The 71,214-nt window shown below is 37.3% G+C and overlaps 3 protein-coding genes across 10 annotated transcripts; 1 reads left to right on the forward strand and 2 right to left on the reverse strand.

Annotated features, from left to right (window-relative positions):
* Window positions 1-36,024: 36,024 nt before the first annotated feature.
* On the reverse strand, window positions 36,025-41,746 carry LOC124312478 (ribosomal protein S6 kinase 2 beta-like). Of its 2 annotated transcripts, none has more exons than XM_046777008.1 (16): window positions 41,591-41,746; window positions 41,111-41,214; window positions 40,709-40,744; window positions 40,324-40,455; window positions 39,457-39,538; window positions 39,161-39,321; window positions 38,972-39,078; window positions 38,712-38,889; window positions 38,467-38,632; window positions 38,230-38,379; window positions 38,018-38,172; window positions 37,770-37,898; window positions 37,617-37,706; window positions 37,285-37,559; window positions 36,993-37,201; window positions 36,025-36,864 (listed from the first exon to the last, which is right to left on the reverse strand). In XM_046777008.1, the coding sequence occupies exons 2-16, from the start codon at window positions 41,168-41,170 to the stop codon at window positions 36,566-36,568; spliced, it is 2,229 nt and encodes a 742-aa protein (XP_046632964.1). In that variant the 5' UTR covers window positions 41,171-41,214; window positions 41,591-41,746; the 3' UTR covers window positions 36,025-36,565. The 2 variants fall into 2 exon arrangements, with proteins under 2 accessions (XP_046632964.1, XP_046632972.1); XM_046777016.1 differs by having other exon boundaries at window positions 41,111-41,232; window positions 41,591-41,708.
* Window positions 41,747-43,359: 1,613 nt separating this feature from the next.
* On the forward strand, window positions 43,360-47,474 carry LOC124312494 (SH3 domain-containing kinase-binding protein 1-like). 3 transcript variants are annotated; one of them, XM_046777035.1, is made up of 8 exons: window positions 43,360-43,685; window positions 43,824-43,990; window positions 44,527-44,578; window positions 44,819-44,955; window positions 45,035-45,307; window positions 45,433-45,709; window positions 45,788-45,900; window positions 45,994-47,474. In XM_046777035.1, the coding sequence occupies exons 1-8, from the start codon at window positions 43,682-43,684 to the stop codon at window positions 46,909-46,911; spliced, it is 1,941 nt and encodes a 646-aa protein (XP_046632991.1). In that variant the 5' UTR covers window positions 43,360-43,681; the 3' UTR covers window positions 46,912-47,474. The 3 variants fall into 3 exon arrangements, with proteins under 3 accessions (XP_046632991.1, XP_046632999.1, XP_046632983.1); XM_046777043.1 differs by having other exon boundaries at window positions 43,360-43,510; window positions 45,785-45,900; XM_046777027.1 differs by having other exon boundaries at window positions 43,361-43,685; window positions 45,785-45,900.
* A 196-nt stretch (window positions 47,475-47,670) lies between these two features.
* Window positions 47,671-55,252, reverse strand: LOC124312449 (nuclear factor NF-kappa-B p105 subunit-like). Of its 5 annotated transcripts, none has more exons than XM_046776989.1 (18): window positions 55,076-55,252; window positions 54,859-54,914; window positions 54,610-54,785; window positions 53,618-53,793; window positions 53,432-53,546; window positions 53,199-53,337; window positions 52,147-52,251; window positions 51,968-52,079; window positions 50,926-51,050; window positions 49,896-50,122; window positions 49,683-49,808; window positions 49,580-49,605; window positions 49,187-49,521; window positions 48,944-49,113; window positions 48,578-48,829; window positions 48,332-48,506; window positions 48,105-48,262; window positions 47,671-48,032 (listed from the first exon to the last, which is right to left on the reverse strand). In XM_046776989.1, the coding sequence occupies exons 2-18, from the start codon at window positions 54,890-54,892 to the stop codon at window positions 47,937-47,939; spliced, it is 2,547 nt and encodes an 848-aa protein (XP_046632945.1). In that variant the 5' UTR covers window positions 54,893-54,914; window positions 55,076-55,252; the 3' UTR covers window positions 47,671-47,936. The 5 variants fall into 5 exon arrangements, with proteins under 5 accessions (XP_046632945.1, XP_046632953.1, XP_046632938.1 ...); XM_046776997.1 differs by having other exon boundaries at window positions 54,859-54,932; XM_046776982.1 differs by having other exon boundaries at window positions 54,863-54,989.
* Window positions 55,253-71,214: the final 15,962 nt, after the last annotated feature.

Here is a 71,214-nt window from a genome sequence, read left to right on the forward strand (position 1 = left end):
GCCCTTTGGATTGACATCCCATTTAAGATCCTCGAACAATCGCTCCATCTCCCGGACTACCACCTGTGGGTGGTAGTTTCCAAATTGATACGAATTGATTAGATACGAAAGAAAGAGTGATGCTATTGAGCTTCTGACTTCTACACGAGGTAACAAAAAAAGAAAGACAGGAAAGAACTAAAACGAGGGATAGTGGAAAAGAATCGATGCTAAGCAGCACCCTGTGTGCGCATGGGTTTCAGCAACTTGACGCCCGGAGCGTGTTGCCGCACCGCCTCGATGAGCTTGTTCCAACAGATCAACACTGCTGTCGCCATACCACCACCACCAATTGACATGTCTGACGTAGCTGCCGTGAAACAAGAGCTCTTGATCGAATTTGCAAACGTCTTCGACAAGAAGGGTCCATTGAAAACGACGTCTGGTCCATTAATGTCGATCGAATTACTGCCGGGCGCCGTTATTTTTGCAGTAAGCGGCACCAGACCAATTTCATACCCTCAGCGTGGAAAGGTGAAAGGGCCTTCTGGATGACATGCAGACCAATAACATCATTGCTCCCGTTACCCAGCCGACAGTGGACTCATGCGCTGGTGGTCGTCGTGAAGCCGAACGGAGAGTTGAGGATCTGTGTCGTCATGACCAAACTCAACCGTCACCTGAAACGGACTTACTACCCGTTAGTCTCTCCAAAAGATGCCGTAGCGAGTAACACGATTGGTGCCAAAATTTTCAGCACATTTGATGCCCAACACAGATATTGGGGAATTCCAATATTATATATATTGGAATATATATTATATTTGATATTGTTATGCAGGGCTTGTGGCCCGGCAGGACGTTGTTGCATGGCTTGTGGTCCAGCAGCACGTTGTTGCATGGCTTGAGGTTCAGCAGCACGTTGTTGCATGGCTTGGGTTCCAGCAGGACGTTGTTGCATGGCTTGAGGTCCAGCAGGACGTTGTTGCATGGCTTGGGGTCCAGCAGGACGTTGTTGCATGGCTTGAGGTCCAGCAGGGCGCTGTGGCATGGCTTGTGGTCCAGCAGGACGCTGTTGCATGGCTTGGGGGCCAGCAGGGGGCTGTGGCATGGCTTGTGGCCCAGCAGGACGTTGTTGCATGTATTCCACCATATTGTTCGGGGAATATGGTGGAAGGGCTCCAATATGAAAAAGTTTCTTCGCCATTTTCATGAATGTTTTGAATTTCGCTTCGTTCTTGCTGTTTCCACTCTCCTCCTCCTCATATACTAAAAGAAAAAATTAAATGTATAAAGTTTTGAAATTGAATTATTAAATGAAATAATTAAATACTAAATTTCTTACCGATTCCATATGGACGGACTTGCAATAAACAAGTGTAACTTGTTGATTTGCCCTTTGGATTGACATCCCAGTTAAGATCTTCGAACAATCGCTCCATCTCCCGGACTACCACCTGTGGGTGGTAGTTCCCAAATTGTTCTAGTCCACTTGAAATCCGGTTTTTCATTTCCAAGAATTTATTTCCTGGTACGAATTTCCTATAAATTATTCAAATAATAATTAATTATTTGAATAATTAAAAAAATGAAATTTAAATTTACCATTTCATGTAACGGTTGACAACTTGGGCGTTGATGTATCTAATGCATGCTTGGATTTCAGCAGCGCCGCGATGACTTGCCACGCCTATAGTAGGCTCCTCTTCTCCGTAGACAGTTAGAGTAGCGCGGTACTGGCCATCTAATTTTTCACACTTTATAGTACATGAAGTACTTGCGAAATGACTGAGGAAACCAAACAGTCTTTGCTTGTAGTATTTTTCATCATTTTTTCGGACAATTTCCACCTAAGCAAAGAAATAAACAATAAATGAAAAATTTTTAGAATTAAAAAAATATTTTGTAATTTCACTTACATTTTGTGACTGCAAAATTGCCCATGAAACTCCTTATTTTATTGCGTGCCCAAATAAAGCCCAATTCTTCGAGTTTTCCAGTGATGCGATTCCCGTATAGCATGGTGATTGTCTTCGGACACTTTTCGAAAAATTTGATGGCGGCGTCCTCCTGTACACGTCCATTCACATCTGCCATTACCGCCAACAGTTTTGGGATGATTTGTTGGTGGTAGTTATGGTGCAGACTTGGGTAGAAATCTTTCAACATTTTTATAACTCCAGAGCATGCAAACAGACTGCTGGTTCTTGGTCACGGAGAAAATGTAGAATGTGATCCAGGATTCCATTGAGCAACGGTTTCATTTCCTATAAAAAAAAAGAATCATGAACGTTAAAAAAGGGAAAATATGCAATAGAATAATAATTTTTACTTTCTGGCAGCATTCTCCAACAGCACAAATTGCCGTAATCGCAGCATGCCGCAACCTCCAGTCCGGATTTGTAAACATAACCGGTAAACGTTGAATGAGATGTGGGAAAACAGATTCACTGCCAATTCCACGTGCTAAACGCACAAGTGCGGTTTCAGCTTTCTTTGAGTTAAGATTGACCACACTTTCATCGTCATCCAATTCAGTCATCATTGTAAGGGCGGTTGGAATTATTAGCGGGAAAAGAGTGATGCCCCTTTCACGAACATAATCTGGTGCTGTTTCTGCTATAGTGACGATGACTTCCAGAGCCAGCTGACGCCATGAATCCAGTAAATCTTCATTGTCTACGGCTTGCGTACACTTCTTCAGCAATATGTTGACCTTCTGTCTGAATAACGCAGGTGTTTCAAGCGCCATATCCAAGACGGACTTCAGCAATGAATCATCTTCTTGTTTCTGAATACTTTCAGCAACAATTTGGATCACACCCGCAGTTAATTCCTGGGTATATGGGAAACTTTAATGTCTGAACATGAACAAAAAAAAATCAAAACACTGTACCTGGAAATGTTGATGCATAACAACATCATTTCTGTTATGTAGTACGTATGATGTGAAAGTTTTGGCTGCTTGAAAGCGCACCGAATAATTTGACGATGCAGCCATACAATCTTTCAAAATTTGTTTAACGATTTCTTGGTTTCGGGACTGTTGATTTCCGAGAATCCCAGGAAATGATCCAAACATATTCAAGGCACTTATTTTGAATGTTGGAGTGCCGTTGCTGGCAGACTCAAAGAGAAAATTAAGGAACTCTGGCCAGAGGTTAATGCCTTCCGCAGACATCAATTGTCTTGCAAATTGTATCGATACGTGTCCGATTTTTCTTCTAATACCTTCGTTGACTTCAAATTTAAGGCCATTCAAAAACGTATTCTTCAAAGAATGACGGTAGTCGGTTGGGTGCTGTAAAGAAAAAAATTCATAATTACAACACAGCCAAAATTAACAAAGTACATGACCAAACTATAATTTGACTGAAAAAGTAAATTAATGGCATACATACTTTGCTGTAAAAGTCCTCGAATTTATCGGAAATTATTTCGCTCAGAAGGTTAGCTGCCTTTTGTTGTAAAGGTTCTCCTATTTCAGTGTTGCGGATGGAGTCCCAAAGATAAACTGATCTTGATTCTACAGGAAAACCATCAATGTATATCTGCAATCATATCAAAAATAAAACATTTAACAAATCTTAAAAAAAATGATTTGTGTAGACTAACCTTGGCCGCGCTACGGACAGAGTTGTCTTTATGAAAGAGTGCGCTAAGCAGACGCAAGAACTGCTTATATTTCTGCTCGTTTTCAGCCATCGTGTGAAACCTTAACAAACACAAAATCACAAGTCATCATTATCCAACAAAAACCTTTCAAGAATAACAAAATAATAAATATAAAAAGAGAGCTCAATATAAAATGCTGGACCAAAGACACACACACAAGCACGCAATAGTTGGCAGTATTACACCGAAGTACCACACTGCTACAGTACCTTACGAGATGGTGCAGAGTGCTGCCATAAAATAAAAATAAAAGCAAAAATAACAGATCTTTTCCTTTGCGCCTAAAACAAAAACATATGAAAATTTGCGCGACCTATAAACAAGACAATCAAACTATTGTAGTACTTGTTCGTCAACTAGAGTGATTCTATTAATTAGTTTCAAGACTTTCTGCTGACACTCTAGGGAAAAACACAGCAAAGCATCAATATTTAGTAAATAGTGCAAGCCAACTTTATACGCCAGTGTCTATCTCTACTTCACCACCAAATCTATAGGATCGACTATTCTGCCCCCTGAATAGACACTGATTTACAGTGATTGGGTATCTTCAGAAAACAATCCAGACGATGAATAAATCACAACATTTTCTCGCTTGGAATATTGTAATATAATATAAATAAATAATATAATATTGATATTGATATGTTGATATTATATTATATATATATTATATAAGTGATCGAACTTGTTGTCTTTGTGATTTTTATCACGCAAGTCCTCCTTTCATTTGATTGCATTGTTATATGTATACTGAGGTTGTCTTTGTGCTTTGTATCAGCGAAATAGATATCCATTAAGATATGCACGAGAAGTGTCATAATTATTATAGCTACGAAACAGATAATGAACTGGCCAATAATGGAGACAGCTAGGAGTATGCTGAATGGGAAGAAGGTATCCCTAGAACTCTCGGGAGAAGCGGCCATGAGTGCAACTCATGACCTGAATTGAAAGATTTCCAGCACCAATGAAGTGACTCCGTTTGAACCCTGGAAAGGATGTAAGCCGGACATTTCATATCTTAGAATCTTTGGCTCTCCAGCGTTTACGCATGTTCCAGATGAATTAAGACGGATGTTGGACCCAAAAGCTGTTAAGTGCATCTTTGTAGGATAGTGTGAGAACTCAAAGTCCTTCAGAATGTGGAATCCAGCAACACGTAAGATCATCATTAGTCGTGACGTCATTTTCAAGGAAGAGCCACTAAACAAGGAGGTATCATCAGGAGAAACCACTGACTGTTGGAAATGAAATGGGCTTAAGATGAAGATGGCTGTAAGATCCATCTGAATTACCAAATCTGCCACATTTAACTGTATATATTTGAAGGGCCCAACGCGTGGTCCCATTGCACAACCGCCTTTAACCCAAAATCCCTTTGTGCTTCCCCCCTCTCTTACCCTACTTCATGTATCAAGAGACATTGGGGCGGCAGAGTGTTAGAAAAACTCTTGTAGTGTGTCAATATCAGTGTCTAAAGTATCCTTTTCAAAGGTGATTACACCTTATGAAAAGTATACTTTTCAATTACGTTCTTTAACGTAATAGCGTGATTATAAATGTTTTATAATCACGCTTTGTCACTATTTCTCTTTTAGATAAATAGGTTCTAAGCGGGTGATTCGCGCATCGAACACCCTGAGTTAAAAGTGGCAAGCTATAGACATATTTCAAGAATTTATTGTCAGCAGTATTATTTCTGTAGCAGTTGTGACATTGAAATTCGGCTGTTAATTGATAGGTTGATATATTTAGCAGCCATCGCATCAGACCCCCAACCACCAAGGTGTTTAAGTTGACTTTCGGTGGCTCCGTTGGCTGCAGCTGCAGTCGCTCCTCCTCCCTTTCCGCAGTGCTTGCCGTAAAATGTTGCGTCGTACCCCAACATAGACATAGGTTTTTTCATGTCGGTCAGAGCTCCACTGTATGACACAGCCTTGTTTGGATTTGATGTGTTCTTTGGGATGGACGAGGGTACCATATAACCAGAGTATGTAGGCCCCAAGAACTGAAAATAATTGATGGTGAGTTTCACCGGGCATATCTTGTCGTTAGAATTCGAAGCAACAATCCTCTCGCTTCCTTCCGAATATTGATCGTTTTTTCCACCTTTGAATAAAATCTTGAGATGCGGAGACGGAGTTGGTTTGTAGACGACATCTTTCTTCTGTAATTTTGCTATGTCGCTAAACCGCCCAAGAGTGTGGTAGTCTCCAGATCGTCCGTGGTAGTCTCCAATGATAGTCTCCAGATCGTTCTCCAGAGGACGACAGACGCTTTTAAGCCATCTCTTCCATGTTCAGGTCGATAGAGATGTGAGTACATTTTGGATAGGATCTCTCCAGTCATAAGCCGTTTTGCTACTCGTTCCTGGGAATGCTCGTTACGAAATCCACGAAAGAGCAATGATATACTCTCGTGAGTCGTTGAAGATTGCAGCATACGGATGCGATATTCGTGTGCAATTGCTGGACTTAGTGTCACGGCATTGGAATACGATTCACTTTTGAGCACACCAAGAGAGAGACAGCCGGCTAACTGTTTGTGATCAGCGCCAAACTCTGGTACACCGTTCTATTGACAGAAGTCTGTCCAAATGTCATATACACGAATGTATTGTTGTTTAGTTGAGTCTTTTACAGATTTAGAAAGATAATAACGAGGTACATCTGTACCGGTGGACAGACTCGACTCGTAATTTACTTCAATAATGACAGATGATGAATCGCCTCCAGGGCTCTGATTTGCCATAATTAGTCTATTATTTTTAATTACAATCACAGAACGAGAGAGAGACAAGCGGTTTTTCGGGACACAGATTCACGGTTAAATTAGTAGCAGACGAGAATTTGCTAGTTTGCCAGATTTTTATTTTTATTGAATTGAATTCAAAACGAGATACAAACTTAGTAGACACGCAAATGTTTTTCAATTTGAATCGAATTCAATAAAGAAAGCAAGAAAATTAAATTTCGTTCTTCCTGTGAGAGGAGATCGGTGGTCGAGTTTGTTTTGGATAATGAAAGGTCTGTGTGTTTCGACAAACTTGAAAGGCCACAACAGACATCCTTCTGTGTCGTAGATTTCGACCCAATAATCCGCGGTTCTCCATTCAGGCACAAAAAGTACCCCACTCGTCTTTGATGCCCTTAGTCTCTTGACAATTCGGAATACTTCTTTGATGGGTGGGCATATCCATGATACTTCACCCTCCCATGAATGCGAAAAGGCGTCAATGCCCGACGTGTTGTGACAATAGAAATTTGAAAAGAATCTTTGGCATTTTTTGTTCCGATCCGATGCAAAGAGGTCAATCGTGAACTTGTGCTTGTTGTTAATTTTTTGGTAAGTTTCGATATCCACTTGTTAATCGTCCGTGTCCGTTGTTTTTGAGCCATCGTCTGCTGTCTGGATACGAGGGTCGTCACCTAACACGAGAATAGTGATTATTTTGATGTTTAGTCTTTGGCAAAAAACCATGATGCGAAAGACATAGAGATGTTCGCCTTTTATAGAATAAGCGCAAGTGGCAAAGCCGGAAGCGTCGCTGGCCCAGATCTTCTCTTTAATTTGTACGAGTATGATTTGCAACGAAGCTTTGCTTCATAGAAGAGCTTGGGGGGGGGGGAGGCCGATGATGGACACGACTGATATTTCGGTGGCCGTCGAACGTATGGGGGAATTGTCGAACTTGTGGCAATTCTCAAGAAAGAATTTCATCCCATTGGTAGCTTCCTCACTTATAACCAGACGTGGACCTCATCCTCGTTGTCGGACGGCCTCGTCCAAGTCGATATACGCTGCTCTTGTTGTCATTAAGACGACTGGTCCTAGAGCCGGTTCGGTAGCTACTATTTTACCTAGTATTTTAGCGAGATCCCGGGCCAAAATACTCTTTGGTCCATAGTTGGTCGTTTCTTTCACCTGTTGTAAGATGAGCTGTTTTTTTATTTCCCCAAGTCGAACCGTCATGCTGCGGGTATCAATGATGAATCCTAAATACTCTTTGGATTGGCTCGCGTCACCTTTTTTATCAGATTTATTTGTCTCAATAATAAATCCGGACTTTTGTAGGACATCGTAGACAAAAACTCGGTGCTCTTCTGCTTGACGCTTTGAAGTTGCCATGAATCTGCCATCGTCCATATAAATCGAATGACGTATTTCATTCTCATGTAAATAAGCGTTAACTGGCTTAACAATCTTCGTGATGCAGTCACGGCAGAAGAAAGTCGAAATGGAAGAGAGAGGGAGATTAGATATTGCTTCTCACCGTTAGGTTTTGGTATGGCTGCACCGAGAAACTTTGTATGAGATGGATGGATTTTTATATGGTGGTAGGCCGCCTTCAAGTCATTTGTTATCTGATAATCCTGATCATGCGTCAGTTCTAGGGCTCGCTGAAAGTGTATCAGAGTAACCTTTTGCTCCTTAATGCACAGGTTTACACCCTTGACCCGTCCCAACAAAGTCTTGTCTTCTTCGAGCCGTCCTTTCCAATCTTTGTCGACACCGTGAAGGGAGACACGCAGTGAGGAATTTAGTCGACGAATTGAATGATCCCAGTCTCTTTTAGGTCCGCAAAGGCTTTGTAAACGAAATCCAAGTCCTGATAAGCTTAATATATAAAAAGATGAAACAGACTAAGCCTCCTGCCTCCTCGTCCTCTTGGAACATATCCTCCTCGATAACTTCCAGACGGTCCGGCTCCAAATTTGCCCTTGAATATTTTTGGCTGGGCATTTGATCGTTCTTTGGCTGTCTGTCACGTTCGCGTCTGTATTCCAGTTTTTCCTTCTCCTCCAAGACTTTTGCTAGATCGTCGTCCAGATATTCGTCATTCTTCCTTTTCGCATATTTGTCAGCCGTCTCTCGTCCATGTTTTTTTCCAAATTTGAAGAAAGAAGAGTTGCTTGCGGGCATGCTCATCTGACTTCCTGATCTCTGCTACTGCCGCTAGTGCTGCCCTCTTGTCAGTATCTTCTTCCATCTGGGCAACTATTCTTCTTGCTCCAAGCATAGCCTACTAAATGACGTAGTTCAAGCCTGTTCCATTGGGCTCTAAAAGTGACCGACGCCTCAGGCTATGGAAGGAGCTTATTTTAGAATGGACACTAGCGACTCCACCAAAGAGTTTTGGAACTTCATTGGGTTCTTGTTTTGTAAACAGTTTTGTTTGGTTTGTTAGACATTTACTCTTTTGGAAGTGTTGGACATTAAAGACGTTGACAATGATTGAATGGTTTGAAAAATTCTCTATTGCAAGCCTTCTGTTCAGTTTCATGGTAAGTAGCATAAGTAAACAAAAATCATTACATTAAGAAATGTATAATGTGTCATGGTTTTCTTAAACTTTGCCTTATGAAAAGGCTCTGTATTTTTGGTTCAAAGGCTTTGATTTGAAATTTATCTTTGGAATTTCTTTATCTGTTTTCCCGTTGCCAAAATTAGTAAATGCTGGACGTAAAAACTTAGCCAGTATCCATCTAATCATCTTTTCATTCTGTTTAGGTGACTTATCCCCTCAACTCATTGTGTCACATTTCATTAAAAAAGGAGTTCAGAAATTTGTGAAATCTTCCTGCATATGTGTTGTTTCTCGCATAAGGGGAATCACTTTCTCTAGGAATTTTGTAACTGTGGAAAGCCGAGACACAAATTCCCAGTGTGGATAATTTAAACTGGAACGATCTGAGGTGTAAAAGTAAACTGATATGTTACCAATATGTTTTTATAATTTTTATTACCCATTTCCACGATCAGGCCAAACACTCTAGATTTGTGCCTTGTATTCTCATTCAAGGTTTCCAGTTTGTCAGTACATTTAGAGCAAAATTCCTGCTCTGTGAGGCATCGCAGCACATAACCACATGTTGTAGCTAATGCAGCATTTTTCAAACCAGGAAAAGGATACACTGAAAAAAAACTTTAGAATTCTATTCACTGATTGGTATTTAAGTATATCTTACTTGGTTCTCTATGAAGCTCATCTAAAATTTCTAAACTAGAAGCCTCCAACTCTGACAAGAAATCTCTTGTTCGAACCAGTTTGGGAGAAGTTCCCATTGTTGTCAGGGCTATTAGTTTTGAGGCTGTTCTTTTTTCTTTTCTTAAAGGTACATTGTACTCGTTTGACGAATATACCAGTTGCGTTCGCGCAATCTTGTCCCAGGCAAAGGTAGCCGAAGGAACGTCAACCTTGTTGTTTCCGCCAGCCATGCCCCGAATGAAACCAAACATCATTTCAATATGGTCAGTAGAAAATTTTCTAGTCAAGACATATTTAAAATGTCTTTCTTGAAGTAAATACCGAATGCAGGCAGCTGTAGACCGACTCGTTAATAGCAGCGCTTCATAGGTTTCTTTGCTCAGAAATCCTAATAGATTCTTACTTCCCAGACATTGCTTATACCACTTTGTGTAGTAAGCTGGGCATTTTTTTTCTAAGAAATCGAATCTCCAGTCGTCCACTCAGTAAATGGTTTTTTTTCTGGTTGCAGAGCTGTTATGTGATGTGTTGTGTTGCACACGTCGTGTAAAGCAAACCAAAGATAGTTCATCTCCATAAGCTCAATTGTTGCGTCTATTCCACGAAATCCCTCGAGGTCATTGTTTTGACATAATCGAAGAGTTGCTATCATTTCTTTGCTGAATATTTCCTTGGCAAACCTTACTTTCATTCGGTCTTGACTGTTAGGTTGCGTGTGTTTGAACGTGAGGTGCCTCATAGGGCGAAAAAACAAGAATTCTTTTTGAATTTCACGCACTTTTTTAATGGGTTCGAAGGAGACTTTTTCGCCACACACATCGAAGACTCGGTCGATAAACAGATTCCGCATGTTTTTGATGAGGTGGGTATAGTCGTAGCTAAAAAACAACTTTCTTGTGGGATCCATTTGATGTGAAATAAATGGAACGACTTCACCATTTCCAAAGTATTTAAACATTTTCACATTAGTTGATGCGTTGTCAGTTACTACACGTTCGACAGAGAACCCTTCCAATTCAATCTCTCTTATTACGTAGCATGTTAATTTATACAGTTGTACTGCTGTTAGTTTTCTAACAAAAAAAGGCAAGGGGGATTTTGTACGACGTTGAAAGCCCTGTCATTAAGAATCCTAAGAGACGATTTGCCAAAAGGGCTTTTTTATATTTTTTAATATTCCACCCGAGTGCTCTTCTCCAGCCATCCATTGCTTGACGAGTGTACTTTTAGGACCAATTGCCATTTCATCAACTTCTAGTGAGATTCTTCTTTCATTTTCAAACAAATTTTCTCTCTCCATTTTCAGTCTCTGCCGAACAGGTTCGGTTATTCCAACATCTCCGGTTGACTTGCCATTATATGTGCGCAAAGTTTTCCTTGAAGGAAGCATCATTGTTTTAGTTTGGCGAAAGTATGCGTAAACTCCAGGTGATCTTGCTTGAAGCACGATGCAATGTTTTATAACTTGCTGATGCCATTTATTTTTTTTTCTTGTTCAAGTTTTCATACTGCTCAATCAAATTTACAATGTACTAATGTTATTTTTATAGCTGTTATAGTGTTATTCATGTCTTACCTGATTGATTAGGAAAGTGGCACCAACCTCCCCGTCAGCAGCTCGATCTTCCAGTTTAATGTGATTGGCCAGTTTCTTTTGGAGGTTAATTTCTCTTTCCTTCGATAATTGTAATTCTTTTTTCAACTTTTTAATAGTTTCTTCTTTTCGTAATAGTTTCCTTCGGAGAACCGTTACTTTCGTGGCTTTTTCTCGTCGCATGGCTTCCTGCTGAGCAACATTGTGGGCCAAAAGAAGTGGATACCCCGCATTAACCTTCACGATCTTCTTGGTCTTCTTGGAAGGTACATGAGAGTCGGGTATATGCGCCTTTCTTTTATGAGAAGTACTGTGGCAATTTGTTTCCAAAATTTTTGCAGCAGAAACTTCATTAGAAATAAGAACTCCTTTACTTTCCACACATTCATTTTCCAGGGAGAGCTTCCGGGCTTCCGACTTTCCCCTGTCCAATGGCTTTTCTTCTGTTGAATTTCCTTCTCTTACTTTCCCGTCCAAAAATTCATTGTGCATTAATTGTCTTAAATTTCTGGTGGTTTCGGTTAGATAATTGAATGATTTGCCGCTGGCAATGCAGTATGCATATTGGCATAAGAACACACCGCAATCAAACGTATTGGTTTGGATGGGTAACTCAGAACATATTTCTGTTCTCCATTCCTCTTTGTCAGTATTTAGGGAAATTGAAGTGAGGTGGTCTTGTACCAACTTCATTATTCCCCTATCATTCCATTTTAGACTGTCGCAGTACCTTAAAATTTTTTCTTTCATCGAAACAGAAATAAGCGCCCAGTGTGTGTTGCTGTGGTTTACCGGAATGAAAATCTAATCCAGATTGGGAAAATCCAGCGTCAATGTTTTCTTACAAACTAGTTCAGTCCAAACGGCGCTTGATTGTGCCGCTTGTAACGCTGGAATGAAGCAACAACCGAGAGACGCAACTTGAGGGTAAGTCACGTTGGAGAGATTTCTTGAAATAATCAGGTTCAAAATAGTCGTCGATGACCTGTGAGATAAATGAAATATATGTTTTTTCATGGCAGTTATTTGTTTGTTGAATTTTTTTTAACCAGGTCGTCTAGCCAGTTTTCGCCAAGGAGTGTTTGTATTCCTTGAGCCTTGGCTTGGTTTTCTTCGAGTAGGATTTCTTCTGCGGAAGATTTGTAACGGTTGCAGGTACTGATAGCCCATTCTTCAACTACTTCGGTGGAAATGAGACTTTTATCTGGAACTAAACAGTCATCAAATGCGTAGGTTGGTGTTGTTGGTGCGGTTCTCTAGGTCAAATGAAGAACGTCATGCCTATCTCTTTGTAATCATGCCATTAGGTTGTCTACCTTGGTAACCAAAGGTGGTTGTTGGAGTGGCGTATAAACATCCCTTTTCTGGTAACCGAGGGCCCCGAAGTCATTTGTTTCTAGAAAAAGCGGTTGTTCATTCATACATTTTCTTTTGTAAATTTTATCGATTTTATCGATAATTCAATGCGAATCATTTTAAAAATTTGTAGCGTTCAATCAAAAAATAAAAACAATATCAAACGAAATATTCAAAACTAAACCTTTTTCAAGTGAAATTCTGTAGGAACATTGTTTTCATTTAAGATCTTCTTTCCGTTTCTTATTGAGTATGAAGCTTCAGTAAAATGGTCGCTGCAAATAGCAGCTGAATCACCAATACACCTCATACCCTTACGTAACCCGCAAACACTTTCACTTACGGGTGTTATCCACATTTCTCTTAAAACTAAATTAGAAGGCATGCAAAATAATCTGCATTTCTTTTGTCTTCTTCCCTCTACAATTGTTGCACGAATCCACGATGCACTTAACCACCATTTTCCACCCAAATTTTTTGTTGTTACTGGAATCAGACGAATTATGCTTTTATAAAGAAGCACATGTTTCATCTGTTGAATCGATTATTGAATAAAAAAGCGCGTTAAGTCATAATGAAGCCCTTAGGTTATAAAATAATAATGAAGCCCTTCGGTTATAAAGCCTATAATTAGGCTAAACGGACTCAAAATCAAAAATCGCTGGTTTCTTTCTTCATAAATCTTAAAAGAAACAGAATCTGAATTATTTTTCTGTATTTTCATACATAATTTTGAAAGATTCACTATAATGGAAATAAGCGATCAAAGCAAGTAATATTTGGCGGAAATTTAAAAATATAGAAACATGTGTATATTTTTCAAAAAGTTGTTCTTTGTCTCCATTAGATTGCGCCACAGTCCATTCGACCTAGAAAAAAAGGAGGCAGGACATCGGTCAAAACCAATGCACGGGCGAGATAGCCATGGAGCAGGCTTTGACTAGTCACATTTAGTAGGCTATGCTCCAAGTATCCCGTTTTGCAAAGGAACAATAATCTTTTCCAGTGCCTCTAATTGCTGTAAAAACAAAGGAGAAAAAGGCCATGAGTTGTAGAATATGTTCGTTGGGCAAACGGAAATGTTTCAGTTTGATGTGTGTGTGTCAATTTGTCAAGGCTCGTACCGATTCATGACTAGCATATGCTACCGTAAAATCCACGACTTAATACGTGCGATTCACTCATGACCGTTTGTGACTGCAGTTGTGATTGCAAGCGGTTCTCAAACATATGACTTAATTCATGACTGGAAGTTAAATGGAGAACATTACACGACTTGGTACGTGTGAATTAGCTCAGAGCTTGACCGTGCAGTCGAAGACTTGATACGTACGACTCAGAACATGTCTCAACATGTCATTGTAAATAAATTCACGACTTGATGCGGATAGTCAACTCAGGACTTGACCGAATAGTCGTGGTTGTCTACAACCTAAACAACCATGTGACTCAGTTCATGAGTGGAAAGGGCAGCTGTTGTAGTTCACGAACGTGCAATCGTAAAAGCACCTGGTGAAGAGGCCCAAATTTAATCTATAATGGTATTCCGCTCATGACTGTTAACATGCAGCGGTTCGTTTGTGACTGAGTAATTAATGAAACTCACCAAGTGTGCGGTCTACTATTGTGTGTTGAATCTGACTTTACATACACCAACTGACACACACACACGCACAACACACGTAACCACACACGTCTAATCATTTGTAAATGTTTTATCTTGTCAAACTTCTTTCAATTCTTTTTCCTTGTCTGGAACAGCCTCGATAAATCCAAGCAGTTGTGCTCGGCATGCTGCCAACTCTTCTTTTGAAATGGCTTCCCAGTCGTCATCGAAAAATGGTTTTGCCATTTTCGCACTTTTCTAAATCTTGATGTTGATTGTATGCGTTGACACTTGATGATACGATGTGACACTTGATTTTTTATAATTTGTAAGACAATAAGGTTTCACTATAAAGAGAATTTACGTGTTCTTTAAGCTAGGCTTTGCTTGTGAATGGTTCGTCTGAAGCAGCGTATAATCATATAATTTGTAATGATTATAGAATGGTTACGAACCATTCACTTCATAGAAAAGTGTTAATATTGATCTGTAGAATACTTCACGCTCAGTTTTAATACAAACTACCAGGGCTCATATATATCTTTCCGTGTCGTTCAGCTTATTTCTACTAAAAATAAATTCGGTACGAACCCTACTTGCACACTTACATAATTAGAATATAACATGTATGTACATGAATGGATGTGCGACATAGATTTCGTACGTTCTCTTAACAAAATAGAAACATCCAATTTACCCCTCTGTTCGATGTGGGCTTGCGTACGTTGTATGTATGTAGTAAGAAGAACTATGATTATAGGGATAAATTGGAAATAAACGTACGTCAATGTACATCGGATCCTATATACATACCCTTTGTATCCAAAGGGTATGTACCGTTTTTCATACCAGGTATGAAAAGGATTGGGATTCAAAACTAGTGCTACAATAATGGTGCACACGGTGCATTAAATGCGCATCTACTTTTGTACATAGAACTTGCTTTAAAAATAACAAATACAAACGCTGAAAATAGGTTCAAAAACTATATTGTTGCACAGATACACGTTATATTTAAACCCGTTGACTAATCAAAAACAATAAAATAACAACACAACTAAAATTACAAACACAACACAACAATAAAAAACAAAAAAAATTACGTGAAGTTGACTGAGCGACCGGAAATGTCGAGTATGGGGCAGGTGGCAACCCATTTTCAAGAAGTTGTGAAGCAGATAAATCTTCATTTTCACTAGTTATGTATTGATGGTTTGCAGGTACAGGAGAAAATGGTCTCGCCACCCTGCGAATCCGCTTACCCCCTTCCAAGATCTTCTTGTTCGGAAGCAAAATCAGTGTTTTCAGTGGCAGGAATATCTCTGGCTCTTGCTTCGTTGTAACTTTCTAAATAAAGAAAAGAAGGCATTACAAAATAATGAAAATTTTAATAGAAACAATGAAATGTTTCACTTACCAAAAGTTTTTCGCAGATTTGCATAAAATGTACCCCACTGTTTCTTGGGTTGAGTCCGGTTCTTACTTTGCTTTGTTGGTTGAAACTGTGGCCACACACCGCATAATTTATCTTCTACTCCAGATATCTGGCACCACACATACTTTCAATCCAACAGGTGTGTAAGTCTACAATGTAGAACTCTCCTTTCTGAAAACAGAATGAATGGTTTTGAATAAAATAGCGCAGAGAAATTTAAAATGAAAAGAAAATAATACATCTTTGAAGAACATGATGTCTTTTACACTGGCTGATCTGCTGATTGGCCAAAAGGACTTTTGGGTTACGACAAACCTACTGAAACAAACATGTAGAAAACATAACAAAAACTTAATCTGCACAAGGGTTTACCAGTAATGGAAAAGATGTGCTGTATCGCTTTAATATTTCCACACACTGCCTGCTGGGCTAATTGGCCAAAAGGACTAACTTTTTGTTTATGACAAACCTACTGAAACAAACATTTAGAAAACATTTCAAAAACTGAATCTGCACAAGGGTTTACCAGTAATGAAAAAGATGCTGTATCGCTTAGTTTACCACAATAATGTTATACAAGCTCAGAATAATTACCAAAAAGATGAAGTTTATAGTCATTGCCACTAACAATGTTAAAAATAGGCTACATATAATCAAGACAACGTTACAATTCTTCACAACAAATCTTACATTTTAATTTGAAATTAACAATCGAAAATTGAGTACATAATTATGGATTTAACAGATGAATGTGCTGTGAAAATAAGATTTTCACTCTTCAGTCGACCAGAAAGATGGACAATGGCGACCGGTTCATGCTTTGGAAATAATTACGCTTGGGTTTTTTTTACAGTGAAGGCATTTATGGTTGCAAGGTTTATAAAATTAATTTGATTGAAAAACTGGAAAAAACATTTTAATTTGTTTACGACAATAAAAGAGTTTCAACACAAAAATAAAAGGTTATAAGATTACAATGTTCCTAATATTTTTCCGAATATTTCTTTACAAGGAGTTAATTGTAAAATAAATCTAAATAAACCACACTTCACGTCATGCAACGCCGTTGAAACTTGAAATAGACTTAGAGTTTTTTTTCAATTTTTTTATAAACTGGCGTCATCCAACTATGAATTAGTCTAGTAGGAACCAGACTACATACTGTTGTGTATCTACACTAAATATTTGTTCCCTGTCCTAAACAGGATTACAAGAGCTATTTTCATATCGGAGTTGGTACGTAAAGTGAATACTACAACCCGCCCATATCCAAACAGTATAACGAGGATATACAAAAATGGATCAATCAGGTCATCGAATCATAATCCGATTTCGTACATAACGAGAATGTACTATAGTAATACCATCGGATTCATTGTTTTATAATCCAGGTTTGTATGTATCCATCACGTGGATTGTTGGATGAAAAAAAAGGTTAAAACTACATCCGCCCTTTTGCATTCATTGAACGTAATACGAATGTACAAAGTACAACGTCCATTTTTTTTTATTTCGGTAAATTTTCTACATTTATATTATATACCGTGGCCAACCCACACGGATGAGTATGGAAAACGGATGAAAAGACATTCATGTTATGTCATTTGGATCCTCTACGTTAGTAGAGATTACTTGAGTCTTGGCTAATAGATAGCGAGCTACCATCATACCCATTTTTTCTTTCTAATAATGTAATAATGATGGTCTAATAGTCATCAACCCGGGCTGCCACTCGTATGGTTAGGGGTACGAATCTCGATGAAGTCGGAAAGGAAAACTAAGTTGGTAATTTTTGAAAAATTACTCTTAAAAAGCTTTCGGAGGTAAATGGAAGTGGAAGATCGGTGGTAACTCTTCACGACCGCAAGAAGATCTTGATGACCGAGGAGAGGACAGGGGAGGAAGGAAGAGATGACCTAGAGCTTCAAAATGAGTATAATCTAACATTTTTAAAATGTTCCTCGACTTCTTGGTTGATGACTAACTGTTAAAAAAGGAGGCATACACATTTTACTAGGACAACCAAATTTATTAAAATCAAGATAAAAAACAGTAAACAAAAAGAAGTAATAATATAACAAAAGAGTTAAAAAACTAATAGTGGGAAAATACAAAGTAAAAAGAAGAATAAAAACGAAATTGAACAAGAACATAAAAACCAAACCAAATCAAATAAGAAATACTCTCCACTCCCATAGCAGAAAACTTGTCTTGCTAGGGAAGATCCAAACTTTTTTTTTTCTTTTTGTTTACACTGCTGAGCACTCACTGCACTGACAGTTGGAAGGTTACGCAAAAAAGCGAATTCACTGCCTAGGATTCGACAACCAGCTAGGTAACAAGTACGCAAATTCATTTTTTAAAACGGTAATGAAAACAAATGAAAACCCCTCTACACCGTGTATCAAATTTTGACAGAATTATGTACAAAATTTGGTGACGATTGGTCATTTTTGGAAGAAACGTATATGCAAAACAATAATAGACATTAAATCCTCTGAATTTCACTACTAGCTACTACTACCCTACCCCCTATACCCCACACCCTAATTGTTAAGGACCTTCGTATATAAACATACCTCAAGGATAAATGTGTGGCAATAAGGCAATAGTTTCGTCATTGTAACCGTGCTATTTCGGTATCATTCACCCGTGATGTTTCGTGAAAAATATTGATTTTCTTGTTTTTTTTAGTTATAAATTAAACGGTTGGTATAACTCTGTCGTGTTCTTATGGTAACGTTGATTTTCTACTAGCCCTGAGGTCCCGAGTTCGAATCTCGGCGTCAAGAAAAAATTGGTAATTGCCGAATAAACTTGTTTAATGGCCGGATATGTCCAGCAACATCACCAACACGGTCAGAGCGTGTGAAATATGCCAAGCGTTGTCCAGTCTTCAACGCGAGCCTCTCTTTTTTTATCCCAGTCCATAACGGGTGTTTGAGGACATTTCCATCGACATTTTTGGTTACGCCGGCAACCATTATCTGATCTATGCCGATCGTTTGTCTGGTTGGCCCGCAGTGTTTGAATTTTGGCTTAACAGCGAAGAATGAGTGCGAATGGGGGGAAAAGCGTAGCAAAGAAACCACGTCCATTTCAATGTGAAGACGTTGAATGCCGTTGCTTTGGGTTGAGGTAGCTAACTCACAAAATAGGGAAGATGAGCGTTCATTGCCGACGCAAAAAAGTTGATTTGTACCGGCCAAATGTCCAACAGCTGTTTGATTTTCTCTTGAAGCAGCATCAAATCACTGGAGTCAAGTGCCATCCTCGATTCCTCGTCTGCAATTATGTTACAATTTCCTGGTGAATGAGAAGCCAAAATACTATATTGCGGGATTCAAACCATTAAATAGTTTGAATCGCAATGTCAGAAAGAGCTCGCGAATGAGTAGCCCCACACTTAAAAATATAGGCGACCTCCGTGGAATTATCTAAGAATAAAAGAATAGAAGTTTCATCAGAATAAAGAGTTTGCAAAAGCTTGCAACGAAAAATATGCGGCTAAAAGCTCTAATTCGTTAATATTGTGAGGTTAGGTTTATGTTTTGGGGTGTTGGTCGATTCGGCAAAAAAAAGATTGCCGAATTGGTTTTTGCCGAACCGACTAACATTTCGGCAACTCTTTTCATTCATTATTACTATCTATTCATTGGCTAGTTACTGAATCCGGTTGAACTTTTCCTGGAAATGCACCTAAAAAGTACAAAATTGCCGTGAGAAAATGTAACTTCAATATCAACTCGCCGTAATTGGATATGGTGGGCACGGGAGCAGAAATTTGGCCGTCAGAGCATGGTCAGAGATTGTAGGCTGGTATATGCAACAGTCTTTTCGCAGCCTTATGGACGGTGTCCGGTTGGTTATACGTCATGACATTGTTACATATCATAACAAAGTCGCGTCTTAAAAGAAAATATTATGCGTTTATAATAATGAAGTTGTGAATTTGTGATCAAAAATAGATTTTAGGGTCTCTACTATAAATTCTTGTGGTGTTTCATATCGATTTCCCTCAATATTCTGTTCCATGATGCTAAAATCTATGGGTTTGGTGGGTTTCTTGATGATTGAAGAATAGTTGAGCTTACAATACTATCAGTAACTGGCAAAGCAAAGAATTTTCTGGGATCTTTTTTTTCTAGATTTGACATTAGCAGTTTAAATAGCTAATTGGATGTTGCCGAATTTCCAGGTCGTTTCGGCAAACTTTGCCGAATTCGTTTTTATTCCTTCACTCAATGCTGGTTTTCGTTCGATGATCAAGAAATCAAGAAATCAAAGATAAATCGAGAGAGATTTGAGGCATACACACGGCTCTTTACCGTGTAGCCAGCGTAATAGTCTACAGAGACACAAATAAAACCAGTTTAAAACTGAGAACGAGCGAGCCAGCACCAGACCGAATAAGTGGCATTACCCTAGACCCTAGAGGTGGTGAACCAACTTTATACCGACTGAACAGCCTGGCGTTGATTGAAGAAGAACTGCATTAGGTGGGATTTTATAGAAGTCAAAACAGGGTCAAACGAGGTCATCGACAGTAGAGTCAAGGTTAGCGTGGGTCATAAAAGGAAGGCCAGCGATAGGGCTTTAACCCAACGAGGGGAGCTATTTAGCCAAAAATGTGGCGCTGATAGCCAATCCTTACAATATGACAATGTCTGTCAGCAGTCGTCCAAGGTCACCGAGAACGAGAGCCATCGCAAAAAGCACCAACCATAAAGGGAAGCGTTCAAAAAATAACTAAATCAGGATTGTCGGGGAAAAAGGGTTTGCCATTACACTTTTCAAGATGAAAGGCCCACCAAATCAGATCGGCCTTGGAAGAATCAGAGAGAAAAACCATTTCGTTGAAATCCCATGGTATTGCGACAGAAAGAAATTTTGCAATTTTCTGAAGTGTCCTTTTCTTCCCATGACCTTGGTCAGGTCTCGCGGGTGAGACTTCTGGCACCGAGAAAATTCCAATAGGTAGACGCACAAATCAATAACGGCCAACAAACATTGTAACGTACCAGGATTCATCTCGTTTGGCTTCTCCATCTAGTCCAGTTTGTTCTTTATTGGATCCGGAAGTCTGAGGTGGGCACCCGACGTGGTGTGCGAACCACCGACACACAATTTCCTTTAAGTTTTATGTCGTGTTCAAAAGGCAGTTAGTCAATACCAGTAAACCATCATGGTAGGCTTGAAATTTGGGCGATCGTGGCCGCTCTTTTTCTGATCGTCCTGGTCAGCTTCATCATGATTTCTCGCAACAAACGGGCCAATCAAAGGAAATGTTTAAGATCCGGACGTAGAAATGGGACAAGTCAGCATGAAACCTTCACCGGAAAAGCGACTCATTTAAATCAGATGAGATCCCCCACTTTATCTAATGGGCCTATAGGGAACGTGTGGTTGTGTGCCTATTAAACTTCCATAGAAACTATTTAAAAAATTTCTAAATGCAATTCAACGTGAAATTGTTGACACCGTCGATAAAAAAATAAAAAAATAATACAAACGAAAATAATTTTAAATCGTCGGAAATGAAAAAAATAAAAAAAATGATTGGAGTTCTATTGTCTCGTAGTGGTCTTCTTAAGTTCTACAGTCGTTAGTGTTCTACTGTCCGATACAAAAAATTGTTTTTTTTTTTTATTATTTAAAATATCTGGGTTCTATTGTAGTTGAAAGTTCTTCTGTCTTTGGGGTTCTACGGTAGCCATACCATATTAATTATAGTATATAATGGTATATTATAGTAAAATATATTGTTTTACATCCGTTTACTAATATTTTAATTATAAAAAGCATCTTAATATAAAAATGTGACTTAAGTAAATTATTCAAATGTAAAAGAACCAGCCATTTAGTGTAGTTTTATTGAAGAACGAGAAACATAAAGGAACTATAAAAAATTTGAGATAATGTGGTTCAATTAATTTTTCACTTGTTTTACGTTTGATATAACCGGGAAAATTTTTATATTTAAAGATTTCTAATTTATAAATATGAATATTGAATTCATTTTTGTTCAATAAATTTTGACTAAAAAGAGAAATGATAACAATACTTGGGGTTAATGGTTAACGGTTCGAATTGTTAATTCCACAAGGTCGCGAAGCGACCGAAGTGGAATTTTAATTAGAGGACTAATTAAAATACGAGACTTTAACGGTGTGGAACACTTGTATTTAGCTCCTCCCAAGAATACTGAAGCGATAGCAGCGCCATCGCCAGCATACGGGAGAATACCCCTCAATACCTCAGAAGCATAGACTACAAGACTGAACTCCCCATAATGTTATTCCAACCAAAAAGAGTAGACTGAAGACATGCCAAAAAAGTCGAGCGTAGTTTACACCGATGCACACCACTTCGGACGATAGCAGAACCATAGCTAAAGAAGACTAGTTTTGCATGTGCTATTAGTGGAGTCAAGATATGAAAAAAGTGGGGTTACCGGGAACAAATTGCAACACGAAATTCCTGTTTTCCGCAAAATTTTCATTTTTCATTTATTTTCAGCCATGGCCACCACGTTGTGATTAACCTTGACCATTTATGTGTAATTTTGTGGAAAAAAGGAATTAAAAAATGTGACTTTCCTAAAATGGCAACTCATGTGGCCTAGGTATAAGCAGCTGAGGGTGGGTTGGTGGCTCGAAAAAAATTGACACCCAGGGTGAATCACAGCTCCGTGGCCGTAACTGAAGAAGGCTATGTCTACTAACCCCGAGTTCTTGGATTGTTTGTAGTGCCTCTAGCGGATAAAGTACTGTACTGCACCGAGGCTACGAAGGGGTTTGCAGACGAAGATTGTTTTCCTTCTGTCTTGGTAAAATTCTTTGCTGGCGTTTAAAAGTTTAATGTGATTTTGTCATTAAAATTTCTATAAAGAAGTCATATTGTATTTAATTTTGACGTTTGCTAATTTCAAAAGCACAGAAATCAATTGAATCATTGCAATTGAATAGAATTAAGCAGAGTGCAGAGATGAAAACGTACACTAGAGGGCAGGGCAAGTAGTCTAAGATCGGAGAAATCGGAGGAAGAGTAGCAAGAATGTTGGCGACAGTTGGCCGTGTTAATTCTCTTATGGAGAGGATAAACAAGTGGTCTCCTCTTAGAATTTTCGTCTAGGGTTGCAGCGAATATCGTGACACTTTAGGGGAAATTGAGCTAATATAGGGGAGGGCGGGGTTATCTTGTACAAATTTAGTTTTTTTATCCATTATTCAGAAAATTGTTGCTGTATAGGGGAGAGCGGGGTTTTGTTGGAGGTGTCCAAGGTTGAACAAATCAATTTATTATAGAACTAGTAGGAAATATTTATTTTAAAAAATATAGGTATGTGTAGAATTTCAACCCCCATTTCGGAATGTAATTTTGGTATTCTACGTTTTATATTTTACATGCTACTTTCTAATGGCTACACGATTTGCTAATTTTACTATAGTTTTGTCGTAATAATTACTTCGCTCCCCAATTATTTCCATGTTGCAATGTTGCATCCCCTAATTTTCGCAACCCCCCTCCCCCCTAATTTCAAAACCCCCTTTCTTTGTTCTAGAAAATGGCATATCACATCTTGTCCTCACTACCACAAGTCTCTGGGAATAATTAGGGCTACCTTAAGGCCTACTCACCCAAAAAATATCTGAAATGGAAAGAGAAATGAAGTAGAAATGAAATGCGAGTGAAAATACCTATATAATCAATTGATAAATAATCAAATTCAGGACTTTTTCCTTGGGAAATCTAAACCCCAAAGCACATTACGAATAGGGTGAACTTTATGATAACAGCATAAAACTAAATTTCTTACATTAGACTCAGTGTCCAATTCATCCAGTAGTTCTGAAATAAAACCACGATAAATAACTACTGAAATCCCACCTGACCTATTTTAAAAGTCAATCGAAACTATTTGCGCAACGCTTACAAGCAATGTGTATGTCGAGTTCTGCAGCATGAATTTTGACAATCATAAATCTCACATACATATACGGCGTATTTTACACTTTTTATTCACTTTTCTAAAAATTTTATCGACAACATAATTTTGTGTTTTACTATAAAAGTCATACAACCGAAAACCTTCAAACAAATTGCTGGAAAATGTAAAATTAACGTAAGGCCAGGCTATAGCGACTGAAGAACGGTTTTGTACTCCCTTTAAAAATCCAGAGATTGGAATAAATAGTCTTGGAAAGTTAGTACGCTTCCACCGGTCTCAACCGAGTCTTCTTCGGCATCGGGTTGACATAGAATTCCTATGGTGGGGACAATCCACATAAAAAGCAAATGTTATCTGGAAGAACTATAGAAACAAATTAAAAAAAACAAGGTTATGTACAACACTTACATCGTCTTCTGTTTCACCCACGTCATCAATCCACTTATGGATGTCACTTGCAAATAGCAGCAATTCATCATATATAAAGCCAACTATAAAAAACATCAAAATGGGATTAATTATCTAATAAAAGCACAAATGAAGTGAAAATACTCCTCCCTGGTTGAAACTTGAATATTAAATCATTTTAATTGGCCTTGTTTTAGTACAGTCGCTCGTGGCGTAACCGTCACTGATCTAAAATAAAAAAAACTAAAATGATCCAAAAGATACAAGATCAATTACAGTAACTAAAAACGTTAATATGGGTTATTATGGGCGACAAAAACAATTTAATGTCGAGTGTTTTTCAACATGAGAACATTGTGATTAAACATTCCACTTACAGCCAAACAAAAAACTGTTAACAAATTTACACTACTAGACAAAGATAGTCGTGAAATTTTTTGAATTTCAGACCAATACTTAAATTTGAGTTTGTAGTGCAAAAGTGAAAACTTGCGAAGGGATAAAAAAAATTGTGGAAAAATTTAAATTTAATGTTAGGCTATGAAGACTCAGGAGCAGCTTCATATGCCTTCTAGAAATCTAATGTTCGGATACACATAATCCTCGACAGTGTTGTTACTGCCGAGTATCAAGAGACTCTCCAGTGCCTTCAGTTTTAGGCTTGAAAAGGAAGTTGAATCTATCAAGTAGAAGACCTCTGATAGGGGTTTTCTACATTCAACCAGAACCAAATGTTCTTCAATTTTTGTTCACGGCTGGATAGATTGCATGGACAAAATCGAAATCAAGTTTATTGAAATTTTTACACCTAAACTTACGTCATGTTCTGGGGTACCCATTTTGCCATAATCCAATTGTAGACGTTCGAAGCAAATAATTTGAGTTCTGAATCGGGGACCAACTATCCACATCATAATGGGATTAATTATACAATTAACGCAGAAATGAAGCGTAAGTTAAATTTCCTAAGTCAGAAATGAAAGCGTAAATGAAATGCCTACATCTGAATTGGAGTCCAACCATGTTTTGTTGCCATCGATTCAAAAAAAATCAGTGAATGGACTATCCACTGTCTGTGATGAAGCCTCGCCATTGTAAACAAACATAAAATCCAAGATCCATCGATTCCAACAAATCAGGGCACGGACTATTTTCAGTCTCTGAGACCACAGACTTAAAAACAAATAATGTCAGAATGAGATTAATTTATGCACAAAGCTATATGAAAAGAAAGTGTAAATTAAATTCCTACATATGACTTTCAGTCAAACCCATATTCTGTAGCCATCAACTCCAAAATACGATGAAATAAATCAATGTATAACGCAAGCATTTGATACATACTTTTTTCGAGCTCTTTCTACACTCTATTCAGTAAGCAATGCACTACCGAAGTTCTTGTAAAGAACTGATGATAGCCGCGAAGGACAAGTTGGTACCTTACAACAAGGAACATTTTGTTGATCAAGTGTTCTTGCAGGGAGCTGCTGTAAAAATCTCTTTGAATAAATACAACACAATTTATAGATAGTCGTGACATTTTTTGATTTTCTAACAAAAACTTAAATTTTGTTTTTAGTGCGAAAGTGAAAACGTGAGAATGAAAAAATTGTGAAAACATTTAAATTTAACGAGGGGCTTTGCATAGACAAAATGGAAATCAAGTTAAGTGAAATGTTCACGCCTAAACTTACGTCGTGTTCCGGGATACCCATTTCGTCAATTGCAGACGGAAGAGCAAAAAAACATTAGTTCTGAATCAGGGGCCAACTATCCACAAAAACATCAGAATGTTATTAATTATGCAATTAAAGCAGAAATGAAGCTTAAGTTCAATTTCCTAAGTCAGAAATGAAAGCTTAAATGAAATGCCTACTTCTGACTTGGAATCCAATCCATGATGTTTTGAATGAGCCATCAGTACGAAAAAATCAGTGAACGGATTACATTATTAATACCAACCTATACGCAAGAACAACACAAAATGATTTCAGAATTAGATTAATTTATGCACACAGCAGAAATGCAAGTGTAAATGAAATTCCTACATCTGACTTGGAGTCCAACCCATGTTTGTAGCTATCATCAATTCCTAAAAATCAGGGAACAGACTATCCACAGTCGGAGAAAAGCCTCGCCATTATATAACAAACCTATACCCGCAAAAAACAACAAAACAATATTAGAATGTGGTTAATTTATGCACAAAGCAGAAATGAAAGCATAAATGAAGTGCCTACACATTAGTATCCAGTGCATTGTGCAGGCCCGTGAGTGTACTCTCCCATTTAACATTTTTGCAGTAGCAGATTGCTATTCATCAAGTTCTGGTAGAAGAAATAAATACGATGAAATAAGATTTCATACATTAACTAGTATATTGCTATGCAAGAACTTCATGAAGTTCTTGTGAAGGACTGATGATAAACACAAAGGTCAAGTTCGTACCTACAACAAGGAACATTTTATTGATCAATTCTTCTTGCAGCTCGTTAGCCATTTTCGTTAGTTGAAAGTTTTCAAATGGCAGTTCAAACTTCAAAGCTGGTTAATAAAAAAATATAAAGTTAAATGCTTATATCATGTTCTCTGCCACACACATCTGCATTTCACTCGTGAATGTCAATAGCAAAAAGCAGAAGTTCATTATCCATATTTATACAACATCAGTATGAGATTACTTATATAATAAAAGCACAAATGAAGAAATTTCCAAGCACAAAAGAACAAAAAGTTTCCTACCTAATAGGCTATGTGTTTTATCTCTGTCATATTTCCAATTCATCGAGTAGTTCTGTGAGACTATAACATCACTAATACACTGAGGAGAATCAAGCACCCTTAATGGGCTTTCCTCAATCTCTCTGCTACCATAATTAAAAGCCAACCTATGAACGACAACAACAAAAGGTTATCAGAATGATGGATAAAGCAGAAATGCGTAATTGAAATGGCCTAAATTTGTCCCTTCATCTGATGCATTGTGCAAATCACCCAATCTATTCATCCATTCAGAATTTTCCACTACAGCATACTGCTGTTCAAATATCTCTGGCAGATGAAATACATACAATATAATAAAAGAATGAATACACCAGCAATTTTGATACATACTTACTTCGAGGTCTTTGACTCTATTTAGCAACGATTGCACCAGTTTTTCTGAGGTATTGGGGAAAAACTGGGGACACCCTGAATATCCAGCTCGTATCTTAAATCAGGAAATGATTTACTGGAAAATTTTTTGTGTCATCTTGTTTCATCCTGATTTCTAGGGAAAGGAATAGCCTTGAGGGTGATGCTTCAACCCCCCTTAAGTTGTGTTGCAGATTCTTCCGTCACACAGTCACACTAAGTTGCGCTTTGCTTCGTAACGTTGCGTTTCTTCCGGTGTGAAACTTACCTTTAAACCTTTTTCTAATCAGAAGGCATCTTTTGGTCGCTGAGCTCCCAAATTACTATTATGGGCAACCCAAACAATTTTATGTCGATTGTTTTTCAACATGAGAACTTTGTGACCAAAATTTTCACTTACAGCCAAATATAAAACTGTTATCAAATATACAATACTAGACAATGATGGTCGTGACATTTTTTGATTTAACGAGGAATTTAACGAGTGGCAGATGCCAGGCTATGGGGACTCAAGAGTACCTTCATATGCATGTTATCACTACTGGATGGTTTTGCATGGACAAAATAGCGAAATCAAGTTGTAAAAAAAGAAATGTTTACACCTAACCTTACGTAATGTTTCGGGATACCCATTTCGTAATCTAATTGCTGTAGACGTCAGAGGCAAATAACATGAGTTTTGAATCAGGGACCAACTATCCACAACCACATTAGAATGCCTACATCTGACTTGGAATCCAATCCATGATGTTTTGGAGCCAGCATCGTCAATTCGAAAAAATCAGGGAAAGGATTAGGATTATTAATACCAACATATACAACCAACAATAATAAAATAATGTCAGAATGAGATAAATTTATGCACACAGCATAAATGAATGTTGAAATGAAATTCCTACATCTGACTTGGAGTCCAACCCATGTTCTGAAGCCATCAATTCCTAAAAATCAGGGAACAGACAATCCACAGTCTGTGAAGCCTCATCACCATTATAACAAACCTACTTTGAGTCTGTCAAGTCCCTTATCACGTTCTATTGTTCTCATTGAATACATCCATTTATCAGCAAATTGTTAAAATAATCGGACTTTTGACAACTCCATACATGTGGAAACCTACCGAAAAAAAAACCAATTCAGAATAGCTAGGGTGAATTTACAGATACTGCAGTAATAAAGCGTAAATTAAATGTCCTATACGTCTGACTTAGTGTCCAATCTATCATTGTGTTCTGTGAAACTAACACACACATCCATTCAGAAGAATAGCGTAATGGACTTTTCTCGACCTCTGGAGCCATACGATCTGAATTGGATAGATCATATAAATCATCAATGCAAAAAAGCAAAATTCAGAAAAATTTTTTAAATCAGAATAAATTGAGCTAAACATTTTTATAGCATCAGAAAATTTAAAAAATAACGATAAAAAGAAAGCTTACGCTTATAAATATTGCTGTATTGAGATTTGTCAATTTGGCTTAAATACAGTTTTGCAGAGCGTGATAGTTGATGTCATAAATTGAAGGTTAGAAATGGACATAGGAAAAAGTCAATTCAACATCTTTGGCTTTGTGATTCGCAATCTTCCAGAACCTCCCTTACATCCATACTAGACTATATTTATATGCAATAGACCTTTAGGTGCTGCTTCAATGTCTGTCAGTCAAGGTATCACAGTATGCCGTTCTTAAGCAGTGTATGGTTGCATGGCACACAATTGTGAGCCTTATGCACACCATGGTGTGCATCAATATCATTTTACAATTCAATATCATATTGCAATCACTATCATATCGCATATTTTTTTCTGTGTATGTTTCATCTCCATCGTGGTTTTTTACGTGCCCGCGGGAACGAGAAAATGCTTGTTTCGAAGTTCAATTGGTCTCCTAAGGCATATTTTTTTCATTTGTCAATTTAGTTTCAATTGACAATGAAATTTTTACAACTATTAGTTCTCAAATTGACCGAACAAGTATATGTGCTAAGAATTATTACTAAATGAGGGAACAAAACAACTCAGTCTTGACAGCTCTTGATCCCATAGTCATCTTTTCTTCAAAAATGTCACATTTCAAAAGGTTCGATCTCTGCAAAATTCTTCGCGATGATGTGGATGTATTTTTCACTAAATATATTGCTGAACAGTTGTAATTCACAAAACAGCACTCTTTGAGTGGATCATTGGAAAATTTTTCTTTAGTTGGGTTTTCTTGCGCTTGTTTAAGTTAAAACAAGCAAGTTAGACTATGTTTATTTCTAAAAAAAATTTATTTACGTAACTTTTCCTGCAATATTCATGGCCAAATGCTCCTACAACATTATTAACACATTTCTTTATTACACATTTCGTTTTCACCGATACAATTTATCACATGTAAAGAGTAACATTTTATTTTTATTGTAGAATGGGTTATTCCACATTGTTTCAAAGCGAGTGACCTTTATTTGTAAAAAAATTTTCCATCCAGTATAATTTGAAAATATTTTTGGCCAGTATTTCTCGTTTTTCTTCAAAAACAATGCGACCAATCACATATGAAGAGTAATTTCATTTTTTTATTGTAGAATACATTTTTTTACATTTTTTTTCAAAGCAAGTGACCTTGCGTGATAGGAAGGTCTCCAGCACGATTCGAAAATGTTTTTTTCTGCGATTCTGGGCAGTATTTCTGGTGTTTCTTCAACACCAATGATGCGACCTTTCACATCTAACAAGCAGACTTGTGTTTTTAATGCATAAAAGGTTATTCCTCTCTGATTTACATTTTTAAAAAACCTTTAAATGTGATAGGAAAATTTTTAAGGACGATTTCAAAAATTTTTAACCAAACCCATTTGCGCAGAATTTTTTGTTTTTCTTCAACGTCCTCAATGTAATCTTTCACATATAAAAAGTAATCTTATTGTGTTTTTATTGTAGAATAGGTTATAAGCATAGGTTTCAAAGCAAGGCTAGCCCAAAGCAATAGTGACATTTATTTGTGATTGGAAAGGTATCCAGCACATTTTGAAAATATTTTTGTCTTAACACTTTTGGTAAAATTACGTAATATCTTCTAACTCAGTTAGGTCGTACTACAGCCAAATACATTCACGTAGTATTTGACCGCTGTGTTTCTCCATCGATAAAAGACCATGAGAGAGACCGGAGGAGTACTGGGGGACGGGACGCGTTTTATGAAATATCCGGTCCTCACCAAACCAAACCAACTAAACCAACTTCCTCGAACTTAGATGCGACAGATTCAAAAAAGCATTCATATTTTGTTAACGCATTAGAAGACGACTCCCTTGCATCAGTATTAGGAGAGAAGAAGTTGAACGTCACTGAAGAATCGCACTGTTTCCATTTTTATGTCGACGCTGAAACGGTTATGAAGATGGAAGAGCCTACACTTAATCTCAAAGAAGCCGACACAAGAATGATGGCATATTGTGCTACTTTGGAGAGCCCTTCTACGGTTGTTTAAAGAACCACCAACTCGAATAATTTAGCCATTTCCATTAGAAATTTGCACCAACTTAAAGATGGCATTCAACTGTACATGGAAGCAGGAGTTATCAATCATTCTTTACGATACATCGACATCAATAAAATTGGAAAACACCATTTGCCCACAATTATCAAAAGCGATTCCAGCTAGGGTTTCACGCATTCACCGGATGTGGTCAAAATTCCACTTTTTCTAGAAGGGGAAAGAAGGGGCCGTTTGGCGTTTTACAAAATTATGTGCAATATCAAAACGCATTTGCCTCCTTATGTACTTCTGAAGAATTAAGTGACGAAACCATATTTATTTTGGGAAAAGTCACATATGTGAAATCTACCCCAAAAGAGGAAGACAGGTTGCAGCGTCAACAGTGAATGAAGCCCTTGCCATTGCTTTTCTTAAGGAGTTTAAACTAAGCAAAAAAATCCTCTCTCAGAAATCAAAGGGATTGACGGCAGTAACATGCCCCCTTGCCAAAGAGTTCTTCTTCAACAAATAAAGAGAACTAATTACATCTGTAGTTTCTGAAATAAAGCTACGGAATTGGAACTACGTCCGCCGAACTTGGAACCATAATGAACAATTATACTCCCAATATCAATATTCACTTTAACAGTGACTTCAAAGATCAATCACTCGGAACTTATTGGAGTTAACACTGCTTCTGTCACCGTGGTCCCAACTAACTCGCGATGATAAAATTTTTGGAACGTCGATTCTCTCGACCAGTTATCTGTTTTAAGGACGGTATCCACCGGGATACCTTGCTTTACAGCTTGAGACGCAGCCGCGCCGCGGGTAGAATGAGCAGAGAACGATGACAGGTCTAGACCAGCGTCAGATAAACACGTCATGATGCAGTGACCCAAAGTAGACGAACCGACTGGTTTGTGAGGTCTTCTAATCGACAAGAAAAGAGCAGACGAGTCTGGATCTCTCCATTCGCCAGAGATAGCGACATAAGACTCAAGGAATCCACCAGGCAACATTTGCCTTTGAAACGAGGTAGCACGAATGATTTAAGCGGACCCGAGTGTTGCGCTTTCTTTGGCCGGGTGAGGGAGAAACTGACTGCTGTTGGGGAAAATTTTAGTGAATGAAAGGAAATTGCCATAATTTCAGATACTCTAGAGATAGTGGCCAAGGTCAATAGCGTGGCTAACTTTTTCGACAAGACAGTGACACCGAGATCGGAATTATTAGGAAAGGAGTTTAAATAATTTAAGACAACACCTGGGTCCCAAAGGGAATTATATTATATCTGGCTTTAGGAGGCTTACGGTTGAAACAACCTTTTAGCAATTGTACAACAGTAGGGTGTTCTCCTATTTTGTATCCGTCAATGGGGTCGAGAGTGGAGGAGAGCATTGAACGAGATGTATTGACGGAACTGTACGAGGAACTTTAATTAGCCATATCCGTCAGAAATTGCAGGATGATTACCAAAGAAGAAGAGAACGGATCCGAACCCTGTTTGTGGTTCCAATTAACCCAATTTTTCCAGGCGGACTCGTAACTAGCTGTTGTGGACTCACAGACACTTTCCATGAGAATGTCGACAGTCCCTTTTGAAAATCCTTTACTTTCAAAACGTCGCCTGACAACTTCCATGTGACTAGCAGGAATTTCTTTGACTGGATTAGTGGGTGTGGCTCTAGCATTGGCGAGTGTAACAAGAGATAATACGGAGTTAGAATCCGAGGGAAATCGATCGACATTTGCAATAGAAGGGGAAACCAAGGCTGAGAGGGCCAAAGAGGACCCACGAGAACGATGTCCGCTTTCTCTTTCTTTATCTTGGCCAAGCAGCGTGGGATAAGAGCGAATGGGGGAAAGGCTTAGCCGAGCAACCCCTGCCAATTCAACGCGAATGCGTTGATCGCTGAAGCCTTGGTCTGCGGTAGCCAACTCGCGAAATTGGGAAGCTGAGCATTCCAGGCCGACGCAAAGAGGTCGATCTGAACTGGCCAAATTTTCGATAGTTGTCTGTAACTGTCCTGCAGCAGCATCCAATCGCTCGAGTTGGGCGCCGTCCTCGATTCTTCGTCTGCAATAACGTTAGAATTTCCCGGTAAATGAGACGCCAAAATGTGAACATTGCGAGCTTCACACCAATGAATAATCTGAGCCGCAAGGATGGAGAGAGCTCTTGAATGCGTACCCCCACACTTATTAATATAAGCGACCGCCGTTGATTTGTCTAAAATAACTGAATAGAAATGTTTTCTGAGGAGTTCGCAAACGCTTGTAAAGAAAAATAAGCAGCTAAAAGCTCCAATTCGTTAATGTGCCGTTCTGCATCGGCAGTAGTCCAAGGTCTCCTAGACCGAGAGCCATCACAAACTGCACCCCAGCCAGGTAAGGGAGGCGTCAGAAAAAATAATCAAATCACGATTGTCGGGAAAAAAGGATTTGCCATTACGAAGTTTGAGATGAGATGCTCACCAAACCAAATCGGCCTTGGCGGGTTCAGTGAGAGAAACCATTTTTTTTTAATCTTCATGGGCGTGCGACAGATAGAAATTTTTTATTTCCTAAAATGGTCTTGTGCAAAGGGGACTGAGGGGATAGCCCAAGAAAAATTCCCCATGACCTTGGCCAGGTCCCGCAATTTTACTCGCCCAACCTTGTCCGACATAATTTCGTTGCAAAGTTTTACAATAGATTCGACCTTATTCTGGGGCAATGAGAAAGATAGGCAAAGAGAATTAACCAACATGCCCAGATACTCAAGGATTTGTTGAGGCTCAATAACCGATTTTTAAATTAATTATAAAACCTAGCGATTTTAATAGACTAATAATAATTTTTAGGTCAGCGAGACGTGTTCGACCGTCCCGAGATGTGTTCAAGATAAGCATGTCATCGAGGTAAATGATTAACCGGATGCCACGCTCGCGTAAATAAGCCACAACAGGTTTTAAAAGTTTCGTAAAGACTCGCGGGGATGAACAGAGACCAAAAGCGAGGCATAAATACTTCTTATAGTGCTCTGGAGATAGGGGCACTAAGAAATAAGCGTCTTGTAAATCGAGTTTAACCATCCAATCACCATGTTGAAGAAGGTATTTGACGCATTCCAGACCTTCCATTTTAAAATGTTGGTAAGAGACGAATGCATTCAGACATTTTAAATTAATGATTGGCCACCAACCGCCCGATTTCTTAGGAATTGCAAACATGTTGGAAATGAAACCGTCGTCAGAGCTAGCATTAACGGGCCTAATTACACCTTTTTTTCAGCAAAGTTTTGACATCTTGGTCGCAGACAATTTCCATTTCTTTAGACATAATATACCTTGAAGGGACGGAATGTTGGATGGGGGGTTAAACAAAGTCAATGGCATAACCGTGAATGACTGTAGATAAGATCCATTGATCATCAGTAAGAGAGAGCCATGCGTCTGCGAATTTGCTCAATCGACCAACACTATGTGACTGAACGGGAGGCGTTTTAGGAAAAATAGGGGGCGTGAAACAATAAGAAGGATTTACATACCTGTTGTTGGCGCCCTGGGCCGGCTGCTTGAAGTAGGGATTCCCTTTGTCGCTCTTCCCGCCTCTGTTGAAACCACTATTCTGGATATTACGGCTGCCGTACGAGCTTTGACTGCGGCCGCCATTGCGCCAGTGGGAAGGATAGAAAAATTTAATTTTCAGTCGTGAGCTTTATGTTTGTTATTGAAACCTATAAGAACATTGATTTGCATCCAATTATATTGCCAAATTTTGAAATAATATTAAAATAACAGGTTATTGGCAACACTGGTGATGGGGAATTGAGGGGAAAGAAAAATGAAAACTTATAATTCGTGTTTTCATTTTCGATTTCATCACTATAAATGAAACTTTAAAAATTTGATCTTATGACCACACATAGAGCTAATGCAGCTCTTTTTATTTCAAGAACTTTCCCACCCTATAATATTGCGTAGTTACCGAATAAAAGGCCTCCAAAGTAAGCCCATTCCCTACTGGGCCTCTAGGCCGTACGGATACTTAAGTAACGCGATAAAAACCACATATCGCGTTGATGAAAAATTCCCCCAAAAAATCACATGATACCCTAATATTAACCTTTGAAAAAAATGTTATTGAATTCCACGGAGAATTCTATTTTAGGGAGCGTTTTGAAAAACGCGTTTTCCCTACTGATCCTCTCAGCCGTACGGATACTTTCGGTACCCACTGTATATTAAATTTACATTCCATTTGCGTTTATTTTTTTCTAGAAACATAAAATGGGCCAGACAAAAATAACTTAAATAACCGTTTTTTTAGTTTTGTTAATAACTCATACAGTTATTGACAAAACTCAACCAAATTTCATGCCAAAGTAGATTGTATGTATCCAAATAACATACTATTTTTTTTTATTTTTTTTTTTTTAAATCTACTATTTTTCCCCCTACTGTCCCTCTTGACCCGGTGTCCCGGCATACTCCAGTCTCCCCTACGGAGGGACTGTCCACCATAAGGTCCCTTTTAAACAGCTTTCCGTGACGCATGGAGTTGGAGCCCTGGATTCCTTGGCGCATGGAGCATGGAGTCCCTCACGATTATTTTTTTTGCAAGAACATCGTTCATGCAATAACATTAAAACTTCAAACAAACTGATTTTCGGTTTTTCGTCCTTTTTTCAAACAAATTTTGGGTCCCCCTCTCCCTGGCCTTTGCCTTGGGGATGAGCCGGATTCATTTCGGTTCGGCATTTCGGTTTGTCTTTCAACAATTATTGTGGATAAACTAATATAATATATACTTTTTTGAAAATAATACCAATTAAAGATGAGAAGATGCTTAATTGGATAAAACAATCGGCATTAAAATGCAAGAGTCCCTTTACGCTATTTGCATTCAAAAATGACCAATATTTAAATGTTAAATTGTACATATTTGTTTAGTTTTAATTGATTTTTAATCAAAAACTACAACGATTCGATAAGGAATAAAATTCTCTGTCGATTGGTTGTGGTCTCGATCTCAAAAATATAAAACCAAGGACGCAAAAAATGAAAATGAATGTTTTTTATTTAACGGAGCAAAATGAAAAAAAAAAAAAAACTATTTTAAAACGGCTTTAACTAAAGAACCGTTCAAGATAATTTTTTTTTACTCGGTAGTTATTTTTTTCGTGGTTTTAAATACATGGTCCAAATTGGAACCAAATCAGAATCTTCCGCGCGCCAACAATTTTAATTTGAAAGGGTGCGTTAGTAAATCAATTTTGACCTTTTTTTACAAACAAATTAAATTTGTAAGGTTTATGCGTTCAATTTTCGAGGTTTATGATATCGCTGTACTAGGATGCTAGTCTTTGTATTATTTTGCATGTAGGTTAAAAACATTTTACTGATATAAAATGGGAAAAAGCTTCAAATTGAAACATTATTAGATAACATTTTCATCATTACTGTGTATTCTATTCTTTCATATACAAACCTGAGGCCATTGCAAAGGAAGAATTTCAAAATGAAAAAAAAAAATGCTGAAGAGACATTAGGTGACCAACATTTCAAAGCACCATACTAACCGTATTGGACCTCATGAAGGAGAAACATCAGGATTTTAATCACGTAAAAGGGGAGGATGTGTGTAACGATATGAAGAAACGAGAAAAGCAAGAAACTCAAGCAAAATTTTACCATCAGAAAAAATACATTGTTTTAATGACAAAAGACATTCTTTTGGCACAGCCCATTGCTCACCTACTAATCCTCGCACCCTAAAATAAGTGTGTTAAACTAAATTAAATGTGATGCATTTGTAGATGGAACAATTGAACATTGAAACGAGAAAAAAACAACGCACATATAAAAACCTAAAACAGCGCAAAAAATCAGTTTGAAAGCATATCTTCTGTAATAACAAACACTGGAATGACAACGGTTAACCACTCAAAGTTTGATAGTTAGAAAAGAAACAATTCTTTCTAGCCTAAACATCTGTTGTCGTTTTAGGACGTGATTTACGTCGTCGCATGGCCAATTGTGAAGTTTGAACTGGTGCTAAATGTGGTGCTAAAGGCGACGAACTGATGGCACGGTATGTTGCGGCTACGGCTCCTTTAACTAGACGGGCATCTTGCATTGCCAACTGATTTTCTGGCAGAGTGTGGCGTTGCTGAATCCACGGATGAGCTACTACTTGAGCGGTTGTTAGACGCTTGGCAGGATCTAGATCGAGCATCTTACGAACGAGGTCTTTGGCAGGAGAAGAGACATGATTCCAATTTCCTATGTGTCAACAAAAGTTTCAAACAGATACGTAATATAAATTTTAATCACTTTACCCAAGAATTGAAAAAGAGAAAGACAAAAAATATTTTTATATACTTTAAAACTATTTAAGTTTTAAAGTTTACCTGAAATAAGATCGTAATTAGCTTCTCCAATTCGATGCAAAATGGCATCAGCAGAATCATGTGGGCCATTAGCGAAAGGGGTATGACCAGCAAGCATAGTATAAAGTAAAACGCCTAAACTCCAAACATCACACGCCTTATCGTAACCTTGTCTCTTCAATACTTCAGGTGCCACAAAGTTTGCTGTATAGCATGGTGTCATCAACAACCTTCATGATTTTTTGTTTAGAAAGCAACGGTCAGAAATTGTTCATACGGCATAACCAAAAAAAAAATAATAATAATAAAATACCCATTTTCTGCTCGCAGTTGCTTAGCAAAACCGAAGTCACAAATTCGCAACGAATCCGGCTGGGCTTCAGTGTTTGCATACAGGATATTAGAAGGTTTCAAATCACGGTGAACAACGCCATTTTTGTGAAGGTGCTGAACAGCTGAAGTAACGACAAACATTGTAATACTGGCCTCACGCTCACTAAAATTCTTCTGTCTGAGAATTCTGTCAAGCAATTCACCACCACGCATCAACTCCATTACAAGGTACACGTACCTCTCGTCTTCATAGATCTAATATAACAATCTTTATCACCATAGAATAATAACATTTAAATATAATATACATACATCACGAAGAGTAATTACATTTGGGTGACCTCCGTAACGAAAGAGGATTTCAACTTCTTCTTGGCAGTCACGCTTCGATTTGTCGATTATCTACATACAATGCATTTTATAATTATTTTGAATTACTGCTGACTATGTTTGACCAACACCGACCTTTACGGCAAACTCTACTCGAGTGGCTTTGTGCAGGCACTTCTTGCAGACAGAGTAACTACCGATTCCGATCTCCTCTAGAATTTCATAATCCTCGGCAATTGAATTCAGCTTGGCGGCATAAAAATTCTGAAAAAGGAAATAAATTTTTATCACTTAATAGTGTACATATCATATTTTTAAACGTTAAAAAAAATACATGTACATATGTGAAAGTACTCTGTCTATGCTGAAATGTTCAAACTTACTTTAGCCAAGAGAGCATCAACCATCCTTCCAGATACGACATAATTAGAAGCACTAGTGTTACCATTGCCTTCATCTGGAATGAGGAGTGGATTGACAAAACTAAAACCACGAAAAAGTTCATGAGCCGTGGCACTGGGCGGAATTTCAGGAGAATCTATGGAACAAATGGACACTTAAGTTCACGAAGTATACGAAATATTTAGTTGTTAACCTTTCGGAGTTTTGGAGGTATACTCTGTATCAAAATAGAATGCATCATCGACTCGACTAACTGCTGGTTTGTAGGGTGGTTCAATTTCCTTCTTCAATAGTTTATCCCAGTTGATGGTTGAAAAAAATGGATGCTGCTTGATTTCGTCGACTTAAAAAAAAAAAGGGAAAATTTGTTAGAATCTCCTTAAGAATATATTGATTTAAATATTTTTTATTTAGCGCAAAGACTGCATACCCGAGCTCAATCGATTGTCTGGATTACGTTTGAAAAGAGCTCGCAATAAGCTCTGCGCTTCGCCAGATAGAAAACCTGGCATTCCCAATTTAGCTCGAAGGATCTGCGTCATTGTTTCCTTTCGATTGCTAGCTTGAAATGGGAGCGTTCCAGTCAGCATTTCGTACTGGAAAATTATACATCACTCGATTTAAAGAAAACTTGATAACAATGATAATATTGCGGCATCGACTGCTATTTCCTACCATAAGGACTCCATACGACCACCAATCAGCAGCAAACGAGTGTCCTTTGCGAGATACGACTTCAGGGGCCATATACTCAACCGTGCCACAAAAAGAATACGCTTTCTTGTCATCCAGTGCCTCTTTACTTAGGCCAAAATCCGTTAAAGAAATATGGCCATCGGCATCTAGTAAAATGCTGTTGAGGGATTAAAATTGAAGACAACGGTTATTTTAGATAAATTGAAGCCGAGTACAGAAAGAAAAAGCGCAAGACAAACTTTTCAGGTTTCAAGTCGCGATACATTATCCCTAAGGTGTGAAGATGTCCCAGAGCCAAAGCTAATTCAGCTAAATAGAATTTAACGTCCTCTTCTGTGAACATAACCTTGATTTATCCAAAAATAATTACCAAATGAGTAATCAATATCAGTAAACACACAAATTTATAAAGAAAGAATAATGAGCACCTCTTTAGACAGTCTATGGAAGAGATCGCCTCCACGGAGAAAATTAAGAATAAGATAGAGTTTTCCTTCCGTTTGGAAAGCATAATGTAGTTTAACAACAAAAGGATGACGAACATCAGCAAGGATATTGCGTTCCATTTTCGTTCGAACGCGATCTCGAACTGTAAAAAAGAAGAAAAAGTTTTTGTTTACTGATTTTAAACTATATTTTAGGAAATTATTCTTTAATTGTTTGAAATATAATACACAAAACCGAGGCAACAAAAAGTGCCAAGGCTACATGCGAGAGAAAATACCTTTTAAAGTGGCCTTTTTTAATACTTTCATGGCATACAATGTATTTGCATCTCTTCCAACGATTTTACGGACGAGAAAAACCTAGAGAGAAAAATGAAACCGTTATATGTCAAAATGATATTCGTATTAAACGGCTGGGTTTACACTGCTGATTGGGCAATGGGTATAAAACTCATATCTTAAAATATTTACAACCTCTTTCAGATGCGAAGAGAACATTTATTTATCATAGGGAATGGAGCACAAATCAAGCTTTTAACACGATACACTCAGGTCTATCAATTACTCATTGGTGCACAAGAAAGAAGACGCTGAGTTTGTCTCGGAATTGTTTTTACCATCCCCGAATAATTAAATGCAATTTTTCTTACTAAATTTCTGAAGCACAGATCAATTTTTATTTTATTTGGCAAAATTTGCGTTATCAATTATAATTATATTGTAAATCAGTTTTTTTTTTCTTCAATTATTATTTTTTTTTCTTTAATTATTAATTACTTTTTTTCTTTATTGATTTCGTTTTTTTTTTTGTTGTTTTTTTTTTTTTTTTTTTGTATTAATTATTACTAGTTCTATTTTAGGTCATCCCCCCAAATCTAATTTCGGCTACTCAAAACTTACATACTAGTTTCTTCACTTTAAGTTTTCCTTATCACCTCAATTAACAAAAATTTCTTAAGATTATATAAATAAGTGATGGTCATATACTGGAAAGGCGATCTAAATAAAATCATTTCATGTTAAGAAACATTCGAAACGAACAAACAAGCTTTTCCCGGCTAGCTGAATCCTCGAATTTACTATTATTAGTTATATTAATATAGAATTATAGATGCATAGATAGTATGAATATAAACAGATCTCACTTTTCCAAAGGATCCTTGTCCCAGAACTTTGAGGAGTTCAAAATGCGAAGCTTCGGCTTTTTCGTATCCATCTCTGGTCACATCAGTCAATTCAATTTCTCGGTCTACTTCATTGCAGTATTGATGGCTTGACTATGATGAAACATTAAAAGTCAGTATAGTGTAGACAACACATAGCCCAAACAACCCATGGTGGTCATGAGCAGAATGTGACAGTAGCAAAACATTCCCTTTTAAATTAAATTCAAGTCAATCAAATTATTCAGTTAATTCTAGGTTTTAGGTCCGCTACAAATTTCTCATTTCATTGACAACAAACTTAATTGAAAATTGGTCAATAAAAGGAGAGAACAATGAAGGACATTATACTAGCATAACTACTTACTTCGACATCATCCACAAGCATTTCTTCTGGGTTGTTCTAAAGAAAAATGAAAAGATAAATCAGTAATTTAAAAAAAATGGAAAACTTAGTCGACAATCTTGTCTTTTTTTTCAGAGAAGTACTTAAATTTTATATATGTAATGTAATGATGACTACTAATTGTAATATAAAAAAGAATTTGATAAGCAGAAAAATTATAAGTTATTGTTTTTTTTAAATGTGTCAATGTATAGGGTTTATATCTATTGAATTATTATAATTGAAGGTAATCACAACATAGGTCTACTTTAAAAACTATAAGAAATTTTTTAAGGAGATACATGAGAAATGAGAATTCAAATCAATACTTAGTAAACAATGGAATCAGTGATTTGAAAACAAAACAAACAAAAAATAACTTACCTCCGTCTCCTGTTTGATTTGAACCTTTCGCCAAGGGTCTGCAAACTGTGCCAAAGGCATGGCAGCATTGGGATTTGTCACACTATCAAAATCCTCTAAAGGCACTGGAAACCAGAAATTTTCTGGAATAAACACTTGTTCTTATTCACAGACAATCATTATGGAAATGAAATTAATTCTTAGGATATGTGAACAATAAATGCAAATTAGAAAATCAAAGTACTTCCAACAATTTACAAGCAACCAAAGATGTCAGTTAGGTTAGGTTTTCTACATTAACATGAAGAACTGCCTAATTTACTTATTAAATTTAGAGGATAGGAAAAAAAAAAACATCACAAGAAGTACAAACTGTACAATTCTTGTCTCTGCCAATATTGATAAAAGGATTATTCAACTCTTGAGATAAATAAAGGAAATGGGACCTACTTACGTTCAACTAAAAAATTGTAACTCAAGCATAAATAGCAACATTTTTACCTTTATTTTCTCCTGTATCTAACAAATTTTCATTAACCAAAACTTCGATCTTTGGATAAATTACACTACACTACAGCAGTCGGCAGTTTTTAGGTGTGGGCGAGTTTGTCAAAGCGTGCGAGGTTTTGTTTTGTTACGTTAGATGGCGAACTCGGAGAACACCATCTAGTATTCATTCAATTAATCAATAGAATTTCCTAACAACGCTTGGCAAAGGCAACGTTGCGTCCCACCGTTTTTTAAGTTCTCAAATTTAGTTTCATTTATACTTTTTATAGGGGTGCGTATCACTATGACGGAATCGCAGTAGTAAAAAGGCGCTTAAGTATCGTACTATAGTAATTTGTAGCTTTGCTTCGCCGTGGATAATATTAAAGTTATGTTACGGCTTCGCCGTGATTGATAATAACTTGACGTTCACGGCTTCGCCGTGGATGATAATAATATGATGTTCACGGCTTCGCCGTGATTGTGATTCGGGAGTTACCAACTTTATAACCTAACCTAACCTAACCTAACCTAACCTAACCTGATGTTACTTGTGAACAGAAATACTAGCGAGACAATTTATCAATGCAACGAAGTTCTTATGATACAAGAACCACAAGAACTTCGTTCTTATAAAACATTTTACTTAAAGAACTAGTTATTAATGGGTATAGTTTAGAGTTACTACATCATCAAAATATCAGTGATATTTTTTATTTATGAAACACTTTACTTTCAACACTATATATTTATGAGCAAAAAAAAAAAGCTGTTATTTATGGCCACCTTTACTAGTGCGATTCCGTCACTGTGAGATGCACCCTTTTATAGTACAGTCAAACGAATTATTTTTGAATTTTCGAAACTGGAATTAATTGTACACCACGTTATTTTCTTCATGAGCTTTATTTTTAAGTATCTAACTAAGCTATGGTAAACCCCCTCCCCCCCCCCCCCCAAAAAAAAAAAAAAACCCTGAGCGGATATAATTTTTTTTAAATCATTTTTCGACCGTCGGGACAAAAGAAAATGACGGCTTTTCACTTTTCAGTAGGGTTGGCGGCAGCAATGTGCCCTCACACGAGAGAAAATAAATCAGCAAAAGTTGTCGCTCTTTTAGCTGTTTTCTCAATAACCTACCTACAAAATTGAATCGCCTTTTCACCATATGTAAATTGACCGATCCTTTGTCGAGGGTAGTTCATTCGTGCGCGTCATTATGGAGTTATAACGATTTATCGTTAAGGGCACTAGATGCCCGGGAGAAATGGCCGCCAGAGGGTACCATGAAATTTTTTATGCACGCGCTTATCACGCTTATCTTGTGCCGCCGGGCAATCGGTGGTGTGAGGGTGAAAAGCGTTAAGAAAAAATGATATAAGAAAATGCCATTTTTTGAAAGTCACATTTTAAATTATTGTTTTCCGCAAAATTACACATAAATTGTCAAAATTAATTATAACGTGGTGGCCATGGCTGAAAATAAATGAAAAATGTCCACGGGAAAATTTTTCGGAAAAAAATGTGACTTTCGTAAAATGACAACGCATTTGGCCTAGGTACAGGCAGCTGAGGGTGGCTCGACCAAAATTGACACCCAGAGTGAATCTATGCTCCGTGGCCGTTACTGAAGTAGGCTATGGTGTATCAACTATCAACGCTTTAATGGCCATACTAAGGCCAGCACCACCAATCATCAATCTACTATCATTTATTTAGCGGTAGATGGCACTAGCAACTCACCCTTTCCTAACTTCTCCTTTAATTAAATGAAAATATCTTAAAGTTGTATATTCCATTGGGAACACTTTGCGTAGTCGAAGTCGCAATTTAAAATTATAATGATATTTTGTTTTGTTTGTTTTTTTTCCATTGAAATAACCCATTAAGACATTTTACCACGACTGGATAGGGAAGGAGTCCCGTCCTCTAGTAAGAGTAGTCCTTGCGTATCCCTTGCTTCAAATAGTGAATTTATCCTATGTCAAATTGTCAATCCAACTAGAGGAATTTCTTAAATCTAGCTTTCATATTTTCGCCCCATTCTACTATTACATTATACAATTTATTTGGAAATTTTATTTGCGGGTTTTTTTCTGTTTCATGGGTATGTAACAAGAAATATATAAAAGGAATTTGATTTTTAATAATGTTATGCTATTATATATTTATAAAATAATAGCCCTACTAAATTATGAAATTAATGTTTTTCCTTTTTTATCCCGAAACTTATTCCCCTTTTTAGAAGTACTGGTTCTCTTTGATTATGATGGTCAAGCAGAAGATGAACTTACAATAAGAAAAGGAGATGTAATTGTTGATGTGAAGAAGCTTGATGGAGGTTGGTGGCATGGAAAACTTAAAACGCTTAAAGGGTCCATCCAAGGACTATTCCCAGATAATTTTGTTATGGTATTATTGATATCTATATTTTTACTTGAATAATTTTGTAAATAGTATGCTAAAGATAAATAGTTTTTTCTTGGAATTCTAATGAAACATCAACACCTATATGTTACATTTTTGTTTGCTATCAATGAATTTCTTGTTATGTAGATTATTTCTTACAACAACAAGTCCGTAACATAAGTTAGCAAGTACTCTTTTGATTGAAGTAATATTTACCCTTAAAATTCTTCAAAAAATTTAAAAAAGTTTTTTATTACAATTTGTGTGTGTTTGAATTCAATTCATTCAATTAAATATGTATTTTCTGTTTTTATTGTTAAACATGAACTTGATTTTTTTCATATTATTAGTTAGGAAACAATTTAAGTTTAGTTAGATTGTTGCAATTATATGTAATAACATTGCCCATAATTTAACCTGCTACATAGTAGTTATTGATAACAGAAGGAATATATGCTTATGATAAGAAAATATGTGAGATAGAGCTTTTCCCTTGTGCCTCACTGAGTAATATACATATTTCTGTTATTATTATCTAGGTGGTGACTGAAGCAGAAATGAATCATCCCTCTTCTGTTGTTGTTCGCTCAGGTAAAGTGTTAACTTTATGTATATTTTTTTTCTTTTCTAAATTTTAACCTTAAATACTATTAAATAGTGATTAACTTCTGAAGGTTTTTCCCCCTTCTGGAAGTAATGTTTTGGTTCTTTTTGTGTTAAATGGGTTTGAACAAATATTGTTGTACATACACTATTTTATTATACTATACCTATATATCCTTGAAACATATAACATGACCATTGATTGATGAAATCCACCTATTTTCCCAGAAAAAGGAAGAAAGTGTCGTGCTTTGTTTAGCTATGCCCCCTCACATGAAGATGAATTGGAACTTACTGTTGGAGATGAAATTCATTTTCTTGGAGAGGTTGAAGAAGGTTGGTGGAGAGGAAAATTGGGAGGGAAGGTAAAAATATTTTAAATAACAGAAATGTGTGTTAGATGCTGTACCACATTTTGATTATTATTTTACTGTTACATTATAGGTTGGAGTTTTTCCTTCTAATTTTGTGATCATTGAAGATCCTGCTCCAAGTGCTGTCACCCAAGTGAAAGGATTGCCCACCAATCCACCATCTGTTTCATCTGATGTTGCTCCAGAACTACCCCCTAAACCTCTTAAAGAAACTGCACGAGTTCTTTTCCCATATTCTGCTCTGCAGCCTGATGAGCTTGAACTTAGAGAAGGGGATTTGGTTATTATCCATAGCAAAGATTGTGAGGACAAAGGATGGTGGAAAGGAGAAGTTAACAACAAAGTACAGCTCATCTTTCATTTATAATATTGCATTCCTTTTACCTTATATTTTATATGGTAGTTTGTATGTACTTGTATAGAAATACTTCACACACACTTTTTTTTTTTTTTTGTTTGTTTGTTTAGATTGGCGTCTTTCCTGATAATTTTGTTGAAGTAATTCCGCATAATTCTACCAGTAGTGCATTTGCCAAGTCCTTGCACCCAGCATCAAACATTTCACCTTCCTCTTGCACAAATAAAGCACCACAACTAAGAAGTGGTGTTCTGAAGAATGAATCTGGTAGTCTTTCTTCGGCCAACACTCTTACTTCAGATCCCTTTGGTATGTATGCAGGTGTGACTGGAAATATTGTAGAGAATCCCAATTCTCTGAGTGATGAACAAAAGTTGAAACAAGTTGGTAAGTTATTTCAGAAATAGTGTAATTTTAGAAAAGAAGGATTCAAATAGTTTAATCTTTTTTGTTTATGTGAAGAAGCTGATATTTTGAATGTAATAACCCCAACGGAATCACTTTCTCATATCACAACATCTAGAGCACGTCCAACCAAGAGCCGTAGGCCGCCATCAGCTTTATTTCTAAAGGATTCTGTGAGTTAAAAGATATGCAGTGCGCTCTAAATATGTTATAAATGTCTCCTCGTTTTTTTTGTTTTGTTTTTTTTTGTTTTTTTTTTTCTGAAGGAAAATTGCGATTCAAATGGAGGCTTTCCTGTACCTTCAACTGCGGTTGGTGGATTGAGTGTACACCCAGAAGAATTGGGGCAAAGCAGGCTGTTGTCACCTGTTGAGCTGCAGCAACAGCGCCCGAAAACAACGATTCGGAATTCATCTATAAAACCACCTTGGATGGAAGAACTAAAACGGAATCAGGAGAAGAAAGAGAAAGGTTCATTTACTACGACCATGAGTAGTAACACCCTCGAAAAACCTGCTGTTCCTCCAGTTAAACCCAGCATAATTGGAAAATCTGTTAACACTTCTACAGATGTTCCACAGTCTGAAGGGCATTCGTTTACCCGTGCTGGTAACGAGCCAGTCTCCCACAAAGTGGGGCAAAAGAATGCTATAGCAAAGATTGAGCCGTCTTCGTCCTCAATAATAGCTTCAGTAAGTCCCGAAATTCCACCTCCAAAATCATTAGTGAATACTTCCGGGGCACCAACTTTGGCAAACGTACCACTTATTGAAAAACCTCCTTTTGCTGTTCCAACCGTTGTTGATGAAAAAAGTGCGATGCTGGGAACAGGAACGTCGATGTCATTGAAAGGATCGCCAGAAGCTGGCTTAAATAGCCTTAATATCGAGGAATTCACAAAACAAAAAATTTTGACAACTTTTCCTTCCAATGACACAAAACAATCTGTTGGTTTGCGAAATCACCTTCCAGTCAGCCTCAATGAAGAAGCACAATTAAGCAAGTCAGAAGATACAGTTCAGCATGAATTACAAACCCTTCGTCTTCGTGTAGCTTCCTTGGAGACTACCGTTCAAAATCTTCAAATGGAGCTTATGCAGTTAAAGAATTCATCTGCTGACGAACATAGGTGTAGGTGCTTGAAAAAAAAGAACAGCAATGAAGCTTCTTTGGTTCACATTTAAAGTGAAATGGCTAATTTAATTTTAATCATTACTTCTTTTATATAAATTCGAAATGTGTATCGTGATGTAGTGTTTAGCATTATAATAATTAATCGACTCTAATTTTATCACTATTATACTCTACTTTAGTAGACATTCCAACCCTCAGTCAGCATTAGTCAGGTAAGTTAAATGAACTTTCGGCATTGAGATACCTCTTCTTGAAGTGTAACTCAGTTTTTCTAAAGAGTATCGGTAGCCTACGCACACACAACTGATCAAAAGCTACAATAAGCGCCTTTTTTTTCTTGGCGAACAACTATCGAGCCAATAGATCTCCGTTCTTCCGAAAGAAAACTAATTTGCACTTTGTATTCATTTCACCGCCGAGAAGCTGGAATGAAATCTTAACATTTGCAAGAAGCCGTATATCTCGTAATTTCAAGTCGCAATTTTTTAAATCCTTACAAGTACTAAGATTTCATAAATTAAATTGTAGTGGTGCTATCATGGTTGAGCGTACTTAATTCTTGAAATTGCGCAAATGTAAGCTTTCCAGTGTATTACATGAACTCCTGATCTTGCCCATTTTCATATTTTAATAACAAAATATTTAAGTACTTTCCGTGCCTTAAAAATTTTGTAATTCTATTCATCGAAATGTGTAACATACTCGTTATTATCTTCATTTTGAAAACTACAACACGATTAAAATAACGATTACCAGTTTACCACAATTTAATATAATCATGAAGAAGCCAACAATACACAGTCGACAAGTTATTTATTTACGATTTATTTTCCAACACCTTATCTATAAAATATTTGAAAAATTTAACTAATTTGGTCTCACCGACGATATTTCTTGTTATATATCATCTCAAAACAAACAAATTACGCAGTTTCCCAAAACAATAACAGATTAAACGCATATTATATAATCTTAATTGTTACCCGATGGATATAAGAAATACAGCTACAGCGCTGTTTCAAAGAAGTGAACAATTTAGTCCATTTTTTTAAACTAGCCAATACTTAATTGGTTTTTAAGTTGCCAAATAATTTTCAAGCAGCGTCGCAGCATCTGTGAATTTGAGGAAATGTAGTTTTTCCAATACGACCTGAGTCGACACTTCCCAAAGCTATAAATTCAAGAAAGAAAAATCATATGAGTTACAAATAGATAACTAGGAATTTTAAGCTCTATCATTTACATCCATATTTGATAGCAAATACGTGGTTGGACTTTGCTGCTTGTCCAAAACGGTTCGCATGCTCAATAAGAGATCCAGACTATCGGCCAACTGTTCCCATTCTTTGTTGGGAGAATCTAATATGTTAGCCAAGTCACTGATGATACGTTTGTCCAGCTCTGAAAAATGTGTGTTATTCATATTATAAAATGATGATGTGTATATATTGTAGTGAATTGGTAAATTACCTTTCGGCAACTCTTTGCTAGTCATCAAATCGATGCCCGAGTCCAAAACTCTACTATTTGAAGTAGCGTCTGATGCGGTACTTTTCCGCTCATCTTCATCCATCACCAAAAAATTAGTTTCGCAGGGAGCCAAGCTCGTTGACGAGTGCGTACCATCACGTAACACTTTAGCTATCTAAAAATCAAGTTATTAAGTTTAAAGTCAATAAATTAATCTTGATATTTTTTCCTCATTGATTGTTATACCGTTAAATTGCACTGTGCCAAATCTAAGGAACTTTGTCCTTTTTCAACACTACCATCTCCCAACAAGTGTTCGGGGTCACTTTCGTCACATTCTTCATTTTCCGACGATGCGGAAGAATTCACGTAGTTAAGAATTGAGGGATCCGCCCCGCTCTTTATTAATAAACTACAGATTTGATCAAGTTCGTCCAACACAGCCAGATGTAAAGCAGTCATTCCATCATAGCTTTGCATATTCACATTCAAAGATGTCTAAATTTAAATAAAAAACAAGGCCATAAAATTATTGCTTGAATATAAACTAATTAAGGTATAAAACAATAAGCCATGTAATTTAAGTACATGGCAGAGTACGGTAATACATACACAGCTCAGCAATAACGCCACCATCTCTTCCGATTGCTTTTTAACGGCAATGTGTAAAGCTGATCTCCCGCGCTTTGTTTCATGACAGTTGACATCAGCTCCTTTGGCAAGTAGCAATTCTACGCTTTTCACGTTCATTGCGTTAACCGCAATGTGTAAAGGAGTAAGACCTAAATAATTCAACGATAATTTGGTAGCCTACTTCACCAAAGCCGCAATCAATTATTTTTAATTTATGCTTACCAGCGTAATTTATCGTATTCAACTTCAGAGCATGGGCTGGCTTCCAATTGGAAGTATTTAAAAGTAGTTGAAGACAGTCAATGAGATGTTTGTCCATTGCAGCAAGATGAATTGGGGTATTTCCGTTAGCATCCACCAATCCAGGGTTTGCTCCGCTTTGCAAAAGCAAAGCTGTAGCCTCGGTTTGGTTTTTAAGAACAGAAATGTGTAATGGTGTCAGATTTGCATTATTTTGAGCGTTGATGAAATTCAGTTCTGTGTTATGAAAGGAAGCCGCATGCAGTATAGCGCGCACAACATCGGTTTGATTGTGAATAAGAGCGTCGTGGAGTGCACTACAAAAATTGTCCAGTTAAACTCACTTATAAGTAATTTTAGCGAAAATTGGCTTACTTGTCTCCATCTTCACTTTGCATTGCCTGAAGAAGAAGAAAAAAAAAGAAACAATACAAATAAATACAAAGTTGATTTTAAAAAGGAATTCTAATGGGCATACCATAAGATGTCGCATACGAGTCAAAATATGACCCAAATCACCCGTCGTGGCGTACCAGCGAATCGCCCGGGCCATGTTCATTGAATAAGCAGACATTAATTTGGATGTTGTAACTGGTGATGAAACCTGCAATGCATAATAGATTGATGATATGTAACAAATGCACCACTTTTCAAAAGATAACACAAAATAAGTGTTCAGAAAAACTCTTACTAATTGGTTAATCTTATGGGGCTTCAAATCACTGAAAGGAGACTTCTTTGGTGATATCTTCATATGTTTTAGTTGTGGAGTAAGTGCATCGATAGTTGATCCAGAAGCATCTGAGCCATAAGTGTCAAAATTAAAAAATTCTTCAAAAATGTTCCAATCAGCCTGTCCAATATCTTTGACTATATTAGGTGATGTCGACGGCCTATCTGGGTATGGTCGCTTTGCACCTAAAGAAGTAGGAACAATTGAGTGAGGCTGAGAAAAAATGACGCAAAGAGCAAATTTATGGTATGTTTCAAAGTCCTTTTAGTGGGCTAACTGCTAACCCAATGTAAGCAAACCCCAATAAACAAATATTGAAAAAGAATTGGCACATTTCTTGAAATCAAAGAAGATTTCAGCAGATTTCAGTGCTATTGTGCTTGACAGGAACGTTCAAATAGTCAATTTCTATTTGAAACCCTTAATATAACATCTGTTATGCGCCGGAAAATGGACAGGGAGAGTGAGAGTGACGGGAGTGTCCTTAATGAACGGAATCAGGGTCAGGAAGCACAGCGTAACTGAAGCGTTTGGGAGAAAAAAGCGTCGAGAAGACAAATGGAGCAGGAGCAGGGAGCAGCGAAGGGATTTAAGGGACAGAGGGACAAGTATTAAAGGAAGAAGAGTATATTATTTAGTCGCGGCGGATGTTGGGGAAGAAGGGGAACCCAACCGAGGAATCTAATCTTTGGATACGTGAAAAGGTATTTTCTATTTTGTCGCCGTTTGCTGCAGAGGTGTGCCTGGTGACGTTGATGTTTGGGGTGAAATCGGGATGCAGATGAGGATTGGTAGTTTGACGCTTGTGTCGTGTAACACATCGTTGGGACATGTCACAAAATTTTAATATTGATTGCAAACTTACTTTATTACTCCTTGTTTTAGAGTACAGGAGAGTAAAGGAGTGAGAGACAGGTTATCAGGTATTTTCGGCATGGTATTTTGAATGAATGATTGAGCTAAAAATACAAAATATAGCCGTGTTTACCAACTCTCTCTCTTGGAGTATAGGTGAAAGATTTGGCTTCACTGGTAGATTGATTGCTGGGCCGATATAACTGGAACTGAACAGTCACATCTGATTGAATATTCGGATCTTGATAAGCGGGAGTCCTTAGAGTAGAAAAATATTTACAATCAAAATATGAGTAAACCATTATATAGGAATCTTAACTGGTTAAATATATCATTTGTCATGAAATGCTGTAGTACAAACTACGTACCTGTTGGCCTATAAATCTATAATGCGCTATAATTCAAATTTATGACATTCATGACTATATATGTATTCGTGGCTATTGCCAGCGTATAATGGCCTGGCAAATTTTAGAAGTCTACCATTTTTTTTCATACAACTTTTTGCATGGATATGTAAAGGAATGAAAATTTTTTTCCAAACAACGTACAATGAAAGTTTTTAACATCACAAATATGTTGATTTATTACATAGGCCTACGTATAGATGTTATACCAATGAAAAAGTAGTAGCCATGCCAAAAAGTCGTGCGCAGTTTACGCCGATGCGCACCACAGCGGCCGATAGCAGAACCTAGATTGTTATTACGCTTGACAACCTGTACAGTCAAGATCCTTTGTTCGACAAAAAGGCCTTGTTCGACTGTTGTCGAACAAAGGATCTTGACTGTACAGGTTGTCAAGCGTAATAACAATCTAGGTTCTGCTATCGGCCGCTGTGGTGCGCATCGGCGTAAACTGCACACGATTGTTTGCTCGACTACTACTTTTTCAATGGTATAACATCTATATGCAAATTAGTTAGTTAAACGTCGAAGTCGGATAACTTAAAAAGATATTTTAATCTTATTTCAACGAAAGATTTTCCTATCTATCTTTTTTTCATTTTGGTTTTGAAACAATTTTTTTTTCTTGGCTAGAATGTGGGACAATTTTTTTACATGTTAATCGCATTTTGCTAATGAAAACATTATCAATATAGCTGGTAGTTTGACTACAAAAAAAGTTATACCATAAAAAAATAAGATGGCTAGTACACAATTTCCTTTACTTACTTGAATGCGATAGCAAATTGATAATGCACATCCAATTCAGAAAAGTCGGCAAATGCATGCCAGATTTCTTGCTCGTTTTCATCTGTCTCGAAGAAACGAATTTTGATGTCCTCTGTAATAAAATTTTGAATTGGATGTTGGATGGAAAATGTTTCATGAAATTAATCTAATTATTTTACTTTTATTGACTTTCTCGACGAAGATGAAAATCTCTTCCTGTCCCGTACAGCAACCACAGACCTTATCTATTCGAACAATGCGTAAGTCTCCAGCATGAGTGCTTTCTAGATTGATTGAAAAATACGGTAAGATTAGGTTAGCAAAGTATTGCTGCGTTTGTAAAGTAGTTCTTCGAAATTTTAAATTCAGTTTAACTTAAATTGACAAAACCTGAATTCGCGGGTCACTCGAATTAAATTTTAGAAGGTGAATATTCATTGCGGCTATTGCGGCTATTTGTTTTATGTATTATATGTTAATGCTGATTTCTGTAAACTTTTTTGTATAAAATCACATATTCACAATTCACATCACAAGTCTTCAATTTAAAAAATTGCCATTTAAAATACTTTAAAAATCGTTTAAAGAAGCAGCATAAACAAACTAACAATTTAATGGGAGCCTCATATTAAATTTCGGTTTTTTGTGCTTTAATTTGTTAAATTATGATTATAATTAGTAATTTATTTTTCTGTACTATTTAACAATAAAAATATTTGTGGATTGCGTTAAGATCCTCATCTTAACATATAAATTTATTCAAATCGATCAAAATTTAATTATTTTTTGGCCTTCAATGAAATAAAATTTTTACAAAAAAATTTTCATTCCAAAATGCGGTTTCACACGTTGATTGCCGATTGATTTGAGTCGATTCCTACGTTAAATTATTTAAAATGAATTGAATATTTTGGATTTTGAAGGTGACATTTTGTTTTCGCTGATTCTGATAATCGAAATAGTAAACAACAAGTTTAATGAAGTCACCGATAATTAAAAATAAAATTGAATAAAAATGAATAACGCTCAACCTACTCGGTTAATTTTGATTTTGCATTTGTATAGGGCTACCTACTTACCTAGTATTAAAAAACTACGTGCATCTAATAAAATACGAAATTTAGGACAACGAATTAGATTTACCGTTGTCCTTTCACGCTTTGTTAACGCGGTAGTTTTAATTATCAACATTTTCCACTATAGCCTAATAAAGCTATCTTTTAGAACTTACTTAAATTGTGGATAGCTTGGGAATATTGAGGTGGGCAGATCTGTTCACGAAAACCGTTTTGTTCCACAAAGGCTTCAAACTTTAGTTTAACTGAGTGAAGATCCATTGTATTGGCTATCTTATCTGCTTCATCCTTCAACTATAAAAAATGACCAATGTTAAATAACTTTACTAATGCAACAACAAATAAGACTACTTAAGATACACTATAATAATAATTGAAAACTACATACCTGTTGCCGTTGGTTACGATTTATGGGTGCATTCCCCATTTCATTTATCAAACGCCTTAAAATTACCTCAGGGACTTGTTTTTTCAATGTGTGGATGATCATTAAACCGGAGAAACTTTTGAACAAAAATATTTAGAAATATTTATTATTACTATTCTTAACATTTTTATAGAGAATACATCATACGTTGCAGTCCATTCGTTTTTAGCAGAGACTACGATTTCTTGGTATTCTCCTTCGTTACCATTATCCTTATTGGAGTTTTCTTTCCCTCCAAGACGATGAGCATGTGGAACAGGTATTGAAGTGTTTGTAACAAATGTACAACGAATAATAGCTTCTCGATCTGGACAGCCTTCCAACTAAAGACAGTCATGTAGTGGTACTGTTCTGTTTTCTTTTGCCGTTTTATCTGGCAACGCAGCATGGCGCCGTTCCTTTTTAGTGCGAGAACGGGGAGAAGAGGGAGAATGGGAGGGAGGAGGACGAATGAGGGGGAGGAGGGCGTAAGAAAAAAAGAGACCCACGTTTTCTCTTCTTCCCCATTCGTCCCATTCTCCCTCTTCTCGCGCTAAAAAGGAACGGCGCCATGCTGCGTTGCCAGATAAAACGGCCAAAGAAAACAGATCCGAAAGAGCCCTATAGGACAGCAGTTACATTAAACGCAATAGCGGGAATAGGGTTTTTGCATGAAATTTCGATTTGTTTAAAACATACCTGGTTAGAACCAGTTTTTTACGCTGATTCTCATGGTACTTTTTTAATATTTTTAAAATGAACCTAACTATGTGTATTTCTAATTCAAAGTTCAAATAAGCGCCTCCCATTTCAAAACGGGGTCACAGCCATTTTTTAGGGGCGGAGTTTTATGTCTGATGAATTTGTAGACGACGCTTACCAAAATCACCCTTTTTGTATTTTGTCTTAAGGCCCTAAGGGCGAAAGAGGGTTGTAATCAGCCGTAGGCAGTACGAAAAGGGTGATTTTGGTGAATTTGGTGAGCGTCGTCTACAAATTCATCGGAAATTAGACTCCGCCCATGAATAGAACCAAATATAGAAACCTACTTGAATGAAACCAAATAATTAAAATACAAACTCCCGTACAAACTTAAAATTTACAGGTTCCAAATTATGAATCATAGTCAATAGATATTTACATTAGCAAGTGAAACATACTTGAACGCGAATATTTTGTTTTTTGTTCCATTCCTTGCTTTCAGCCATAAGACATCCATGTGTTCCAGTCATTTCAGAGGCATAACGAAAACAAAACTTTCCCTGTGGTTGATTAAGTATAAATAAACATGGAGATGGTCTGCCTGGTCTGATAACAGTTGAACTGAGAGAATATTCTGTGTTAAAAAAAAACAGGTTTTATACGACACCAATGCGAATTTCACATTTGAAGAAAAAAATAATGATTACCCACGTAGGTACTGTTCGATGAGGTACACATCATAGGAAAGTTTCCTCTGAAGAAGCTTTGGCATATCTGAGGACTTGAGGAATGTGTTAATTCAGGTGAGTAAGGGCTGCTACCAATTGGGTGATGCATACTTCATGATTTCAATTTTAATAATCATGCTTATTAAATAATATTTGAATTTATGTTAAGGGGATAAAAATGCACAATGGGACTAACCTTGAATACACGAAAGAATTCTCAAATGAAGTCAACGCAAACGAATTAGTAAAAATCTGAAAGTTATTTCGATTTGCGTGTAATATTAAAAACAGACAGTTTCAAACTGGAACTTTTCACTAAGTTACAAAGTTTTATAGGTAAATTTAGCACTGCTAGCGCAATCTTAAGCCTGAAACTTAATTTATAAGGGAAGGGGGATTCCCCTTATCACTCCCCTTATCATTTTCCTTATCGTCATTCCCCTTCCCCCCATTGAGTAAAGGAAAAGGGAAATTCCGTAACATGCGCTTACACTGCCTCTAGCGGATAAGGAAGTTTTCCGTCAAATATTGATCCCATTTATCCCTGAGGGTATATATATAGGGCTGTTCGAAATCTTTTTTGACATTTGTTGCCATCGTGGCAACGCAGCATTTTAGTCAAGATGATGTCTGCTACAATAGCTCGCCCTTTTTAACAGTGCTGATATTTTTCTACCACATTATATTTTTCTATCATACCTTTCGTTACGGCTTTTGGGTCCTTTCCCGCTACATGCATCTTGAGACAACGCTTTCTCTCAATTTTATTAGTGCTTTTTTAGATCCATCAAATGTTGTTAGATAAATTAATGTAAAGCTATAGTTTTAAATAATTTGCTAATAATACGGGAGCTAAAATCCGCCAATTTTTTAAATAAAATTGTTTTCAAAATATTTAGGGGAGCATGGGGTGATCTGGTGTTCTGGTTGGTTGGCTCAATTGTTTCTTGGTAGGTTAGAATTGCAATAAAATATTGACAAAAATAAGAAGACGTAGATGTTAGTAATGCACATCTTAAATCAAAATTTCATTGTATTAAGACAATTAGTTTATGAATGAAAAGTAAAATACATTGTTTGTCTTGAAATTGGGTCGTCCTACGTTGACTTTCGAATCAAATATCGGCTTTCCCGATTATTTTAAAATCATGAAAAATTTGGAAAATATTCTATGTTATCTCCTCTTCAAGTCAGTTTAGTTTGTTTTATATTTACAAAAGTTTAAATAAGAGATATTCAATAATACACTAAGACCCCTTTGTTGAGGGCGCATTGGCCACACAACGTCAGGGCTATTTGGCTTACATAAAGTTGCATATGACTACAGTAAAATTATTTGTGTTCGACTTTTTTCGTGTTTTAGTGAACTTCTATACTTATTTACCCCTTCTTATTGATTTTCTGTTGGTGGGTTGCATTATTGTTTTTTTTAATTACTAGGCCCACTCAGACTTGAGTGTTGCCTGCACTCATAAACTATACATGGATGTTATCACGACTAAAAGACAAATTTGAAGACATAAGTTTTGTAAATATAATAAATTTTTATATGTATAGGAGCAGGGGTTTACTTTTGAATTAATTTTCATCTTTTAATTTTACGAAGACGGATTTGAAAGATAGTTTGAGGGTATGACTGAATTTCAAGGCGGATAAGTAGGAAAGTGATAGTATAGCATTTTAATGTTTTTTAAATATTCGGCTTAGAAGCCGAGATATTAATGATTGAAATTTTGAAAAAAATTTCCAAAAATTTCTTCGTTTTTTGGCCATGCCGGCCTTCATCCCGTAAGCCACCTAGCGCTCGCGAAAGCAAAATTTCCCCCTCTTTGCCTTTAGGGTCTGTTGGGGTGGTCTCCCTCATAACGTCAGCCTACACCTATCGAGAGGGGGTGGTCACCCCAACGACGATTTCCGCTAAATCAAAAACCCCCAAAACGGTCTCTTTGAGTGGCGGATCGCTTGTTAAAAGATATGTGCTATTGCTAAGGGTTTCACTCTTCTCTTTTGTGATCTAATCACCGAGTTTCCTTGATGAAATTTAGAAGTGCTCTCCAGATGGCTGATGACGTTGCTACTGTTGTTAGTGGGGGTGGATAGTCCCTTATTTTTTTCAAGCAAGCTTCTTTGAATGTTTTCCTTTGCGCTGTGAACAGGCAGCACGTGAAAAGGAAGTGCTCGATGGATTTTTCTTCTGTGCCACAGTCACACACTGGTGACTGAATTTTCTTAATATTGAAAAAATGGTGGTTCAATTGACAGTGACCTGTCAATAACTGAGTGATTTGGTAGCTGATGTAAACACCCTTCAGCAGATATGCATTGGCTGGGTAGGGGAAGAAACTCCTTGTGATGGCACCTTTATTAGTGTTTTCGGACCATTCCTTTTTCCACAGCTTTTGAATCTTGTTGCTGATTTTGGTTCTGAGAGTAGACAGCGAAACTTCTGTATTCTTAATCCCTCGACTGGAAGGGGTGGACTTAACGCTATTTAAGTCGATCAGTTCCAGGAAGTCATTGCTCGACAGCCAGTGAAATGAGAACAAATCACCATTTGCAAGGAACATTTCTCTACTCTCGGATGCTGTTGGAGAAATTTTTTTGAACGTCAATTTTCTATTCAGAGCTGGTTTGGAACAGCTGACTATATTGCAGTTGCCGAAATGCGAACTGTTTGTTGCCACATTCCAGATCGAGAGGAGTATTGCTCCGGTTTCAGCTTGGGTTGATGAGATGAACGCCGGAAATAGGAGTTCTTGGGTTTCTCTCCCAGTTGGTGAACAAAACACACTCCGGGCCAGGATTCCCTTTTCGTGTGGTGCAGTTGATACAAAAATTACTACGCTGTTTGGTTTTGCCGCTAGCATTCGTATTGCTGCTGCTGTAGCGTTGCTGTATGTGAGGGGCGACGGAAATTTATGCTGACTTCAACTGATATATTATTTATTTCACTTTCGGAGAGAGTTAGTAGCTTTAGCCGAGAAAATAGAAAATGGACGATTTTTGTACAGGAATAAACGAAGGGCAGCAAATTCAAAAGCAATCAGGTCAATTGGCAGTAAGTTAGAAATAATTAGGAGGGATTCTGTGTGCTTTCTTGTGTGATCGGGTGATAAATTTCAACATTTGGTACTGCGTGATCCTGAGCTTGTTGATACACCATTTCTTTTTGAGGCAGTGACTCCAGACCATGAAGTAACTTTGGGACAATAATTGATTTGAACAGTGTTAGTAAGGTGTTAGTATTCAATTCCCACGTCCGTCTCAGACAGTATTTCAGATTGTGAATTACTCTTTGAGTTGCAAGACATTTTTTTTCAACATGAGTTCTCCAGTTAAGCTTTGTATCAACTTCAAAACCGACAAATTTTGTGGAACGTGAAGGGAAAATATTTATATTGTTGATTTTAATTTGTACTGCATCTGTTATCATTTTTTTGCAAAAATCATGAGGATAGATTTTAAGGGATTTATGTCAAGTAACACATTCTCGCAATTTTTAAAAACTTCGTTACACATTGTTTCCAAATTCGCTATGGATATTTGTAAAATTTTATGCATTGCGACCAGCGCAATATCATCTGCATATCCAATTATCTTAAATTTGAAAGGAAAGTTAGAATTAATAAGTTGCTCTGCTAAAATTTTCCAAAGAAATGGAGATATAATTCCTCCTTGTGGACAACCAATGGAAACTATATACTTGAATATGAGATCATTTACGTCAATATTCGCTTCTCTATTTTCAAAAAGACTTTTAATAACTCCCATAAGATATTTCGGGCAATTATATTCAGCTAGTGCGGCTAAAATAGCTGGCTTCCATGTACAGTCAAACGCACCGCTCACATCTAAAAAAGCTACTGATGTAAACACCTTATGTTTAAAATTTTCTTCTACTATATTAGCCAACGTATGCATTGCCGTTTCTGTTGATTTTCCTTCACAAAAACCGCGCTTGTTATTACAAAACCACTCTTAATTGCTTTTCAGCTAACCAGGTTAATCGGTCGTGAATGATTTTTTCAAAGATTTTACCAAAAATATTTAAAAAAACTTATAGGTCTAAAACTTTTTACATCCTTATACCACGATATAATAGGAAAGGATGCGCACCACTGCGGCCGATAGCAGAACTAAAATTTTTATTACGCTTGACACAAAAACGTAGGCCCAATCCTTTGTTCGAGAACCGTCTGCTTTACATGATAAATAATTAATTAATTAATGGGATGCCAGCATAATTACATTAATTACATCATTACAATAATTAAATTAACCTCGTATTGAACCTTGATTTTCTGTCTCTTCAATTTAAAAAAAATGCTCGAAGGACATTACTGAAGGAATCTTGTTTTTTCTTCATTCTTTCTTTATTGTAATTTAAATATATGTTTTCATTTATATTTATAAAAAGTATTGAAATGAAGTCATTTCATAGATTGTAGGCTACAATTTGCAAACAACCAACTTATTTAATTCATATTCACAAGAGTACCAATGTGTCAGTGGTTGGTCCAAAAAATCGCAACTCTCATAATTTTCGAACGATCTCGTGTCTAACATTCCGTCAGAATCCCAGAATCTCCAGAAATTCTAATAGTTTGCCCCTTTTTTAAACTTAAAACTACCCCAAAACCGTAAAAAATTCCAGGTATTTATTGAATTTGATCGGAATCAAATTATTAAAAAAGTGCTCTAGAAATAATGACAAATGTCGAAATGTGGGATTTGCTAAACCTTCATTTAATTTTTCCCTCCTTTTTTCCACCGCTGGGTGGCGCACACATTTTGTCGTCTGCTCATGAATGGAAGATGGGACAAATTTATGTCTCAACACTAGTAAATTTTAGCCCGTCTGAGGCCGGTCCTTAGTTGGCCTAGTGCTAAGTCGAGCTTTTGGCTAAAGGCCTTTCTTGGGCAATCAATGTCAAACGTGAAAAAGAAATTTCGGTTGGCAACGTTGCATCTGCTTTGTGAGTTTTGTCTTGGGGGAGTGGGGAGGGAGAGGGAAGACATGGCCAGTGGCTAATTTCTAATAAGTCCTTTTTCGTTCTTCCCACCTTTCGCTTTCTTCTATGCCCCCAAATCTTGTTCCTCAGAAAACCATCATAGAAAACCCAAAAAATTTCGCGAATTTCGGCTATCCGCTGTTAAAAATGAATTTTCTTGTCCAAAAACGAATCCAACGATTAAAATAGAGCCGTCACTACTACGAATAATGTACACTATGGCGACGACAGCAGTTGATTTGTCGTAGTAGGACATATTATTATGAGGGTTGCACAAATTACAAACATTAAATTTTTTTGATTTTTTTGAAATTATCACTTTTTATTATACTCATTGACCCAATAACGAACAATATTTTTTCAGTGAATTGATTAGTTATTGAAATTCATATATTTTTATTTCCATTGAAAAGTAGAAAAGCAACATATCCCTCGCCTCCTTCTTCTTCAGCCTCTTCAGCATTGAAAACATTGGGAACCACAAATACTTAATGGGGGACAGGTGGGTGAGTCGTAAGGTTTCGCTTAGTGATCGGGGCACTTTAGATATCTGAGTTCGACTCCCCTGGTGAGCATAGTTACTCCCACACCTGGGCACGCACCACTGTTCACACCTCCTTATTTCTAGAAACGCATAAATAGTCCAAAAACACACAATGAAAATATGGTACTTCCATCACCCTCTTCCACTCAATTACAGAAAAAGGGCCATTCCATGGTATTTCAATTTTTTTTTTGTCGCGGTACCTCACCGATTTTGATGAAAAAAATACTGTGTGTTGTAAGTCTTGATTAAATAACACTGTGAAATTTTAAAAATTTTTGGATCAGTGGTTGAGCGTGAATTGCTGTTCCAATTTCCGGTTTTTTGCGAAAGCGTAGTGCGGAATTTTCACTAAAACGTAAGTAAAACGGCGGCGGATTGAGCAATTAAGATCAGAGAAAAACAAAAAAAAAGAGAAAAAAAAATTCAATTTTTTGGTTTTTGGTCGAACGGCAGAAAATATTTAAATTCTGCAAAAACAGGTGAATCCGGAGTACAAAACTGTATATGCTTGAATTATTTCAGATTTTTAGGTCCCATAGCGGAATGGGAAAAAAAATGGGGTCCATGGATTTGGTGCACTTGAGTGGTGGATTGCTTGTTAAAGAAAAAAACTTTAATGGCTAATATCTCCATTCTCGAACGGCGAAGCTGGTCGCGACTTGCGCCATTCGATAGCCCGTCTTCATTTTTACTTATCCTGTAACAATTTCCCTAATTCCAATCTTCGTGTTTAAGTTATGATTTTTTTTAATTTGTTCGTATTCCCTATCTTTTAACACAGGCGCCATCGCACCTTACACTTCTCCCAGAGGTTGGCTCGCGCATCGTTTACAGCTCCCCTAGGTATAGGATATAAAAAATGTATATGATATGATGTATATAGGTATTTACATTGTTGCGACTCTCTTTTCGCTCGGCACTTTTTATTAGCCTCCGATTCAATTCAAATTCGACACACAAAGACAAGACGAACACAGAAAGACAAAACACACACAAATAATACTTGAACAGAGAAACAAGATATCTTAAGACCTCCAATACCTCCAAGATACAACTACAGAATAAGAATGAGAATGAGAATGTTCGTTCATAGGTCCTGACCTCTTATATACCCCCCTGCTAACATTTACTTCTACTAATGGCTTCTGCGTAGACCTTGTGACCAAGGTCTACGCGTAAAAGCGGAAGTCATCTCGTCTTCGCCTGAATTTACGCGTCATTCGAATAATCCAAATTTCTCCCGTAACATTTCGGCCATTCGACTCGGACTTTTGCTTGCAAAAGTGAGAAACAACAAATAAAAAGTATGACTAAGGTATATGACATAATCTTCGGATAATGATGGGAACGGTAGCTTTGTTGTCGACCGCTGAGCGGATGGGTTGGTTCGGTTTCCGTCTTGCCTCTTCCCAGTCTTGGGCACTCACTGTTGACATGTCCTGGCTCTCTAAATTACGAGCATACACGTTCGTTTGGACAGTCGCGAGCTATGTGACTCTGCTGATAGCATTAATAGCACTCATCTTGCATTTGTCGCCCTCGTTGTTGCTGGTCGTCCCATGTAACACTGCGCCTTTGCCCCGCTGGCGGTAGGCTAGATGATGAATTGTAGCGTGTACCGAAAGACACCTGTTGCCCTGTCAATCGAGGCTCTTGATGCAGGAACGGTTGTTGGTGAAACTCTTGTTGAAATCGCGAAATGTTATTGACTTGGTCTCTTTTTACCGCCTCCATTTCCGTCCTTAGGCGAGCCAACTCTCCTTGAAGCTGGTCGATTACTGACGGTGCTGTACTGCCGACTACTTTTAACCTTCCGTACTCTGTGACGAACTCGGCTATTGTTGCTAAATTAGCATTATGGAGGTGCCAATAGAGCTGTGTGTGTTTAATGCCACTGATTAAATGTCCAACGAACGCTCGTTCGCTCGTTGGGTCCGGACAAAGACGATGAAACTTTGCTTTGTCGTGAGCGTAATGCGCTGACGACTCTCCTGGCTGTTGAACACGTGATGCCACCGCTGTTTTCCAATCGTCCATCGTGTACCGCTTACGAAATGCCTCTGTAAAAGCTGCCGACCAATCAGCCCAGTTTTCTTCTGGTGGTACTGCTTGAGCAGCTGGCATCGGCATCCAAATCTTCGCTGCTGCTCCATGTAAAGCGGCTGCTGCCATCCGTCGTTGTTTTTCCGGTGTCCATCTAGCTGCCGTTGCGATTCTCTCCACCGCTTCTATCCACTCGAACACGTCTTCATTTGCTGATCCACCAAATTTGGGTAACGGTCCGTTTCCCCCTCCATGTCCGTCCAGTGCTACTGTTAGGGCGGCCGCTTGCCGTTGATTTTCTCTATGGAGTCCTGCGATCTGCTCCGGGTTTTCTTGTTGTTGGTCAATCATGATGCGCTGCATCGCTGTCAGCTGTGCCAGGATTTGCGTAAGGTCGGCCATGTTGACCGGCGGATTTTCTACTGCGACAATTCGTTCGGCTACGTTGACTGGCGGATTTTATACTGCAACAATTGGCTGATTTGCTTGACGACTGCGAGTTGCTATACCGATGTCTGCTGGTCTATAAGACGCGCGTCCACAATAATTACAAGGTGCTGGCTGGCCAGGGAGACGATGTTGGCATCTACCGCGCATGAGTGATGAGTTCTTGTGGTGTAGCTTGTTAGCTTTTCTTTGACACCATCCCATTTCTGACACCACTGTTGCGACTCTCTTTTCGCTCGGCACTCTTTATTAGCCTCCGACTCAATGTAACTTCGACACACAAAGACAAGACGAACACAGAAAGACAAAACACACACAAATAATACTCGAACAGAGAAACAAGATAGCTTAAGACCTCCATTACCTCCAAGATACAACTACAGAATAAGAATGAGAATGAGAATGTTCGTTCATAGGTTCTGACCTCTTATAACCCCCCCCCCCCCCCCCCTGCTAACATTTACTTCTACTAATGACTTCTGCGTAGACCTTGTGACCAAAGTCTACGCGGAAAAGCGGAAGTCATCTCGTCTTCGCCTGAATTTACGCGTCATTCGAATAATCCGAATTTCACCCGTAACAATATGAACTTAACAAAACATTTAAACGGCCAGGGGGGTTCCGGCCCACCCACCCAAGTCATGAATAATGATCTCGTCATTTTTGGGTTCTTCTAGATACATTTGCGAGTGTGCTCAGCTGCCTACTCCCCCCATTTTAAATGGTATGTCCTGCACACACTATAATAGATAGATAGATTAATAAAAGACTTAATTATCCATGCAATCTTAGTTGTAACAATAAATAACTTATACTCCACTTGGCTGGATAAGATGAAACAAAATTTTTGAATTGGTAAGGAATTAGTGGTTTTGGAGAATACCACTTGTCTTGAATATCGCCATTTGAATCAACTACGAGATTTGCCACCTGACGTGAAGACAATTCTTCAAGACATTCAGAATTGGTTAGAACCCGTTGTTGTTTCGGTTTTATTTTGCCAAACGAGTTTGTTGCATCCATGTCTTCGAATCTCTCAAGTATTATTCCAAGATGGAAATATTTCTGGTGCTTAGGGGAATCGACGTTTGTGGCGTTATTTAATCTTGACATGTGTCGATTGTTGTTGGATTTCTTGTCGACTTTGGGTAGTCTGGCTTTCTCTTTTTGACTTGCTCTTTCTTGGCTTGCCTTTTTTTCAGAATCTAACAGATGTTGGAATTGTTCGAGTCCCATTGTATTTTGTTCGACGTTATGCCACATTTCTTGAAACTTCGGGTCTGTGATAAATGTCGCCAAATCGTAGTAATTCGATAGACAGCGTCGAAATGGTGATTTGTGAAATTTTTTGAAGTGTAAGTTCATATTATCAAAGCTCGTGAAATCTTTAAGGCAAAATTCACAATAACATCTTTTACTAGTAACTTTTGTGAAATGATCCCATTTCTGAATGTCATATGAAACAATCCTTGGAATATGACCATTGTGATTCAATTTTCCTATTTTTTCTGTTAAAAAAATTTAAAAAATTGTTATCGTTCAAACAGGCTTGAAGAGGAGATAACGTAGAATATTTTACATATTTTTTATAATTCTAAAGAAATCGGGAAAGCCAATAATTGATTCAAAAGTCAAGGTTGGACGACCCAATTTTGAGACGAAAAAATTTATTTTATTGTTCATCCCTCAACCATTCGTCTTAATACAATGAAATTTTGTTTTCAGTTACTAACATCTACATCTCCTGATGTTTTCCATATTTTGCAATTCTAATCCATCAAGAAATCAATTGAGCCAACTGACCCGAACGCCAGAACGCCTCAATCTCCCCTATTTTTGGAAATGCTCAGGCCACCCCAAAAGTGCGGAGTCTAAAAGTAAAAGAGCCTACCACAATTGTACGTCCTCTCCCACAAAAATGGACTTTTGGAACAGCATTTTTGTTTCACACAAATTTTTGAATTTTTCTTGTAATTTTACACAAATTGTGCATAGCCAACGGATATGAAATTTTTTTTTAAATATATTGCTATCCCAGTTTTTTTAATGTATTACTTAATTATAGCCCAAAAAATAAGCGTCCCAAGTAACCTGGGCCCTTTTTACTAAACGATCAAAAGAGATCTAGTCATTCAAAAATTCTAGTTGATTACAGGGTTTGAATAAATGAATTCTGAAAAAGATATGAAGAGGGGAGAAAATTTGCCATAAAATGTTTACCAAAAAAGGGAAAATCCATCTAATTTTGTACTACATAAAGCAACTTGAAACCACCATTGAGATATTAAATTAAAATAACGAATGGTATGTGTTACATCACAATTAGCATCAATACAGGTTATTTCCGTGAGTCTTATCACAAATTTATCAGTTCACACTAATCACATTAAAACTATCGGTTTAATAATAAGTAATATAATTTTGAAATCAGGGTGTGTTCCACTTTTAAAACAAAAACGTATATTGGCAATGGAAAACAAATGGCTTGTCCTGACAAGGGAATGGCGAATGTCGTTTTAAGTTCAAGTTGTGTTAAGTGTGGAAACAAACATGGGAACTGGTGGAAAATGGATTTCATCATAGAAAACCGATTCGCATTCACACCAGATACCTTTTAACTTTTCTTATCTTCTAAGTTCTAATACAGGCCCTGCTAGCACGGCTGGTCCAATATCTTTTCGATGTATGTATATTGTTACGCACACAGTGGTTAAGCTTACACTTGTGGTGGAGTCACATAAGAAACATCAATGTCTCTGCTGACTCCATTTTCACAAGAGCCAGCACGAAGAAATAGACTGTTACTGTTGGTGACTATCTAAGTGTTTATTGTTTCACCAACAATACTAACTACACCAAGAGCAAAGGAAAAAGGCAAGCACTAATAAAAAGGACCGAAGCTACAGATAAACACAACTGAACTGAACTCCAAAGGCCAAAACAAGGTTGAAACAGGAAGAGACAAGGTCAATATAAAAGAAGGCCGATCAAGGTTAGGTTAGTTTTAGTAGTGAATGCTACTACCACCAAAGGGCTAAACAATCAGCCAAAACAGTCGTTACAATATCCATTATTTGTCGCGTCCTTTTTTCGTCCAAACAATACGGCGATGCTACGTACTTTTCACGTCTTTCTTCGATGATGTATGATAACCACAGCGGACGATAAACGTAAGGACCTAGTTAGGACGTCAATTGGATGCAAATATAGGTCTAATTTTGTTTAAGTTCATCTTAAGAACAACAAATGGACGCCCAATGGACAAAAACCGGATTAAAAGCTAGAATTTTCTATCAGTTAATACTATTAACTCTATTAACTTAATAGAACTAAAAAAAACTAGCAACTTGAAAGCCTTAATTACACTTATTTTCACATGGTGAATGTGAAAATAAGAAAATTCATTGAATTTATGATTTAAGCTAAGCAAAAATATTAAATAGTAAGATTTAAATGTACAAAAAAAAATTTATGTAGTTTAAATTTTTTCTTTTTTAATGCTATTCCATATTTGATGTGGATGTAAGTAGCTGTTAATTTATGTTATTTGGCAATTTCTAATTAATAAGGTATAGATTATAAAATTTAAAAATTTTTTTAAGTAGTGGTTGGTCTCATTAGTAGGGAGGATGTAAAGATGCGAAAGGTTCAAGGTTCGATTCCTTTAACAGTCAAACGAGTACTTTTGAAACCTAGCGTTTATTTGACGTGTTTTGGATTTCCAAATTACGCACACAGTGGATATCCTATAGACGTTAGATGTCGACGTAAAACTTGACGTGACATTAAGACGGATATTCTGCGTACGATGGATGACCAAAATGTATATTCAATCGTCGAACATGGATAGCGAGAATAATTTGTTGAGATGCAAGCATGCTAGCAGGGGGTGCAATCATTTCGCAACCGCGTCAAAATGCTGTGATGAACAATTTGGTTCTGAAAACTGAGACTCTGAGCCAAAATTTATTCTGATAACCAAAATGCTTTGGCATCCGATGTGAGAAAGATATTGACACATATCAAAACAATAGCTAAAGCTCCAGGTAAAAAAAAGGTACTAGTGACATGTACTCAAATCAAGTACATGTCACTAGTACCTAATTCAGAAAGAAGCTCGTGCAGAAGAATTCAGAATGCAGAAGAACCTTCGTCACAAGTACCTTAGAAAAATAAATTGTTATAAGTACATTTCGTCAGAAATACCTTTCGCCAGAAATACCTTTCGCCAGAAGTACTTAATAATCAACTTACCTTCCGTCATAAGTAGTTTCAATTTGAAACCATTATCCTGTATCCTGTCATGTATTATGTATTGTGTGCAATTTGAGCCATGGCAACACTCAAATCTGAGTACGTCAAATACAAAAAAAAATTCAAAAATTTGGTACCTTATATTAAAAAATGTGGTGTATTATATTTAAAAATTTTGTATATTATATCAAAAATCCAATATATTATATTAAAAAATTTGGGGTATTATATTTAAAAAATGTCTATATTATCTTAAAAAAACTTGGTTTATTCAATAACAAGTTCAGTATATTACATGAAAAAATCGTTTAACTTTATTAACAAAAATTTTCTATTTATAAATAAACAAGTTCACTGTGAAACTAGTACAAATGGCGTTCCATAAAGAGTATAAAATAAATTGGAAAGTTTAAAGTAAACTGCGTTTGTTTTTGCTTTTGATATTAAAAAAAGTATTAATGACGAAAGTATTTGTTGTGAATTCGGAGGTATCTGTAATAATAAAATAAAATAAAAGGTTCTAATGACGGAATAAAAATGAGTAGTTAAGGTGAAGGTACATATAAGCTGTGGTAACTGTGACATGTATTTCCAAATGAAGGTACTTGTGACGAAGGTTCTTAAAAGATGAGGTACTAATGACATGATTCCGTCGAATTACTGGGGCAAGCGTTCATTTTCACAAACTTTCCCTTATACCATTGGAATCGGCTTGACGAGCTCTATCGAGTGAGTAAAGTTTGATTGATTAGAGATTCCGTGCCACTCTAGGCCACTGCCCACCGTGTTGCTGCATAAACCGTTTCATTCACCGCAACCTTGGTCGCTGTGGTAGGTGATACTTCACACGAATAGTTGAATCTAGTGTTTCGAAGATTTCAAACACGCGTTTCCCTCCGTAGTGATGAATCATGGCCTTGCGTCTTGTGTCATAGGTGACTTTAAGTGCCATAAAAAAATTGTCAAAACGATTTACCCATTGTACGAAGGCAAGACTGAAGATTGGTCTTCATCCAATTCGAATGGCGGAAAGGAAAGTAGAGATGGCACAATTATGGGCATCACATTGCACGATACCCCAGGTGACACATATCTCTGTAACAGACTCTGTTTCAGCTCTGTTACTCAAACAATGGGAAACATACTAAAAAGACATCTGTAACAGACCTGAAATTAGGTATGATTTTAAAGGGTGAATTATCTTTTATCTATGTAAAACACTCATGTATATAGGCCTACCTTGTTTATGATCTAGGACACATAGATTTGGTTTCTCCGTCTATTGCTGGCTCTTCTTAGAGTGGAACATTGCTGTTTTAATCAATATTTACATCCATGGTTCACATACCTCCACAAGGGTAGAGATAAAAGTCTGTATTACCCTTGATTCACAGAGTTGTTTAAGTTAGTCAGAAGTAACAACTGATGTCGACGCAACAAGTTTCCCAAGATGAGGCATTGTCTACAAGCCTTCATATAACCCCCCCCCCCCTTTACTTGGAAAATTCGAGTGAACGCTCTAGTTCACATCTGAATCATGTTCCACTTTGGCATAAAATGACGGTTTTTGGAATGTACTAGTGTAAACTGTTACTGTAATTTGTTTTTTTATTCTTTGGAAACTTCATCATTCAATCAATTGTATCATTAATTAAGTGAATCGTATTTTTTCATTTTAGGTAACAATTCAGTATTTTTTTTAAGATTCTGTACAGTTTTTGGTATGCTAAATATGAGAGTGGTTCGTCTTCCCCAATAAAATAGTACAGTTGAACTTCGTGCCATGTCCAAAATTAAAAGAATTATAAATCTATATTTGAAAAATCGATCGCTGGTATAATAGCTCTAAGGTAGGAGGACTCCTATTTCACAAAAGGGGTGCGTTGTTCAGGAAAGTAGATCACCCGGAGTCGAGATTGTTAAAGAGGTATAGGTAAATGTTTTAAGGGTATTATTTAATTGTAGAATTAAGTTGGGGAAATAAAAAAATTTATATAGATTGAACCTAATTTTCTATAGAGTTGGCTGACGTCCGAAGTTTCTAGTTCGATTAAACCGGGGGAAAAAATGGAAGCGAACTGGTAATGGAGCAGTTGGACATCCTGCGTTGTGCATTCTCCACAAATGCGAAAATCTCATTTGTGTCCAACTTGGTCTGTGTCGCCTACAGCGTCTTATGGGAAAACCAACTTCTCCTCGGTAAAAAAATTGTTTTCTTATCTTTGACTTCCCCTTTTTTTCTTTTTTTTCGATTCCCCCCCCCTTTTCTTCCTAACAGTGAATACTTTATTCATTTCTTTATTACCTAATTTTTATTTCTATCCCCAATTCAATCTGGTTAATTTTTAATTAATTTTTGTTATTACCAGGTAGTTACCAGGTAAAATCAGCAGCCAACTGCCTTATATCTTTCTTTGGTACCTTCTTGGGAAAATGAGGCAGTGAAAACGAAGTTACCAGGTAATGACACTCAGCAGCGAAAAGGATGGTAGCGACATGTTGGCCAAATAGCGTTATGGTCGCGATCCAGCCAACGATGTGCCAGCTGGGGATATGCGCGATCGCCTGAGAGGTTCCACGGAATGATTCCTGGTTTTAGTCTTCACCAGGATCCAGGGATTTTTGCAGGTCGAGAATTTAGTGAGGAGGTTTTTTTGCCAATCACTTTTAAAAATTTACGTGATTTTACCCTTGTCGAGGTTGTTTTGGCGATGCTGGAAGGCTGGGAATCCAGTAGAGTGTTGTTCTCTATCCGTTTGAAGTGAGGCATTTTAGTCGATTTCTGATGTCTGTTATGCATTGATTGCTTGGTGGGTTGGTGGACCATAGGGCTTTGATGGCTGCGCTGGAATAAGTGAAGATGTGAATTTGTGGGGGGGGGGGATGAATCAAGGGCATAGATTGCAGCTAGGGTCGGTGGATGCCATTAAGTTCAGCTGTAAAGATCCTAGTTCCAATTTTGAGTTGCCATGATTTTGCCAGGAGGATGGAAGGATGAAGATTGTAGGCTACACGAAGAGGACGGGAACATTCTTGAGACGGAACCATCTGTGTATGCAATTACGTCAGGTGGGACGATATTGGCTAGAAAAGGGTTAAAACTAGACGTGACTGCTATGGAGTTGGCTTTGGCTTCGTTTTTAATTAGGGGGAACCATTGGGTGATATGGAAGGTAGGGGACCAGGGTGCAGGCGGAGAAGATAATTTGGCCTTTAATTCCTGGGGTAGAGGAAAACAGGGAAGTTCCATCTAGTTTTATTCTGAGGTACGCTGATAGGAGGCAGGGGGAGTATATAATTGGCCAGATTTTGGTTGAATAGAAAAGATACCTAATAGGACGGTAGTTCGTATTTTTGGTGTTGGCATTTAAGTTGACAAGATATTTTGAGGATAGCCATTCTCTCCTATCGGATAGAGGTTCAGTCCCAGTTTTGGCATAGATTACTTCGGTAGGGGTGGAAGGTCACAAACCTAGGATGAGCCTAAGGATTGATCTGGCTTCAACGTCAATATTGTGGAGGTTAGATTTGCTAGCTGATCCAAAATGGGGGTACCGTAGTCAATCCTGCTTCTTACAAGGCTTTTAGATAGAAGGGAAGGGGTTTGAGAAAGGGTGCGTATAATGATTTTGAAATGAAGGAGAAGGCGTTTTTTTTTTATCTTGACACAGTTATTGATTACTACAGCGATGTGGGCTTTCCACAGGAGTTTGGTGTCCCTTGCGACCCCGAAGAATTTGATTTTTTTTTCGTTAGGGATTCTTTGGCCATTTAGGAAAAGTAGTGGGTCTTCACCGGGGTTATATCCAACTCGGTTGGATTGATCATTTCGAATATTTTGCTGAAACAGGATGTAAGGCTGATGGGCGTGTAGGAATTGGCATCATCAGACGGTTTTCCGGGCTTGGGGAGGGGGATAACTATGTTTTTTTTTCACAAGTCAGGAACGTAAGCGTTGTTGTAAAGGGGTTTTGACAAAAAAAGAACATTTTTCTTGTGGTTTGGGGGAAAGATTATTGATCATTTTTTGTG

This window comes from Daphnia pulicaria, chromosome 1, assembly GCF_021234035.1.
Source record: "Daphnia pulicaria isolate SC F1-1A chromosome 1, SC_F0-13Bv2, whole genome shotgun sequence".
Taxonomy (NCBI): domain Eukaryota; kingdom Metazoa; phylum Arthropoda; class Branchiopoda; order Diplostraca; family Daphniidae; genus Daphnia; species Daphnia pulicaria.

What these genes read in the sequence shown, in the direction of transcription:
- LOC124312494 (XM_046777027.1), top strand. An exon ending in GAGGAAAATTGGGAGGGAAG is followed by an intron (nt 44,956 to 45,034) that starts GTAAAAATATTT and finishes GTTACATTATAG; the next exon opens with GTTGGAGTTTTTCCTTCTAA. An exon ending in ACAAAAGTTGAAACAAGTTG is followed by an intron (nt 45,710 to 45,784) that starts GTAAGTTATTTC and finishes GTTTATGTGAAG; the next exon opens with AAGCTGATATTTTGAATGTA.
- LOC124312478 (XM_046777008.1), bottom strand. Translation starts at nt 41,170, where the DNA reads ATGCCTTTGGCACAGTTTGCAGACCCTTGGCGAAAGGTTCAAATCAAA. An exon ending in GGTCGTATGGAGTCCTTATG is followed by an intron (nt 38,633 to 38,711) that starts GTAGGAAATAGC and finishes ATAATTTTCCAG; the next exon opens with TACGAAATGCTGACTGGAAC. An exon ending in TACCTCCAAAACTCCGAAAG is followed by an intron (nt 38,173 to 38,229) that starts GTTAACAACTAA and finishes TTTGTTCCATAG; the next exon opens with ATTCTCCTGAAATTCCGCCC.
- LOC124312449 (XM_046776968.1), bottom strand. Translation starts at nt 54,988, where the DNA reads ATGCATCACCCAATTGGTAGCAGCCCTTACTCACCTGAATTAACACAT. An exon ending in AAAAACGAATGGACTGCAAC is followed by an intron (nt 53,547 to 53,617) that starts GTATGATGTATT and finishes TTTGTTCAAAAG; the next exon opens with TTTCTCCGGTTTAATGATCA. An exon ending in GAATACGATAAATTACGCTG is followed by an intron (nt 49,114 to 49,186) that starts GTAAGCATAAAT and finishes TGAATTATTTAG; the next exon opens with GTCTTACTCCTTTACACATT.